Source organism: Leuresthes tenuis, unplaced genomic scaffold (genome assembly GCF_036924035.1).
Source record: "Leuresthes tenuis unplaced genomic scaffold, fLeuTen1.0.hap1 SCAF_13, whole genome shotgun sequence".
NCBI lineage: Eukaryota > Metazoa > Chordata > Actinopteri > Atheriniformes > Atherinopsidae > Leuresthes > Leuresthes tenuis.
The window spans coordinates 18,956,649-19,028,357 of record NW_027325367.1 but is presented as its reverse complement, the minus strand read 5'-3'; the positions used below and the strand labels follow the sequence as shown (position 1 = coordinate 19,028,357).

Below are 71,709 nucleotides of genomic sequence, written 5' to 3'. Positions count from 1 at the left end.
AAAAATAAAAACCTGACATTGTGCCAATGCATGTGCAAGTGGTGAAAGATTTTGTATCATTTATATTTCTGGTCATTTCTTGAAGTGGTCTTCAGGAATAGTTCTCCGGGCTTCTTGAAGGAAGGACATTCCAGAACTCTTCTCTGGATGTTGGGTTAGGGCTGCCTTTTGTTCCGTTCTCTGTCAAGATGACCCCACACTGCTTCAATCCCTCCATAAGACCTGTGGCCACAGATTGTCCAAAACACAAAAATCTTCATAAAGCCTGGAGAACTATTGCTCAAGACCACTTTAGAAGATTATAATAAAATCTTAATCTTTGGAAGTAAATATAAGGAAATAAGACTTTTCTGAGTGTTTTATAAGGATCAGCCTCAACATTAAAACTCCTGACACATGGTGGCACGGAACATCTTGTATCAATACAATGTTCTGCTTCAACATGTTGGGTCCTGTCGTTCATGTGGATGCGACTGACATGTACAGTGATGGCAGGACAACACGCTGCACAAACTGCTCAGGAACGGATGGAGGAACTAGACAAAGAGCCCGAGGCTTTGACCTAGCCTCCAAAGTCTCTAGATCCCAATCCAATTTAACATCTGCAGGACGCACTGGAAAGAGCCCAATCCTCTGAGGCACCATCCCACAACCTACAGGACCTAACAGATCTGCCGTCGACTTCACGCTGCCAGACGCCACAAGACACCCCAGAGGTCCTGTGTCCATGACCCAACGGGTCACAGCTGTTTTGGTGGTATGAGGGGCAGTCTAAAAATAGAAATCGGGTGGTTTTAATGTTGTGGCTGAGTCATCATCAAACTCTGTTCTCTGTTCAGTGTTCAGGAGAATCCTCAACATGAGTGACTGCTTCTGTACTTTGAAAAACTTTGTTTGCATTTTTATGAAAAAAGGCTTTCATGCGCTAACAAATTCATACACTGCTCAGCTTGTGTCAAGATATAAGCCCTTTTTTTCTTGAACTTGATAGTTTTGGATTAAAAAAAAAAAGGAAAAAGAACATCTCTAACATCCTATTGGATTTGGCCTGGCATGCACAAAATGCTCAGATACAATCTTATATAATACTTCAGTGAACAAAGGGAGGAAGTCTGCGTCAGTACCCAACCCGTAGTCACCCCCGGGGTGAGTTAAACCCTGGTTGCCCTTCTCTGTGTCCCAAAAAAATGTGGCTTATTTGGAAGACAAAATGCTGAGCTTGTCCTGTTGGATAAGGGCTCTTTTGGTGTGCTGTGCTGTTCAACCTCTCAGTCACTCATTTCTGCCAGAAGGCCACTCACTAGATTAACACTACATTCTGCCATTGATTCAGGATCTACGCTGATGTACCATTCCCCCCCCCCCCTCCCGCCGCACGGCCCATCTGCCTGCTCATGGATTTGTGTAGATGCCTCACGTGGCAACACAGCAACTTTTGGTTGATTTGATTGAAGCATTGATCAGACATGGCAGCATCATCTGAAATTCAAAGGAATCCATTGGAAGGGTAATTGGTTGAAATTCCCCACCTGAAAGAGCTGTATAATCAAACTCAATTATTTCTATGTCCGTGACTTGGTTGTACTATGAATGTCATGACGTCATAAAGAAAAAGAAAGAAGTAGAGAATATGCTTGAAATGCATCTCTTCAAACAACTTGACGCTGCCTCTTTGGTTCTTTGCATTGCAATGCCTGTCCTCCTGCCAGAAGGTGTCAGTAGAGCTATGTGGCAGAGAGGAAGCAGCCGCTGCACTGGATGGCTGGATGGGAGGAGGGGGGGTTGGTTTGTTAATCTGGGGCACCCTGCTGCTGAAGCCTTCCAGCTGATGAGAGAGAGGAGGGATGAAAGCACAGTTTTGATCACAGCTCGCTGGCCACATTTGCTGCTGCGACAGGGAGAAAAGGAGGAAAATCCCCATCGCCGCGTCAAAGGCAGAAGCAGGGACAAGCGAGCATCCTGTCCCTCTGTAGGCCATTCACCATCACTCTGGAGCTTTCCTCGACTCTGCTTTGTACTTTCCTGTCAGTGTGCACATAAGCATGTACGAATATGTTCAGGAATGATAATTACATGGTTACTCCTCTGGAATAACAGCAACGGGAGAGGGGGGTTTCTTGTTTTGAGTCTGGTTGTGTCTGTGTTTGTTGAATCAGCTCCTGCTGGGGTTCTGGATGGTTCTGGGGTGCTGCTACAGTGGGAAGACTGGTCCTGTCCGGATGTGAGAGCCTAGCCATCTTCAGCCCATCCATACTTAATGAGTAACCAGAACTGTAGGGTCATTGGGGCGTGTTTACTGCAACACTGGGGCTAATTAGACCGTGAAAGTGTCACAGTGTGCTAAATTACTTATATTCCTCCCGCTTTGTGTGATGCATGCGCGCATGGATCGTTGTGTGTCTTCAGGAACGTGAGACCCTGCATTTGCATCGCTTTGTGCATGCATGCATGTGCTGTGTGCGAGGACTGTGCGTGGGCATGGACCTTTGATGCTGATTGCCTAAGAGAATGTTAAATGCACACATTCATAAGTTACCATCAAAGGGATGAGGCAAGCTGCCTGTCATCAGTGTTGATGTTAAGATAGAGAGAGGATTCAAATGTGCTGCAGCATGCAAGCAGGACTCTAGTGTCACCAGATGAACCTGATGTCACCTCTGTAAGGGTGTCAGTGCCCTAGAATTCCCCATCAGCACTCCGGGTAGAGTCGTTTCTTCGTGCTATGCAGTCTGAAATCTTATTGCTGCCTCTTTAAAAAGAGGTACGATGTCTAACTCAAGGGATGAGACGCAGTAGTGTCGACACACAACAGACAATTTAGCAAAGAACCGACTTTATGTTGTGTCTTTGAGCAGCCTGTTGCAAAGACACATAGTTTTTTGTTCCCGTTTCTTTAGTTGCAACTACCAAAAAATGCAATTTGACAGATATGTCATAGTTTTTTTCCACCAACAACATGAGTCACAAAGAGATATTAGCTTAAAACTAGTACATTAAAAACAATACTGTCCTTAATAGACAAAAGAAGTGGTAGGACAAGAAAAATGTCAGATAACTTGTATCTGAAAGTGATGCTCTTAAGATAGAGAGGAAAAAAGCTAGCCAAGACCTGACTCTGGACCTGAGAGATCCATCGGAACCTTTGGTTGATCCACCTACACTGAAGCCTCATTAGAAAAGGTCTCCATGGAAGGGTGGCTGTCAAGAAGCCATTCTTTCCGAAGGGAAGCAGGGAGAAAAGGCTGAGCTATGCCAAATGACACAAAAAGTGGACCGAAAATCAGTGGCAACAGGTCTTGTGGAGGGATGAATCCTCCCCAGAGCCCAGACATCAACATTACTGAAGCAGTGTGGGATCATCTGACAGAGAACGGAACAAAAGGCAGCCAACATCCAGAGAAGAGCTTTGAAATGTATTTCAAGAAGCCTGGAGAACTATTCCTGAAGACTACTTAAAGAAACGACAGAAAACTTGTCTAAGAGGGTTCAGACTGTGCTGAAGAATAAAGGTGCTCATATCAAACATTAACTTTGAAGAATTGTACAAACTCCGTTTCTGCCTACTGTATTTCCATTTAGGCTTGCACATGGATGTGTTTGACGGTTGTGGGCCACACCACCCATACTGACCTAATGCTTGGGTGAGTGTTAGGGGTCACCTGCAGATGGTAAGACTGCGCTAAATTTAAGAAAGCCTTTAAAGATTCTGACACGATAGGGATGCCTTGAGATGCTAGAAATGGTGGCCTGAAATTAAAAACCCTTCAATTGCCATCGACTCTTTTCTGTCTGCAAGGTGAAATAGCTGTGCTGAGGAGAAAGAAATGAAATCTGGCTGTGCTCCCTTTCCTGTCTGCCTTCATCTACTATTAAGGTGAATGCATCACTGATCTCTTCTAGTCATGTGGGGCTTGGAGAGCGTTTATTTTTAACCACCCTCCACTGAATTTGACTGAGGCGGCTACATCCTGTGGTTCACTCCAATGCCCCTCAGTAGAAATTGCTAGTTTATACCTGAGGTACAAGCATCTGCTTCTAAAGCTGTTGTCAATTAAGCAGTGACTACAGCTAATGATGCAAATAAGTTGTGTGTGCTTTCGTACCACTCAAACCCCTTTAAACCAAGGAATAGTCAAATGTTTCAGTGCTTTTTGCCACAGTTACTCCATCAGAATAGCGAAATAAGAATAAAGAAAATATCATCAGATCATCTCTTTCATGATTGAGCTTTGGCATGGTTTGGGGCACTTGTTTTACTCTCTTCTTAGAGTTCTTAGCAGACCCTCTGAGGCACTACCAGTGGCTGCACAGGGATCTTAGGACCTCTTGGCTGTAGGCATCTACGAAACAAGGAGCACACTATCAACTTCCTTACAGGTTGAAACGTCTGTTGAGATGTGCATGTTAGCTGTGAAGGCCCTGCATATTTTACAGGTGTGGTCACTTAATGTTAGCCCTGTCTCAAATGCTCAACATGTTTTACCAGGTCTCCAACAGACCATACAGCACCCATTGAAGTGATTAACTACACCTCAGTGGACAGTTGTTGCATCCATGTTGGCTGGAGTATGACATCTTCTTGGACTTTTCCCAACAGGCCTAGAGTTCAGTGGAATACTAAAGTTTTTATCTTCTACCAAAGGTTAACTGAATGAAATGACCCAGAATGATCCGAGCGGTAGCCACAATAAGAGCTTTTCGAGTACTTTCAATGCTAATGAAAGGAATTCATTGGATTAAGCGGGTGTTGAAAATGGATTGGATAGAGACCCATGATACTGCTCGTTAATGTAGAATGTGTGGTTTCGAAAGAGTTTCCACAACCTGTTTGGTGATATCGAAGATATTTAACACTGATCTTTTCTAAGCAGTTTGACCTCAGCCTACTATGGGAGGCCGCCCTTGTCGTGTGATGTTCAGTGGTCACTGGTTTCTGGAGTTACAACTCATTCTGACTTGAGAGTTTGAAACTAAGGCGCTTCAACGAGCTGGCAGTCCTGACTGTGTAGGTGTATTTAGCTGTCCAGACGAGGAGACGGTATCACCTTCCAACTCCACACCCGCTGTCCTCGGACACCATACAGTATCTCCTCATTATGTCAGGTCTGATATGCAAAGTAACCCAGGAACCACTGTAGCGTGGCAGGGGAAGCCAGAGGCAACATTCTTTTGCTTTTGTGCGTGTGCACGTAAGAAAGGATGTGTTTTTATGCCCCTCTTTGTTTGTATTTTTGTGTCGGGACAAGACTGTAACCAAGATATTACATAGACTGGTGATCAAGTTCTAGCTTACTTCAACAGATAAACACACATCTTATCCTGCTCTGGCAGCCTAAGCCTCACATGCTCAGCGTCAGGTCAATATGAAAATGTAGTCAAATGGTCAACTGACATCAGAGACCGGAGGCAGCAGAGACTCTGCACAGTCGGAGTGATTCTCCTACACAACAGGCTTGCTTCCTTTGTTTGTTCGCAGGTGAAGCACATATATGTCGACATCTGTGCATATGCACATTTTGCTTAAGCATCCGCTTGATTGCATGTCTGCTTTGATTACTGCATGCTCGTATGCATACATCTGGGGGGTGGGGGGGTATGTTTATGCTGGACATAGAATCAGTGGAGTGAGAAACTCACCCAGCCACTTGGCTGCAGTCCTAATTGGCTGTGTGCTTTTAACAGGATGCTGACGAGCACATCGCACAGACAGGTACTCCGTTTCATCTTCAGCGAAAGTAGTCCTCCGAGGGTTCCCTGCATTTTCTCATTTTCAGCTATTAAAAAGATAAAATGAAAAAAAAAACAACTGAAGTGGCACCGTTTGACAAGTTAGAAAGCTCCTTGATTTGCCAGCGTTTGGATATAGAACAAACAAAAAAAAGGAAAAGCCAAGGCTGGAGACAGTCCAGCCTAAATGAGATCGTTGTCTGTCCTGGGTGGTTTACCGAGTGGTTACCTGCTTGGTATTTAAGGATTTGTGTATCTACAGTCATGCAGTACACGCTCTTTTGAGTTGTAAAGTTTTAAAATGAGGACAACAACGCGTGAAGCATCACATCATTATTTATTCAACAAAAAATAAGCCAAAATGCTGAAGCAGTGCAGGAAAGAACAGGGTTACTTTTTCGATAGCAATTAAAGGTGATGACTAGTCCAAAGGTCAGTGATTCGATCCCCGGCTTCCCCTGACAACATGTTAAAGTGTCCATGAAGCCCGTGATGCCTATCATGTGTTCACTGGCTCGTGAAGGTGTGTGATATAGAGAGAAAAAAGCCCTGCATAGCCTGTAACACTGTACAGACTAAGAAGTGCTGTATGAGTTTTGTGTGTGTAAAAGTGCTTTGAGTGATCTGCAAGAACAGAAAACAGCTGCCACAGCCAGGTGCTGCTAATCAAATACACTTAATTAATTGATAATCAGTGAGTATGAGCTCCTCTATAAAAGCAGAAGTTTTCTCAGTTTGCTGGTCTGGTGCGTTCAGGTGTGTGCGAAGGAAGAAATATATCAGCAAGTCTTATTGTCCTTATTCCAGCTAAGCACCCAAAGCTCAGATTGTGCAACAAACCCAAGAGCAACATCTCAGACTCTAAAGGCCTCAATGAGCATGTTAAAGTTAATGGTAGTACAGTTATGACAAGACTGAACAGGTATGGCTTGTTTGGGAGAGCTGCAAGAAGAAATGGCAGCGCAGCTTAGATTAAAAAAGTTACCCCTGAACAAACTGCAAACGTTCTGGAACAGTTTTCATAGGACAGACAAGGCCAAAGTGGAGAAGTTTGGTCATACAGTACATACGCCTCATACAAATGATCAAGCATCAGTGGTGAAGGGCTGATGATTTGCTGCCACAGGACATGGACACCTTGCAGTCATCGAGTCAACAATAAACTCCTCTGTATACCAAAGTATTCTAGAGTCAGTTAGTGTCTAACGGCTAAAGCTTGGTTGAAAATGTGTCATGCAACCAGACGATGATCCCGAGCACAGCAGCAAATCTACAACAGAGATTTTCTTTTCTTCCATTAATTCAGACTCTTGTTAAAACACGCACTGCAGAAGAATGCAACAGATGCCGGCCAGCCACCACTGAGAACTTCCTTCATCATTCCTCCATCACATATTGGCTCCATAAAGTCTGGACTTAACCGTTGCTCCATTCCTCTGTGTTTTGTTTACATTTCGAGCAGCTAACAATAAAAGGGCAATTATTCATCAATTTTTGTTTTTGTTGTGGCTGTTTCCAGTCCTCTACTGACGGTGCATTAAGTGACAAAATGGGAAATTTGAATTTCCATCTTTCGACTGCTAGAAGATTAAAGAATGCCGATTAAAAGTCGAATTTCCTTGTGGGGATATGAAACGTTAAAGAGGCCATTTTACATACACTTTCAAGGCGGTCACGTGTGAAAATGCAGAGACGGTGGGATCCGCTACTGATATGCCTCTTAGCCTGCAAGATAAATAGTAACAGTGGAGAAAAATGCTATGTGTGCAGGGACAACCCAGCATCGCAGAACACACCACTCTAACAAATGTTGCTCTCATCACCCAGCATGATTCCGTGCCGCCAACTTGATGTGTGTCAGCACACATTGATACGGTGCTGAATCCCATGTCTGGGATGTGTACTTTACCAAAGAACAGCGGCTGATTAATGAAGACTTTTTTTTTATGCTGATTAGCAAAAAAAAAAACAAACTGAAGAGGGTTAATTTACTGAACTATTTTTAACTCATTTATTTCCCATATTAACTATATAACTAATGACATGATTTGATGTTAATAGCAAAGAAAAAAATGCCCAGGATCACATATAAGAGTACCACTCATCATAATGCCACACTTGATCTAATGAGGAACACACATGCTCACACAGTGCCTTTGATGAACAGCAAAGACCTCTGGGAAAGAGGGGGAGGGGACTCAAGTAACATTTGAAATGAGCCACATCGAGAATTGGGAACGATTACAGCCTCAGGGTGCTTTAACCGAACCCTTTACTTTGATGGGTCTCAATGACATCACTTCAATGCATTGTTTCCTCTCTCGGCCTGTCATTCATAAAAACTTGTGCCCAATTGGAGACCCCGGCAGGAATCGATTCATATTGTGCACTGTAAGGTTATGTCACACGCTGCACTCTTTTCACAAGTGTGGTGGTGCTGTACTCAAGTAGCCGTATAAAGAAGTCCGTCTGAGTCCGTCAGTCTAGACTTAAGGATAAAAGAGTTGTTGTGCTTTTGTGATCAGGGCTCCTGGGCTTGGGTTACAAAGGTCAGATTCCTCTTTTTAAATCTTCCCATCACGACTCCTCGACTGATTCTTTGTATGAAGTTATGTTCCTCAATCGCCATCTTTGGAAAGATGTCCAACACGGCTTTCCAATTTGTCCATTATAGGCGGCATTCATCAAAATGTCGCAATATATGTGCAATATCCCTGAAATGTTTCAATTGCGTAACTGAGGGTGTGGTGGACTTCCTCAAAAGTGTAAGGCAGGCACATTTTTATGTGCGTCTAACATCAGACGAAGGTTTCCTTGAGAACGCTGGCAATGAGTGATGGTCGGATGGTGGGCGCCGGGACATTGCCTGAAGTCAGCTTCTATTATAAGTTTGCAAGACAAAGACCAGAGGAAGCACAGAACTCCAAGATGAAACGCTGCATGAAGAAGAACACGAAGGGTGTTGGCAGATACTCTTTTTTTCTTTCTTTTATTTTTGCTCGTGAGCCAAAAAAATTATATGAAAATAAAAAAAATGTATATGAGGAACAAGAAAAATAACTGGTTATGGTTACTGCCTGTTCTACAGATAGACACATAAAGTCAGCTGCACAGACATTGGTGCCCACCGGACAAATTTACTACCATGAGAAGCGGATCTAATCAGTCCTTAATGACTGTTTTTAATTGGTGCAATCTTTTTTTTTTTATTTGTCAACTGAGGTTTCCCTGTTCTGAATCAATTTTGTGCTTCATTGCGCGTTCGTGTAACAGTGAGTGACAAGTAGGTCTGACAAATTATGCTAGTATGTGTCAGAATTATTAACTGCATGCTTCTTTCAAGGAATCGTCTCGAAAAAAGCCTAGAGACTAATGTGTTGGGCTCATGGGAGGCTCCACTTAGAGAGCAGCTGAAGCGTTCTTAATTCCAGTAAACTGGAGGGAGAGTTTTAAAGGTGAAACTGCCGTTTGGCTAAGTGCAGAGGCAGAGGAGAGTAGATGAATTTTAGGCCCCGCAGGGAATGACCCCACATTGTTAAAGTACAGTCTCTGTGTGCTTTTTCCAGAGTTGTGCCCTGTCTGCTCTGACTCTTTAATGTTACATCACTTTCCTAATGCCTTGGGTTTCCTCTTTCTTAAGCTATGTCCACACATGTGTTGCAGTCCGGAAAAATGTCATATACATTATGAGGCTGAAGACACAGAAGTCCATTCATCTTTGTGTATTTGTGTGTGGTGATGGGGGTTAGCAGTTGAACAGCTTGGCTAGATATCTCGACTCAGTCAACATTCATTGTGCCGATATCGGAGTGCTCTTGTTATATTTATGTTTATGTATTTAGCAGACAAAAGCTAACAATAAACTACATAGAAGGAACCCACTAGTCCGACTCTGTCAGAGGTGACAAGAGTAGAGATAGGGTGCAGGCATAGAAGGAAGTGCAGAAATATAAAGTGCAAAGATAGAGGGGGTAGGTAAGTACAAGGTAAGTGTTAGGATAGGAGATGCTCTCTGAAGAGCTGGGTTTTCAAGAGTTTCTTGAAGATAGACAGGGACGCCCCTGTTCTGGTAGTGCTCGGTAGGTCATTCCACCATCGTGGGACGACACAAGAGTTTGGATTGTCTTAGGCGTGGTGTAGGCACTGCTAGACGACAATCCTGGGACGAACGGAGGGACCGAGTTGTGACATAAGCCTTTGCAAGAGCATTCAAGTAGATGGGAGCCGTTCCATTAAGCACTTTGTAGGCTAACATCAGTGACTTGAATTTGATGCAGACGGCTAAGGGTAGCCAGCGGAGTTCAATGAACAGAGGGGCGTATTTCAATGTTTTGGTTAAATCCTCTGGGTTTCTGGGCTCATGAAGTGACCCCTCCAGTGGTAGTGTACTTTGTAGCTGTGGTACCTATCTGCTGTCAGTGGCTCAATGTTGAATTCTAAAATGTGTTAGAAACTTTTGTCAGTAGTTGGAACTAGAGTTGCATGATACCCACGGTACCCCGCGGTGCCAAATTGTTACGGTTCCTACTATACTAGAAATTCTACACGACGGTACTACCGTGGATTACTATACTAACGGTGCCAGCGGCCGCTTCGACCATCCTCCCGGCTTCTCACCGCTTGCCACTCCCTTGTAAACAAACCCACACGGCAACCACTGCAACCGAACTACACAGCTGCTGAATGATTGGCTGTTTGCCTGTTACTGGTGGCCTCTGGGATATGATAGGCTGTTTCCGCACGCTGGGTCCGCCCATCTGTTAGCTGATTGGCTGTTCGTGTGTTTCTGACAGCTAGAACGAACTCCATGTATACGGCTCCGGTTCGATAGAAATTCGCTTCAAAACTAAAGTTCTGTCTCGCCCTGACGCGGCGACACGAGACAACACACACACACACACACACACCCACCATGGCAGAAGCACCGGGCCCGAGCAGCGAGTCTGCTGCAGCGTGCTAGTGGCACCACTAATAAAAAAAACAAACTCCAAAAGCCACATTTGGAACTATTTTGGGTTTAAACAAGGCACAGACGGTAAAGCAATAGACGATGGCTGTCCACTGTGCAGGCGCTGCCACCGAGCTATGGGAGCCAAAGGAGGCCACACATCAACCTCATAAAACACCTGCAGTGTCGTCACCCAGATTTATATGTTGAATACCAGGTTGGTATTTCCTGTTTATTTTCTAATTGGCTAACATTAGGCTATATGCTCGTGTACAGGCTGAAGAATGAAGAGTTAAAAGATGTTAAAGCACCTAGAAAATACATACATTTTCTGCTGTTTTCACAGGGAATCAGTTCCTGTTTATTGTATTTTGTCCTCTATGTTTTATGTCGGAGAAGAAGCATTATTGTCAAATAGATTTTTTTAAAAGACAGTGGATTTGTTATCCTAAGTCGATTATTTATATTAGTATTATGTTTGTCATGCACATAACAACATATGTAATTAATAAGTATTTATAAGTTGTTAAAATACATTGCAGTTCATAAAAATAATGATAATAAAAAAGGCAGCAGTATCGCGATAATACCCGGAACCGTGATATTTTGTATGGTATGGTATTGTGGTTCCTTATTTTGGTATCGTGACTAGTTGGAAGATGACCAAATTGCAGCGGATTCCAAATTTCAGCCACTTTAAAACAAAAACACCTGACGTGGGTTACAAAATGGGGCTTGGAAGTGGGACGAGGTTGGCAACAGCCAACCGATGGTCTAGCACACAGCCAGATTGAACCAGTGTCTGAAAGAAGCAGGCAGTTTTCTGGAGAATTTGTAGCGAGACATTGTGCTTGACTCTGACCTTTCTGTGAAACGACTGTTGCAAAACTGTAAGAACACGAACATCTAGCTGTGAAGACGTCATTTAACGTAAAGACAGCAACCAAAATGTCTTTGTGAAGTTCCCATCCTTCGAATCAGTCACAGTTGTGTCTTATAACAGGTTGTTTATGATCAAATTACAAACCTGCAACATGCATTTTGCATTATGTCCAGCTCCTTACTAAAAAACACTCCTTCCCTGAGCCAAACAGGGAACTCCTTGACAGGAGAACACAGCTGGGCCTTTATGGGCTTTACTCTTTCCACTTCATCAGATAGTTCACTGGCTTAGAGACTAAATGACTTGAGAGACTTTGAGGAGACAAGATTGCCCAAATTCAATATGCTCAGAGTTCACCTCTTGTTGCTATAGATAGGTTTAGCATTTCGAAATATTCAGCTGATCTTTCAATTTCAATAAAGCTCTGCTGTTAATCCAGCCTGTGCAAATAGCACATGACGTGTGATGCCTTCTCTTTTCCCTTTTCACTTTTGTGTCTGCGCGGTTTTTGAAAGAAACATGTCGCAACCTTGAGTGGATGCATATGAGTCTTAGAAAAGCTGTTGGAGTTCACCGTCAACACATTAGTGGAGGATGGTGCGAAAGAGCTCATCACAGTGCATTCCATCCCTAAAAGGGAAATGATTCAGACCCAGAGGAAAGGCAAATCCTAAAAAAGATCTCTTCTTGTTCAGCTTATTGCTTCTAAAAATAGGAACTTAATATCGGGATGAGATTTGAACCACTGTCTCATGCTTTTTAAAGTCAGCTCCAGAGAAAGAGCTCGAACTCTCAATGCAAGCAGCAATTTAAACTCTTTAAGTCTTCTTTAAGACTTCTTTTTCAACGTAAGATATATCTCGGATACATCTTTCCAAATTAGCCCTGCATCTCCCCCCTCAGCTTGCTGTAGTATTTACCCGTTTAAAACAAATTTGATTACAATTAAGTAGTTTTCTGCAGATATGCGGAGCAGTTACAGAGGCACAAGGGCTCGAAACCACTCCGCCCACCATCAGAATCTGCCATTTTGAAACGTTTTCCAGTGACTTGATCAACCAGGGTCATTATGTACGCGACAATGGTTCTGATTCATTTTTTGTGTGCTTTTGCTAATTCTGCCACTGAATTGGTCCACAACTCTGGACCAGACAGAAAATTCTTGTCTAACTCTGGTGATGACATGCTTTATGTTATGAGTTGCTGCAACCTATTAGAAAAAAAACACTTTCCACAATCCTGTTCTCGGGGCTTTTGTGGTGACGCTATTTACCCAGCATCGATTTAGGGGTGTATTATGTTTTATTATGTTATTACCGTTTAAGTTGAAAAACTTTTTTAATCAGACACTGAGACACTCTGTATTGAGGGTGGGTAAGTCCAGGTAAATACCAACCTCAGTGCGTTAGAGTGGGCCACCGGGAGTGAGGTCATCCAGTGGATAACCAGGTGTAGAAGGGTGGTTTGATTGCAGGGAGCTCCGTTTTGCAACTGCAATTCCTGCATTCTGGAAACAACAAAAGACCCAGGCAGGAGAAGCCGCCTGTGCGCGTCAGGAAACTCAGCACTGAAGCCCCAGCGCGAGCGACGGTGGAGCCAGAAGGCCAAAATGATCCGCCACTGCCATGACACACAATGACAGACCTGGTGGGAGAGATCCTTAACATGATATGTCCAGGGGCCAGCAAAGAAAGCTTTGCCACATATCCAATGTCAAGGTTTGATACTGTTGTTTTCATTGAGCCTTTGCTAAACATGCAGGACATGCACACTGAATCAAAAGTCTGCATTGCGGCTGTGGCCGTAACTTTGCATCTCCTGCAGCTGGCCTGTCAACACCGTTACAAACTACAGATTTGGTGCCTTCTTAGTCTCCAGATGTTTTTTTCATATATATATATAGATGTATATATCATATCTCAATAAATCAGGTTGATTACCATGAAATGCCATCGAGTTTTTTCCTCTTTAGAGATACTAACTGGTTCAGATTTCACAGTGTGGTCCGATTAGTCAGCTACAACTGTCCACCATTTTAAATAAGTTTAGCTGGAAACCAGATTTCAATTTAGTATTTCAGTGGATGTAGAATAAATATACGCCCCTGTATGTGTTATGTTAACATTTTTTATCTTTTTTTTTATTTCTGACTGGTAATAAAAATAAGCTTTTGCTTCTGAAAGCAAATAAAGGACCGTGGATTTCCCCCAATAGGGCTTAGCAGATGTTTAGAATTGTATATGTATGATATCAATCAGTATATTGCCATGGCAACACTGTAAAACACAGTGAATATGAGTGAAAATCCATTTTCACTTTTTTGTTCTTCTCTCCACACCTCCACATTAAATGCACAGCTGTAAACCGAGCAGCGCTGTCGGGGGATCTTGCAGTGCAGCGCCGCTATGAGGTTACACATCAATGTCAGGGGCTCGTGGGCCCGGCCTCGTCACAACTCTCAAAGCTGACAGATTGGCTGTCATCTCCATTTATAATCAAGACTCTGCCTCTGTAGTGTCGAACCTACTCTAGCAACTCCTGACTAAAGAGATGAAAGGAAGGTGGTGAACATGTGTTACCGCGCCATCTGAGGAGATGATTCACAAACACATGGGAGAACAGGGTGTGAAATTGTCCTAAGCGCAGAGATTCTAAATACAATCTTATCATGTGGCAAAAAGTGTGAAAGAGAAGCAGCTGCGCGGGTTTGAATTCATCTGATACACCCTAAACTGGTTGAAGCGGAATGCTCAGTTGTGGCATATAGAATGTGTGATGTGAAGCCTCCCAGGAGGAGAAGAGAAGATGTGTATCTATCAGCCTGCGCATGTAAACATGAAAGCATGTAGGAGGGTTTGAGTTTGTGCGTGTGCACGCATTTGGATCTGCGTGGGTGGGCGGGATGTGTGAGAGAGAGACGGAGAGAGCCCCGCGATGCATGCATACTGTGTATTACAGCTCGAGTGAACTCGAGTGTTTTTACACAGTGGGGATTTCTCAGCGCTGATCTCAGCGAATTCTGTCGCGTCGCCGGCAGTGTTGGAGGCTTAAATATTCATGAAGCGAAGTCTTGTTTTTTTTTGTGTTGTTGTTGTTGTAAAAGCCTCGTGTTGTTCCACAGCGGCCTCTGAAGGACGCAGTGGAAGACGGGTGAGAGGAGGTGCGAGTCGCTGAGTACGTGTTCCAGCGCAGGTTAGTTTTTTTTGGCCTTTGAGGGACATCGTAAGGTAGATTCTTGCATGCAGGTTGGAGACGAGAACACAAATGATGCGATCTGCTGCGTTGTGCCTGTTATCTGATCTATTACACATATAAGTGGAATTACCTCTGCTTATTATCCAGAAAGTTCTCACAGAATGTGAAAACCAGCCCTCAAGGGCTCTGTTTATGAATAAGTAAATGTATAGATATATAATATATAGATTTTCCCGTCAAGCAGTGTTCCTATTTTCTACAGCCCGACCAACTGCTTCTAGCTGTTGTTTTTTCCATCCTAACATCGAACACTCCAAAAACCTATCACCCATTTGGCTTAACAGGCCTACTTTCACCTCTGGCTGCAACAGCGCCCGCATGCCTGCATCTTCCACTCTTATGTAACCCTCTGAAGGAGGGCAGGCAGAGGAGCAGGCCCACTCTGTCTTTATGTGCCGGCTTCATTGAGCCTCAGTGATGCCCAGGGATATGTGTTGAGCCCACAGACTGCACACTGAAACATGCATAAAGACAGAGAGCAAAAGCACAGCTCCTGCCTCCTGACCCACCCATCCACCCATCTACATACATGTTTAAAGCAGAAATGAATAGGCTCACGTGTCTGTGTTTTTATTCATGAGAAGGAAGAGTTCTCCTCCCTTTATCTGTCAGAAGACTGGGGAAAATAAAGGAGTTCTTGTGAAAATGGATGCGTCCTTTAATGGATTACAGACTGAGGGACTGAGAAGACGACACGAGCAGAGAGATGCAGAGAATATGGAGAGGATGCACTAATGGAATTCAACATAATCCAATAATTTTCAAGTTCAAATAATTCCAGTAGGTTTTTAATAGCAGCAAATTGTCTCTGCCTCTGGGGCGATTATAATTGTGCTGCCTATGATGTAACTACGCCTTATTATGGCACAAAAATAATACGAACAAGTACTTCTCAAATGCTACAGACAGACTTTCCAGCGGGGTTATTCAGAGTACACCTGCCCTCATTAGTATATTTCAATGGGTCAGGGTGAACAGTAATAACAGCAAAATTACAGTCAGGTTTTGTTAGTCTGGTATCTAGACAAAGCGAGCGAGTTTAAGAGGTCACTTTGGCTTTAGAGCTAAAAACTAACAATTTTCATTATTGATTAATCTGACAACTGCATCTCTGATTACTTCGTCCACTTAACATCTAATCATCTGGATGGTACGCAGTGAAATTAAAGAAGCATGACCGCAAGGAGACAGTAATGACTTCATTAAAACATCTCACCTGGAAGGGGGATTTTAACAGGTTTTTTTCACATGAGTGCACAGAAAAATTCAGGTTGCAAGTTTGCAATGTTATTTTTTCATTGTATTTATTTTTCTTCTGTTATTGTTTATTGGTGTAGACGATTATCTTGATATCTGGGGAATAAAATATCATTATTGTGATTTGATCTCTGCCAAAATGACCTAAAAAAGAGTTAACCTGACATCAGTGTTTTTTTAGTTTTTTTTTTAAAAGTTGATATTACGGTAATGTCGCTATTGTGAATGCTCTTAGGCACAATAATTGTGGAGTTACAAATCAGAGAGAATGACAGTCCTAGTACAAGGAGAAGGACTCTTACTGGAGTGCGCATAATTTGTACAAGCTAAATCTGTGTGTATCTTAGAGCAGACAAACAGTTCTGAGGCAGAGCAGAGCACATATCCACATATCCATCTTTGTTTCAGTGTGAGAAAGCAGAGAGAAGCTGGAGTCAGGATATATTTGCTTATCGAATATGAATAAGATTACCTGATAAATGTTTTTACTGGATTTTTGTGAATAAATAGACTATCTGAAATTCATACCAACATAAATGCAAATATTGAAATATTGTTAAAGAGAATATATTACGAAAAAAGTCACTTCTGTGCTTTAGCACATCTATCATATATATTGGTGTCTGAAGCGATTATCACCATAGAAACTCTCACATAACACATCCCTTTCACTTTGTTTGGGGCCATGTAGCTCTGTAAATGCAAAACTCAGTGAGCTGTTCAGATTTGTTACCAACTCAGAAGTCACAAACTATGAAACTAGTTGTAGCTTTGCACGCACTGATCTGTTGTCGGCTGCACAGAGCAGCAACCATCATTACATGAACCCGAGCCTCTGGAGAATATGAGAGCCCAGTGGACAGACATTTGAAAGCAATAGTCCAACAACCGGTAGCAAAAACATGTTTTGCATTGGCTGTAACAACCAGTTTTTAAAGGACTGATTTGAAGTTTTAGCATTCGAGTTGAAAAAATGTTCTGACATTCGGCCAACCGGCTTGTTTTGCACTGTGTAGGCAACTCATGAACTTTAGGGTGCATGTCGCTACAAGAAGGACCTTGGTGAAGATTGTTTTAACCTCTCAGGATTCCAGTTGCTAACAAAATTGCCAAACAAGTATTTTCCAATCAATTTGATGTGTGGTACTGTGAGCTCAGTTTGCTGTGTGCTATTGTGAGCTCTCAGTCTAGGCACGATACACTCTCTCGTACAGTATACCACACTTTAGCATTATTGAGCGTAGTTTAAATTTATTTATGCAAAGTAACGCAAAGCTTATTCAACCATCTCACAAGAGGCTCCTTGTTCTGCTGCCGTAATTCCGTGATTGTGGCTAACAATACTGCTGTGTCTCATGCCAGAGACCGAGATGCAGCTCAGGGCTTCTTGATTGCCCATGCGCTACACCTTTGGCCTTTGTTTGCCCCCTTTTATTGTTGGCCCACTCCCCAGTTAAGCACGAGTCTGTGAACATTGGCCTGTGGCTGCTCCGCATCTGGGCTGAATTCTGACCACTACCAGATGAGTTCACCTGTCCTCACCAGGCTGCAGCCCCTCTATTATTCATCTAGCCTCTCAGGTGACCTTAAACACTCTATTATCATTTAGGATCAAATGTCTCATTAGTGGTCCATTCAGTTTCCTCACATGTGTTGCTTTTGTGACTTGAGTGGGCTGCCATCGGCTGCTCATCGGTAATTTGTGAGCTGGCGCTGCCGAGTCTTTGTGGTCCCAGCTGAAGACAACGTACAGCAGTGGAAACTTGAAGAAGCTTCACTTTGGGGTGGTAAATTTCAGCATGCCACTGCCGTCATCTCGGGTTTTCATCTTCAAAGTCCCCCGCTGGTCTCCTTGGTAACCGTGGATGAAGTGCACCCCCTCACCTGCACTGGTATGCTTGGCAGGCATGCTGTGTTGGGTGGGATTGAGGTTGACTTACAATGCACAACTCTGCATGACCCAGAGAAATGTAGAGTAAAAGAATATTTTTAGTTCAGCAGACTGTGCCTCTTTGTGCTACGTCTCCTACCCTCCATCAGAACTGCACTGGCATCAGAGGGCCTGACCTTTGTTTACTCAGATATGGAGCCTTGACAGTGAAAATACAGCAGCTCCATAACTAGACAGTTTGACATGAGCACTTGAATACAGCATGCTTTGAAGCTTTTGTGCTGCCTGTTGTGTGTGTATTATAGGCCTAATATTTAAAAGACTTTTTGACAGCCCTTGAGAAGAGAGGCCAGAAGGGAAGCCAAAATACTTCAGAGATGCACACCTTTGTCTTGAGCTGGCTACATAATTCGCAACTACAGTATTGTCTGTAGTGACCTAGGTTAGAAAAGATTTATTGAGGCTAGGCATGAAATTTCAGAACCGGGTCCAAATTTTTCCAATCACAAGTATCAGAATTACACGCCTCTTAGTTTATTAGTTCCTTTATCGATGTTGCAGATGCTGTGGCAATGTACGCTGATAGCAAATAAACATCATATGTGACAAAGACACTAAACCTAAAGTTTATTCTGTTTGGGATTTCAGATGTTGATGCTGAATACCTGTGTAGTGTACTTCAAAATGAGTCAAGAATCAATCAGGGAATCGATTAAGAACCGGATTCATAAGCAGCTTTGATAATGGCATTGATCAATGAAACCTTATGAATTCCTATCCCTGATTTAGGTCCTCACTGGATGAAAGCCTATGAAGTATGTTTAGTAGTTTCTGGGACTGAAGACTCCTGATGACCATTAATCTGCCAAGGTGTGAAACAGAGTTACTTCTACTGCGATCCATTGTTTTCAGTCCCAGAGTCAGCAGAGCACACAGCCGTCTTCTCTAAAGCATGAGGAAATGTTCAGATGTTGAGGTTTTCAACAAGTGCCTCATCGACCAAGTTAAGAGTGCAGCCACTCTGTGCGGAATAATAATCAATAAAGGAAGTAGCCAGTAGTGTTTTTTTTTTTGTTTTTTTTTGTTAATTGAGGTTGTATGAAGTACATATAGTCAGTGTCTTTCATGTAGTAGAGGTCAGACCATTCTCAGTTTTGAGAAATTAAGGAATATTCATGGAAGAGTTATAAAGTGGGAGAGCCACTAGCTAGTTAGCCACTAGCTAGCGCAGCTGAGCAGAACATAGCTCTCATGGATTGCTGAAAATGAAAACAAAGCTTGGAGAACAGTGACCTACAATGATGGTCAATGTTACACTGTTCTCTCTGGATGTCTAAATCACTTACTGTTGCTAACATTTTAGCCATATCAGCTTTGAAAGTCCTACTATATTATCTATATTTTTCACAGTTTATAACAGCTGCCCCAAAGCTAACAAAAATCAATACTTTTTTCAGCAGATCATTGGGAGAAGAAAACTGAAGGCAGTGGAATTATTAACCAAACTGTCCAGAGTTTTTTTATTTGTTATTATTACTATACACAAATATGGTTTAATCTTAAAGTGTCTGGTTATCTGATGCTAATTTCTTGCTCCCGTTAGGGTATGCTAAGGTGCTGCGGCTGCGTTTCCACATCACAGCAATGACTCAAGTTGGTCTTATGTTATCATTCTGAACAGAAACTGACAAAATAAGCTTTACATTTTTACAGTAGATTTCAAACATCCTTTAAGGTTCCATAATCTCATGATATTTCATGATGGTTCCGCCTACCATTTCAATGTTGGGTCCACAGACTTTATTTGTCTCAATATCAGGTTGGGATAGTTCTTTATAAGACGCTCTGCTCTGCTTTCTGACACAGTGTTTTCAAGCCAGCAAGGCTGCTAATTAAGGACCAGGCTGCTATTTGTATTTAATGAAAGAATCCTCCTCATTAGTTTGCCAGGCAATAATTAGAGGAAATGGAGAGGTGGAGAGAGGAATGTAGCAATGACTGATTCAGCTCAACCAGATACTGAACTGCACATCACTGATGTTACACTGATTGCTGTTGAACCACTCGTTAAATACCTCGGAATCATGTCATCTATGATGCCAGACTGACCTCAGAAATTCACTGTAGATGTGTAGCATTGTCTTTGTGAAGGATTTACAAAATTGATTAGATTAGCAAGACCCTTTATGAGAATTACCTTGTCTCGTATGTGCTGCTCCAAAATCTGTACATATCAGCCCACATTTAAGGTCCCTTCAGGTCCCTTGACCCAAGCAATGTGCACTAGTGGAGCCCCGTAGCATCATGAATGTAAAATGTGAAGATGGTGGTGTTTCTGGACCTAGATCATACACTGGCAAGTTTTAAAACCCAAGCTGATACTGTAAATGATCAAGCCAGGTAAAAGATTACATGATTTCAAAAAGGCTTAAAGTTAAATATGACATATTTCTTTGTGAGGTGCTGTTTTCATTGCTTTGACAGTTTCAAAATTACAAGCTTGAAGCATAAGTTTATACCCTGTATGTTCAATAATTGATAACACATGCTTTGGCTTGCCGAAGCTTGTATACTAGGTTAGTAGCCACTCCAGGGCCTTTTTGTTCTTATTTTCACTTGTTCTCCCTGTAAAAGTCTCCTTGTTTAGCATTCTTGGACCATCTTGTATTTCTTTTTCAAATCTGTTGAAATATTTTCAGTGAGGCCTACATGTAGGTCAGAGGACTCTGAGGACCATTACACAACCTTATATTTGACTTTCATTAAGTAGTTCAGTGTGGATTGTAAGATGTGTTTAGGGTCATCTCATACATGTATATCTTCAGCTTTTTTCTTAACAGACTATATGATGTTTGGCCAGAACTTGCTGGTATTTATCAGTGTTCACTGTTCTACTGACTATAACACAAGCTGAACTGCAGATGACAGAATGAGCTGCTTAAGATTACCTGATGATCCAAAACAGGCCAAAAGGCTATTTAAGTTCTGAGACTTTGGTAAAAGGTTATCTGAATGGTCCGATCTCTCTGTCCTTCTTTAATTTATCCCTCTAGAATTTTACTAATAATGATAATGACAAACTAGCTTCAAAATATTTAAGAGATTGTTACATTCCTAACTTGAAGCCTTTTAGTTATCAGTTCACTTAGGTTTTCACAATAACAGATTTTTTTTTAATAAGTTTTGAGGTTATATAAAGTGTTAATCAAAAACAGAATGCAATGATTTCCAAATCTCATAAACTAATATTTTATTGACACATATTTAAGAAACAGCTGGGGAACGTGTTACATCTAATTAGGTTAATCAAATTAAATATATCATCAAAGGATTGTCAGAGTCTGGAGACATCTCGGTGTGCAAGGGACACATCCAAAAATCAAAATTGGACACCCTTGATCTTCAGACCTCAGGCAGCGCTGCATTTAAAGCAGGTGTGCATCTCTCATGGAAATCACTGCACGGGCTCAGGAACACTTATGAGAACACAGCTTGCCTTGACATCCACGAATGCAGGTTAAAACTCTTATCAAGCAAAGGAGCCATATGTGGACATGATGTCGAAGGAGGGACGGTACAGCCTGCTTCCTTGTTGTACTGCAAGCTGTTCTGTGGGCCTTCGAAACTTTTTGAGCCTACTAAGGTGAGTGGGAGTCTGTTATGGAAATAAAGCTGGTCTCCTCTCTCCAAATGTTCTTCGTCTTTTGTGGGACAAATAAAGGTCTATCTCAACTTATCTTCCTTTTCCAGTCTTTTGTCGCTCCTGCCACAGCTTCTTTGAAATACATTGCTAACATTAAAGTCAAAATGAGTTCATAATCTTTTGAGGAAATTGATCTTAATCTTATTTCCCCTTCTTTTTTTTTTTATTTAGATTTTACACACGCCTCCCTCGGTGCACTGACGAAGGCCAACTTAAGAATGCTTTGGTTTCCTTCAGTCCAAACTGTGGAGCGAATTGATGTGTTCTGCCCAAAATGTATCAAACAAAAGTCTTCTCAAACAACAAGAAGTAGAACTTTTTACGTCGATAGTGCTCTGTGTGTGGTTATCTAGGTATGCAGACAAAAGCTTCTGGAGGCTTTTTAAATCTGTAGCTGAATGTTTAGGTTGGACAGTTAGATTAATCACTTCCTGTCCAACCACACGCACTTGTTTAGATGATGTGAACCACTTACCCAACCGTTTTAATGATGCCTTGCGTGATTGTTTCTAACCCTACTGATTTGCATTCGCATTAAGCTAATCTATTTTCATTAGCTTGAGCAATGCAAGAATGAACTGAGGTCTAACAGGCCTCCCGAGCACAGTGCCTCACAGACACTTCTCAAAATTCTTTACTATCGCTTTAAATACTATCGCTTTCGAGGCTAACCGAAGATTGATGATGGTGACGGCACAGCTATTTATAACAAGGTAATTCTCTGTTCTGAATCGGCCCCTGATCACTACTGCTACTAGGGTGTATATCTGTGTGGAGATGAGGAAATAGAAATCGTCTTTTGGCTGAAGAGGATGCACTCACAGTTTCCAATGGACAGGTGGCCTTAGCTGGCCGATGAGTGTGGACTGCCAGCCACCCACCTGGTGACTGGGCCTCTGTGTAGGTGGACGTGGCAAAGAGGACACTGCTGCTTTTTAGCCTCGTCTCTGTGGTTGGATGTACAGACACACTCCCTCTGCAGAAGGCCATAATACAATTCTGGTGCTATTTAAAGCAAATGACAGGGTTTGCTGGGCATCTTCTTTATCAAGCACATTTGAGCGAACAGCACAAACATGCTGGTCTGAGATTTGACACAGTTTAAATTTGACAAAGCAGACAATTCTCTACTCTATCATTTTTCCACATATGTTGCACAATGAACATAATGGTATTTTGTAAAATTTCCAGTGTTCCTGTTCAGGATAGGAGAATCCTTGAGTGCTCTATAAGAGATTTTATATTCACAGTTAAGTACTCTGTAGTGAGCCAGAATGGAATTTTGTGTATTTTAGGCAGCACTGAAATACGGCCATTTGAATTAGCAGATTTTAACATTGTTACTCTGTAGAGAAAAGCAGTCAGTGTCATGATTGGAAAAAGTACAATGAATTGGAAGTAAGAGATCGATTTCAAAGTAGTTTGTGTGAGATGGAAATTCAGTTAAAAAAAAACTGGATTATTGCTCTGCCCTGACAGCAGGAGAAAACCTCCGTCATGTCTCCATCTTTCAAAACTCAAAAGGGAAAGAAACTTTGAAGGGACACAAAATTAGCTGTAAAGGCTTGCACCCTCACTGAAAAGTAGAAAGGATCATCATTTCAGCTAGGTTGGGTTACACTGTCGTTTAAAGTCTGGTGTAAAAAATATGATATGATTTTAAAAGGCAGTTTTCTGAGATTGGCCTAAAATGATGTAGAATTACATAAACATAAACAACATAAACAGAATTACTAAACTGTTGATACAGTATTCTACTCAGTTTGGTATTTTATTCACATCGTCTGTATGGAGTTGACAAGGACACCAAAACCAAAATGAATTGTCTGTGAGACTTCGGATCGGAAGCAGTCGATGCTGAAAACTCGTGGCGTGTACTTGCTTCCTCGTAGAAAACAGAGTCAAGAATCGATAAGGGAATTGATAAGGAACGGTGTTGATGAAAAGCATCAATAATGCCATAAAATCTTATCAATTCCAATCCCTTCTAACGATGCTACCATCTGCCTTTGATGTACTTTGTGTTTAGTGCTGGTTCACAAATGCTCACATGCTCACAGAAAACCGCCGTCCTGCTGCTTGGGGACCACCACCGTGTCCCCTCCTTTGTTTCATTCTCCATTCATTTATACATCACTACTTCATGTCAGTAACATTGTTAGTTATCCTCCTGTTGTACCTTTTCCTCTCCGAGCCGTCTCTGCTTCTGTCTTTTCATGAACTTTATTATTTAGAATGATTTAGATCTTTGAATTGGTGTTTGAACTGGTGTCCTGACCTGCTAACAGTCACCTTCTCAGCTGTGCTTCAGGGCCGAGGTGAACACGTGCTCCGGCAAAGCCAGAGCCATTGAGCAGAAAAGCTTTTGTGTGTTGTGGAGAACAAAGCTTTTTTTTTTTTGTCCATTACTTGCTGACAGTTGACTCTCTGTCCATCAACACAGCTTTGGATTAGCCTGCGCTGACGCTTGGCTGACCGACCCATCCTGGGAACAAATGCTCTGCCTTTCCCCAACTGTCGCCTGTCAGCATCTTTCACATAAAATACTATCCAAATGCTGAGCCTCTCCATTCCCGTCACATTGCTCCACGCTGTCTCTTCCAGCTACCTCTTGACAGCAAGGCTTTTTTTTCTTTCTCCCCCTTACCCTCACAGCATAAAATATTGCCCGCGGCTCATCAAAGCAGGACAAAAAAAAAAGATCTGAGTCGGCTTGTTGCCTCAGCTTCCTTGGCACACTAATGCACTGTCAACGGCGAAAGAAGCGACGGAACGAGCGAGAGGTGGTTGGAGCTGATGGGTTATAAAAACAGGACACACAAGTGCGAGGCCTAAGCATAAACCCGGCTGTCACAACACCTTCTCTTGCTAATTGAACTGTTCCTGGCAGCACAGAGAGAGCACAGACCATTTAAAGTTTAGATTTATTGAATTATTAAATGGGATATGAAGGATGTTAACATTTAGGGGAACATTCTCTGGACTTGTTCGCCAAAGTAAGTGGGGGATGGCATTGTGTTTTTCCTACTGTATGAGACGAACAAGACTTGAAACAAGATTGAGTTGTAAAAATTGTATTACTTCATACGGTGTCGGCTTAGAACACCCGGTCTGCCTTTCCAAGGCCCCAGCCAGGCTACTTCTTTTGTTAAAAGTGCAGTTGAGCCACTTGTGTTTTGTTCCTGTGTGTATTGCAAATGAATAATTGAGAATATGGGCATGTGTGTGCAGATTTTATGAGCGCGCATGCAAGAGCCGATGAATGTTAATGTGCACGCGTAGAGGAGGGAGAGCTCGTGGTTGGCTTTGATGTCAAACTGTCTGCGACTTAAGGGAACATTCTCACTTTCATTTGAGGCTACTGTTGCACACTTCCATTGTGCGCTAATATGTAATTCATAGTATACTGTACGTACGTCAAGGTCAAGGGTGCATTACAAGCTTAATTCCTCGTGCCCATTGGGCCTTTAGTAGCTACCTCATCTTGGACGTCCTTGCCCTGTCTCCGCTGCAGTGCCTCCCCCAGCACTACTGCATTATGTTGCATTTGCATCGTATTGCCTCTGCACTGCCTCTGCAAGACTGGCCCTCTTTCCACTCCCCCGTCTTCTCTTGCCCTTTCATATCTCCTTCTCTCTTCCCCTCATCATCCCCTTCTCGGTGCCAATCTGCAGGGGCTTGGCTATGAGTCGTTGTGCATATGGGGCAGGTCACAGCTCAGTTGGTCTGTGAAGGTCTGCGATGTGCAGTGCTTGGGTATTCGTAGGGAATATGTAATGACCCAGGAAAGATTACGTTGCGGTAAAAAAAAAAAAAGAAAAGAAGTGTTGGTGGGGTGGGATATCAGGAGGAGGAAATCCCAAGCAGGAGGATCCCAGCTCAGCACTTTCTCCCTGACACACTCCTCCTCCTCCTCCATCTCAGTTTTCCCTCCCTCCACTCTTCTCTTCATTCCCTCGTCTGCATCTTTTTTTCCTCTGTGTTTGAATTGCTGTTCTTGCATTGATCTATGCATTTGGGATGCTATCGCTTGTGGTTGAGCTGCTGACGCAGCACACTGCCACTAAGCCCTTCCCCCACCCCCTCCTATTTTGACCAAACATATATGACAGTTATTTGAGAATATGTAGGTGTGTTGATCTTACTTTTTTAAATGTGGATGCATTTGGTCTGTGTTTGAATCTGTTGAGTGCGCATCATTAGTATGACACATGTCCAAGGACTGACCATGTCAGCATGATGCTGCCAATATCTCTCATCTATTCCTGCTCAAACAGTACATCTCTACAGTGCTCATCATAGTGGCTGTTAGGTACCCAAATTGGTTCAAGATGGATCCCGATGCATCCACAAATTACTGTATGGCAACACAGTGATTCATGTCTGTACTGTACACTGGTTACATGCAAGTCAGTCGCCCCAGAAGTCCACATATCACATGTAATGCCTGCACGACCAGCGATACGCACCAGGTCATTAGCTTTCATTTGGCTGCAGAGTGCTGGTACAATCCTTTTCTGTAACGTGATGTTTGTAACGGAAGCTTCGATTTCTTTCGACGGCTGGTAAAAGCAAGTGTCAGAAGATCCTACCTACGATAAGAAAATTGCCCAAGATCTTATGATTTGACTGACATGTCGGGTTGGCTGGGTTTTTTGTTCAGGGTAAAACTGACTAACATCGTCCTTAATATTAGTTACGTAACCAAAGTACTCCACACCTCATGCGTTACCAAGTCTGCCCAGATGTCCGCTATCAAAACACATGGTATGTTTTGGTATCACAAAGTGATCATTGACTGTGCAGGAGTGGAAAAGGTGAATGTAAACTTTTTTGAATCCAGTAACTTCAGTGTTTCCCCGAAGCTTCTTATGAGATTTGCGTGATTGTGAGATTAGAAGGTTTGGACCAGTTCACCCAACAAACCTGTTTCACATCATCCACATTTTTGGCACATCTTTATGGAACAGCCATGCTCAGGCATGGCACAACTTTACTGAGGTTAAAGGGAAGGTGTGAGAGCAGGAGGATCAAACTCCACAACAAGAACGTTGCCGAAGACGTGTTGTAGAAGACTGTTTGCGTTCTTTCGGTTTCTTTAGTTATTATCGCCATAAGGGGGCAGAGTTTTACCAGAAAAGGTGTCTGATTCCGTCCCTATTTAGGATCCATTTTTTGATTTTTCTTTTTTTACATATATTTTTTTCTACTACTTCATCGGGGGGAAACATTTTTTCCAACAGCAAGCATCTTTAATTGAGAATTCGGATTTACAGATAGAAATATTTTTCTCTTACAGAGCCCTGTAACGCAGTTGTTATGCTAACCCCTGAAAGATATTCTCAGAGACTGCTCTATGCTCATTCAGGTGTAGGGGATATTGTCTGAGGTGGAACTGTACCTCACAATGGAAAAAAAAACAGTTGTGGATTAATGAACGTGCTTTATTACTTTTTAGGAATGCTTTAGGCACTTTCCCCAGCTCGCATATAATGATTCGAGAGTATTTTGTTGATGCGAAGGTCTCACTAACCTATCTTTCCTGGAAGGAGCAGAGTTTATCAGTAAGCAGACTTTATATGCGTTTATGTATCAATAGCCTACACTTGCAATTTCACCTCCCTAATTGGAACCACTTCAAATCAGCTGTTTGGACAAGTTGCTGGAACAGAGGATCACATACTTTTCCAACCTGGAATGTGACTCAGTTTGTTCAATAAAGACATGAAAAGTACAACCATCGGGCCATTACTGTTCAGACTGTGTATGTCTGTAACTGACGTACAGTACCAGTCAAAAGTCAGCCTTACATAGCAAACAGGTCCCTAAGTGCTGGTGCCTTCCCACCAGGGGCCCATCACGAATATACAAGGACCTTTCGATCACAACTGCACTTCTGAGATCAACAGGGAGCTCGCTGTTCTGCCAGACCGTTATTAAAGGGCTGTTTGTATTGCCTGCTGTTTTTTTCATTAGCTGGAATCTTATATCATCGCCTCTGAATATTGCATGAGGTTCAGGGAGGCTTGGTTGTCGTGACACCGCTGTAATATTTCACAACAATCAAAGATGGATGAGCCTATTCTTCTACGTAAATACAGTGAGGCCTGGACCCAATGAGGAAGAGCCCAAAGACGGTGACACTGCCACACTGTAAAGGGGGATGGAGGGAAAAAAACCCAGAAGAGAGATTGGAGTCCATAAAAAAAGAAATGCACTGTAAGACAAATGGTGCAGGCAGAGATGAGAGAGTAAGGTAAATGAGGGGGAAAGAAGGAGCGAGAGGACAAGAGAGCAAGAAATCAAGACGAACGGAATGACAGGGTTAGGAGGAAAAAAGAAAAAGAAGAGATGGAGCTATTAGAGGTTGAGAAAAAGAGTTAGGGAGAGACACACGCTGCTCCCAGTAATTGAAAAGACACCGGGACTGATTTAAAGGGGTAGCTTAGCTGGGTTAGTTGGGATGGCGGTGGTGGTGAGTGGATGGGGGGGGGGGGGGGGGGGGGTCGGACACGCTGCATTGCAGAGTATGAAGAGCAAGAACTGCTAAGGCCTCCTGCGGTGCCCTGCTCCACCTCCATGGTTGTCATTAGCGCAACGTGGTGAAAACGACCCTCCAAGGCCCATAATAAGCAGTGAGGCTGCAAAAGCATCATGACTGAATCCATACAAGCTAATTACTGTGGGTGTCTTTTGTTTTTTTCATGGCAATAAATAATGCAGCGAAATGAAAAACAAGAAAGGACGGATTTAAAGGGAGAAGATGCCGTACGGTAACAATAACGCTGGGTGAAACTCTTTTGATGTTTTTACAAGCAGGAAATAGAGAAAGTTTCCAGGAGTCTAGATTTGTGTGTGCTCACCAGTATGTGGACACACACAGCGGGACACAGTACCTCCGGGATTGTTTTTTTTGTGATTGATGCTGCTTAAAATGTCTGATTTTATGTCTTGAAAAGTTGCGGTCGTTTTTTATTGGGGTTTTTTTGCTCGGAAATTGTAGGAATAAGGGTAAATTGCCCGAAAATAAGCTGAAGTTTGTTTGAAATAATTATAACAGAATAATAAAACAGAAATAACAACAGTCTTCATTAGATTAAGTGCACCATCCAGAGGCAAACTATTGATCAAACAGCAGTTACAAGAAAATGGATTAAAAAAATGAAAGCGCATAGCTTGTTCTTTTCAGATCCTCTCACTAACAAAACTCTGTGATTATCCTGGATAGGACACTTAAAGCAGTGTGACATCAAAGCTACTTTAAAAGGCTGTATCTGCCTTTCCTTATACAGTACTCATGTGTTTGTATCTTTAATGTTGCCACCCTCAGAACCAACAAAATAAGAAATATGCTTGTTTAACTCAATTTAAACACTTGAAGCTGGTGCTAATGGATCACAACTATGTGCGTGCGTGTGTGTGTGTGTGGTAGAAAGTGCTAGAAGCTTTCCCATATCGATGTTGTGCCTCGCTCAGCTCACCTCATCCACTTCCTTTACTTGCTAATACAGCTGGAGGCTACAGCAACAAACAGAGCTCCATGTCACTACACGCGTCCTGTCTGCACCGTCCCCTCTCACACATCTATACTATATACAGGATACACACTCTGCCATACACAGACATACACACCCCTGCCGTATGTCATTGGCCTGTCTCATAAGCGTGCCTGTTCTTTCCAGGGGCGCTGATACGTGACACCTGTGCCCGGTCAATCCTTCTCGCATTACTGCCTCCACAGTGTGCCGCTTCATTTACACATGAAATATTGATGTGCTTAATTTAACCCCCAGGGTGCTCAGGTGTCCTTTAGCCCACCCCCCCACCCCCACCCTGAGAGGAGGGGAACCTTTTCCAGCAAGCCACGGCCTCGCCGCTGAAACCACGCCTCTTCTCTTCCACCACTGGTTGACAGGGTGTGTTTAGCTTTCTGCTTTCCTGTCGGTTGGTACTAAGGCTGGCAGCTCAACGCCGCTGGCGGAGTCTGGTGTTCCACCTGCTCTGTGCGTGTTTGTGCTTGTGTTTAAAAGAGTAGAGAGGTACCTGTATCAGCTATTCCTGTCAGGGCCTGAGCGATGCAGGAGGCATATTTGAGGTGTTATGAAAATTGCTGTCTGCAGGCATGTCCTAACCTATCTGTACCCAGCGTATTGACAGTATCATGTTTTATTCAATTACATTCTTTTATGATTGAGTAGTTGTGCTCCTAACTGCTGATATTACCAATCTTTTAAATATCTAGGTGGTCAGAATGACATATTTTTGTGACCAGGAAATGAAAAAATCTTTCTACTGTTGGAAAGCATATAGAAAAATGGATGTAGCTAAAGTGATCTAAGCATATTGTTTGTGAACTGCTGTTTTGTACCTTTTAGGAAAAACCTATTGAACTGGTATTTAATGAGGGAAGTTGAGCTATTTTGTTGGATATGTTTTGGAGCCTGTGTCTGGTGGCCATAAGTGGCATTGGACTTCGAAGAACCGATGAAATGACAAGTGGGAAACATTTTAGCTCTGCTTACATTGTATCAAATGTTTGCTCACATAGCTGAGGGTTCCACTCTGCCAAAGAGTCCGGTCTGCTCTGATTGGTGGGCTTGGTGGGCACCACCCACTACTCCAAATGAAATTTGAAATTTAAGAAGCTCCCTTTGCTTAACTACCCATCTAATTTCTATTTTGTTTTCCAGGAAATGAAAAGCCTTGTAACAAAACCAAGAACACGGACAAAATGATCCTGATACTGACTCATGTTTGTTGATGGTTTTAGACATTTTGGAAAGCACTTGTACATCCAAATAGATTTAATGAGGTCATTATCAAATTCATGTGAATATACTGAGTGTGGGTACATTTACATGAACATCTGGGTCAAAAGTTGGGGAGGAAACTGTGAGCAGAGCATCTAATCCAGTTTGACACCAATCGAACGTGCTGGTGTCCACAGAAGTGATTCGACTCCCGACTGCATTACCTGGGCTTTTAAGGTTTTGAACTTTGAAAATCGTTTTGTTGTTGGTTTTTTATTTTATTTCAGCTGAACTAACATTTTTGCAGGTATTTTAAAAGTTTGATTTGAGTTGATTTGACAAAAGTCGCTTTTTTTTTAAGTAAACAAAATGCGCCAACTCAGCAAGCTAACTGGCTTTGTTAGCATGTGAGTTTGGATTATTACTTACAGAAACTACTCAGAAACCGGAAAGTCAGCTCAAATCATCTCCTGTATCCGTGCTGATGTTTTTGTCCATTGCTTTAACCTTTTGAAGACCAGCAGCAGTTCTCAAATCTATTCATTTCCTAACAGGAAAACTAAACGTGAACAGAGTCTCTTTGTGATTTCCTCTCCCCATAGCCTCATAATGACATTCTGGAGCCATTTTACACATGCTGCTCATTTTCTCAACATTTAGATTCTAATGTGGAACCTTTCAGACAAACACATCAGGACACAATTAGCCTCGTTGGAAGCCGATCTGTGTCTCAGAGACACACTCATGAGATTTTACAGAAACAGATCAATCCATGATGCATAATTTAACCCTGTAATGAATTATAACACTCAAACAAGCACGTCAGTAACTTGTCTGAGTATTAACAGTCAGCAATTTAATATACCATTGCCATTTTATTTTAAATGTAAATTTTAAGGCTTCAGCCTCTGACCAGCACAACTCCACTCCCAGCTATCTGCCATTGGCTCATCTGGTGCTGCAGGGAGGAGCCATGAAGGACAGCTTGGAGTGTTTGCCTTGCCTTCTTCAAAATAAGACACCGTGGCTGTAATTACTGGATGAAAGTTTGGCAGGATTTTCATCCTGTTGCCCACCCTTCGCTCCACTCAACCAGTTTATCTGGTTAATGTAATCAAGGCTCAGTCCACAGAAGCTTATCCCCCTGTTTTAAAACAGATCTGTAGAGATAATGTTGTATCAGGAATGCAGAAAATTCTTTTTGTGCTGTTTTTTTTTCCCCCTTGAAAGCTGAATCCTCCCCACCTCACTGCGTGTGGCTTCTTTTTTTCTCTTGGAAGACATGTTGGCGTGTACAAGGTAAGCGGGCTGCTTCATGCCACGTTGGTAGGTGGAGAGCTGTCTGTGCTCGTCTTTTCTCTTCTCCCCACATGCTCAAATTACAGTAAAAATTCAAATGAAAAATTTTTAAAAAGTGATGCACCTCTTACTGTACGTTTTCTAAAAAACACGTAGGGTGCAATGGCACCAGAGGACTCGTTGCTGTCTGCCTGTGTCTGCTGTGCAAAGACTGCACACCACAGCAGTGTTATGGCCTGGTTTGCCTTATTAGGACAAGCCAACATGGAGTCATCAGCAGAAGCAGGAGGCTTTATTCAAACTCCCACTTGCCTTTTAAAAAAAACAAAAACCCAAAAAAACAACCCATCATCCCAGTTTCAGCATGCTTCTGTTGCCTAGCAACCAGCTGGGTCGTCTTGAGAGGGAAGAGAGGCGTCATAGATGGTGTATGTATATCCATGGCTGAGCAGGAGAGTGAACACACTCCGCTGCCTCCCCTGTGAGCAGCTCAGCGCCATGTAATGATGCACAGAATTACAGTCCTGCTTAACATCACCCAGACACAGCACGTGGAGATGATTATAATCATTTATTGTTGACACATTTGTCTAGTCGGTAAACAACATACAGACTTGTTATGCTGCCTTTATAGATCATTGTCACAATCAAGCATAAGAAAAATGACATAAGACATGATAAAGTTCATGGTCTTTTATTTGAAAAAAAAAATTAAAATAAAATAAAGACTAGCATGTACAACTTGGAATGAATGTAAACTGAACTCAGACGAACAGTTGCAAAGACTGGTGTGCCGACACTTGGCAGCGTGCGCTGCCGCGAAACACGGCACACGCCCCCCCTCACTACGCTCTCATCTGAGTTGAAAAACAGAAGAAGAAAAAGAAAAAGTGAAGGCCAGTGATTCTCTCTTGCAAGAAAAGAGGACACTCCATCTCAGCACAAAAAAAAAAAAAAGCAAAGAAAAACAAGCTCACCGTAAGACTTTAAGTCCCCCGTCCTTTAAAAAGGGAAGGGCAAACTAAGATGGCCGTCCAAATAACATAACAAAAACAAAAGAACATGCCAAATGTTTGAAAATGTTTGTTTTTTTGCTTTTTTTGTATTGTTTTTTTTTAAGTTTTTTTTTTGTTTTGTTTGTTTTTTACTCTTTTTATCTAGCATACAATTAAGTCCCGTTCCACTTTTAACGCTTGAGTTAGAACCTGGTATATTCTCTTATTTCAACAGTACAGGGTTCCTCTCCAAATACAAAAAAACTGTACCAAACCAACAAGAGGACAGCTTATAGTGGAATCAGCACGCTCTGGTAGCCCGGAGGAGGGATGGGGGGTCAGAGGGGGTTGAAAGAGGGTTTTCTTTTTTTTGGGAGGGGTGGGGGGGGGGTTAGTGCTCCGGTCTCAAGCTGCATGCATGAAGAAAAACAGAAAACAGAGAAAGAAGAGATGGCCAGCCCAGACATTTACCACGAGCAAATGGAACTGGAAGGAGTTAGCCAGATGCTTTAGCTTTAGTCTGAAGGTCGTAGTTACAGGGTTTGTTGTCATTGGTTTTTTTTTAACTCGTCAAGTACTGATGCTAAACTGATCTTCAGGAGGAGGGGACAGGATCACTAACCATCATTTTCATGCAGACATTTTTTGTATATTTTTCCATATATTTTTCCCGTGTGGACAGAAGGATATTTTTATTTCAACATTCAATTATTTTTCTATACAGAAACGGTATGAATAAATGAACTTTTTTTTCTTTTTTTTTTTCCAAGAGGTAAGTAAAACATTTTGATTGGGTTTTTTTTTCGCCTTTTTTTTCTTTTTTCTTTTCTTCTAAGAGGGGACGGGATGGGGCGGGCGAGCTTCACTTTGCGGTCATCATCTGTACAAACTCTGCAGAGAGAGAGAGAGAGAGAGGACAATGAGGTCATCAGGTTTACGACGCAGCCTGTTGCCACAGAGAGCAGTCACCTGCTAAATTGTTAAATGCTTTATTAATTTTTTAATCAACTTGAGCAGGTTCGGAACACACATCCTAATTACTGTCCCCCTTTTCCAAACAGCTTCCATGTTCATCTCATTAAACCCGTTTGATTAAAAACCTCGTGCTTTGTGCTCACAGCGGCGCAGGAGTACGTGCAAATTAAAAAAAATAAAAATGAATGAAGAACACGAGGCTTTTATTGTCCTCCGAGTGCATTTCCTCTCTGCGATACAGCGCAAATCTACAAGTAGGGCATGTTTCAACTAAGATTTATGTTAAAAATATATCAACAGCCTTCTAGAAAATGCATGCAAGAAAGAGCAAAAACGCTCTGAGCTCAGTGATGATAATTCAGAAGGATGCATCCCCCCCCCCCCTTACAAATAACATCCAGCGCGTCGCCAGCTTGTTTTGCAGTGAAATGCAAAGCTTGGAAAATGAGGCGCTCGGTTCAGTCGGTTTAATAAAAGCTTACACCTTGGCCTAGAAAATGAAGCTATTTCGGCTCCGTGACAGTTTAGCACGTGCTTCCTTTTACCTTCATAGTTGACCTGTCCGTCTCCGTCAATGTCTGCTTCTCTGATCATCTCGTCCACCTCCTCGTCTGTTAGCTTCTCTCCGAGGTTCGTCATGACGTGACGCAGCTCTGCGGCGCTGATGTAGCCGTTTCCGTCCTGGAAGCATGCGGCACAGAATCAAACGAGTGAAACGCTGACAACAGGTCGATTAAGACTGAAACCATACAGGTTTGTCAGCTGTGTAAAGTATCATTTCCTCGTGGTGCTGGTTAGACCTTCCTTACCTTATCAAATACCCTGAAAGCCTCGCGGATCTCCTCCTCGCTGTCTGTGTCCTTCATTTTTCTGGCCATCATGGTCAGGAACTCGGGGAAGTCGATGGTTCCATTACCTAGAATGGGTGATCGATGAGGGACATTTAATCAACCCTAAACTGCAATCACCTAAAAGCCAACTCTGATAAATAGAGAAAATTTAACCGGCATTTAGCTGATGAAAAGCACTCGACTGAAAATATTAATTTAGTACTTTAACTCTTTCTTTTTTTTTTACCCGTGTATGACAGTAACATTTTCATTATCCTGTGGGCCAGAACTTTGTCCAGACTGCCAGCGAGGGAGCAACTTGAGACTGATTAATCGTGGGAGGCGAGGAGCCCTCAAACCTTTTTAGTATCCACCTAGTATCTGCTACAGGCTTAAAGGAGAGGGTGTGTGTGTGTGTGTGTGTGTGTGAGAAACTGTGTTTCCCTTTCTTCCTCAGGGAAGCCCTGGGAAAATGTTATATGTAACACAGCGAGACTGCAAAGAGGGGAAGCCATGGCCAGTCATCTGTAATGTAGACATTTAGTGTGCTGTGCTGCCCGGCCTTCAAGAGGGCCTGGATGAATCACAGGCTCATCTCCTCTGGTGGCCCAGTCACAGAAGGGAGAAGGGAAGGAGAGATGACAAGTAGGTGGGGGGTGGGGCACTTCAAACCAGCTGCTCCGTCCCTTCTTATCCACGGTTATCCATCCTCCAGTCTCTCTTTTTGTCCTCTTTTTCCAGCTTGTACTTCACCCAGAAGCCAAAGAGTCTGAGCAGACGAATCGCTGGCGGCGTTTGAGGTGGCGCTAACGGCAGCTGCTGTTCTGGTGGCACCGTGTGCGTTTACGGTAAGATCAATACCCGTGTAGCTGTTGTCACAACAGGATTAATAAGGGATCAGACCCTCTTGACAGTGGAAGAATCTATGAGGAGCTCAGTGGCTCATCAGCTACACCGCAGGAGGGATGATGGGAGAGTGAACCTCATGGAAAGCTTCCCATTGTGTAGCTCAGGAGCTGCGTTAAGACCGAGAGGAAGTGCCTTCCCGTCAACAACTGACAAGAAACACAGAGCTGTGTAAGGGGATTGAAGTGAAGGTCAGGGACGACAAGGGTAAAGGACCCGTGAGGATTAGCCCCAGGGTGGGATTGTAGGCAGATTAACCAATGAGAGAGCACGCCTCACAGAAACAGATAAAGAAGAGAGTGGATGTGTGCGTGGAACAAAAAGGGATGCGGTAATATGATGGGGCAGATGGCGATCTCCCAGCCCAGGGAAACATTCTAAGGACCCGTTATCTAACACAGAGACACCCAGCAGCACGGAGGGAACACATGCTGCCACTGGGAAGGGGGGGTGCCAGACTTGGACAACAGCAGGGACAACTGGAGGACCACAATCTGAGGAAGTGAGGGGGCGAGACGAAAGAGGCGAAGTCGCCCTCCGGTGATATCTGCTCAGCTAAACCTCAGGCCAGCTGCAGCGGTGGAGGAGGGATGGAAGCAAGGCGGGATGAAGATAGGGAAGAAGGCAGATGGGAAGAAGAAGAGAAAACGGTGGGAGGGACAAAAAAAAAAGGAGAGGGAGGAAGGAAGTGAGTGGGTGGCAGAGAGGGAGATGGAGATGAGGGAGATGTGAAGAGGAGAGAATATAAGGAGTGAACCGAGTGGGAGATGGTGTGATTACACATAAGAGGTGCTGACGCAAACTATAGAGGGCTGAGGCATCTCGGCACGCTCGTACGTACGATGGTCCCCCCCCCGCATCAGAAAGTCGACTTCCATCCCTGAACTAAGGAGGAACGGCAGGACTGTATAATGATGAGTGGTGTGCTGAGGCAACTTCTGACATCCAGTGTTATGTTAATGTCAGGGATACAGGAGCCTTTGCATCATCTCTGAGCAGGTTCATCCAGATTCTATCTGATACTGTAATCCACATTCCTCAGAGATTACAGAGCAACAGTTTCTTTCCACAGCTCCCTGTCCTGCTAAACCTGTCCGTCCCATCTTGCATTCATTGTAATTCTTTGCCACAGCCTCCCTGTTTGGTAAATGACGCCGATTTTCAATGGGCTAGCTGACATCCCATAGCTGCTGATGTGGGTACTGGATGTGCAGGGCGCAGAGAGGACTTATGTAACCACTTTTATTTTCCATGACTACCTTCACTGCTGTCTGACCTAGATTGCATCAGCCAAGGGAGGCAGAGGCAGAACAAGGGGATGTTAGTGACGGTTCGTGTGCGAGTATGTTTGCTCTTGGGTGCAGCTCAGGGGTGTGGGGTGGCACTGAGGATGGTGGGAGGACGTTTCACTGAAAAGGGGGGAGCCAAGCTGCGGTGCGATTGATTTCTTCTGATCAATGTGCTCCCATTACGAAATCCTATAAGCTGACAGAGCAGCACTGTGATAAAGGCCCCACTGACTGATAACATCCTTTGCTGCCCAAGGACGGTCAGCTTCTGAGCTCGTAGCCAACTTCTTGGGCTCCTTTCAACCTCTTTTTTTCTGTGTCAGCGCCCCTCCCTCAATGGGCTCCCTGAATGGGCTCTCAGCAGGGGGAGCAACACTGAGTCTGTTCTGAAAACTCCACCTGCTCGTCCATATCCCCGAGACTGTCAACTATGACGGAGCTGAACACACAGTGACTACACTGCTGACACAAGGATATGTCATCTGACAATAAAGCTGGCCAGACAGTTGGCTTGGACAGTTGGCGGAAAAGGGAGGGAGATGGGCAACAACATCGCTGAGATGGGTGTTTCGAGGTGGGTTAGTAATGGACTCTCCGTCTAATCCCCCTTCCATTTAACACCGAAGTCAGGCAGTGGCATAAAATCATGGTCATATCCCCAGCAGCGATGATGAATAACCAGTTTACAACTGTGTAGTTTTTTTTTAAAGTCCTGTAAATGGGAGCGACAGTTGCTGGTCATTTTGCTGATTAAAAAAAAAACCCGGCGCCGTTACAAAAGAGGATCATATTAACCTAAATATTAAAACCCTCCCCCGTTGCTTCGCAGAAAAAATTGAGCACATTTAATGATTTGCCAGCACATCAGCCAGAGGTGAGCGCTCATTGTGTTTCCAGTGACACATTTTGTCACACCACGTGATCCACATAATTGATCTAAATCCCCACCGCTTTTGTCGCACAAGACATTTAGTGATGATTCAGCCCTCTGACTGAGTTTCACAGGAGATGTTCAAGCAGTTACTGTATGACAGAGAACAGTTGTGCCTCTTGGGCTAAATCGAGCGCAGCGTACTGACCGTCAGCATCCACCTCATTGATCATGTCCTGCAGTTCGGCCTCTGTGGGGTTCTGGCCCAGCGACCTCATGACGGTGCCAAGCTCTTTGGTGGTGATGGTGCCGTCGCCATCCTTGTCGAATAAGGAGAAGGCCTCCTTGAACTCTGCAGGGGATTGGATAAGAAGAGCAGGGTTAGATCGGCGCCGCTGCATGGTCACACAGACAGGTTATATCGGGGCACCGCGGTCTGTTCCGCAGCGTTAATCGATTCCTGTTAGCGGCGAGGGGCCGCTGTTAACCAAGTTTGGGCTTGTCTGGAAACAGTAGCCAATAGTTGCGAATGCGCTGAGCTCTGACACCTAACAGGGTTTTTTTGGACCGTGCACTGTGAAAAACATAACAGATAAAAAAGCAGAAGATGTTTTCTTAGGCCTCTTAACTCTAGGCCATATAAACCCAACCGGAGGGGGTGAGATGGGCAATGGTGTGCATTAGCCTTGGGGGTCTTAGCACAAGCTAATTAACCACAGAGGGGGTTTGACTGAGGGGAAAATGCAGCTCCCACTTTTAGAACTACGCCTCCATCATTTATTTATGAGGAATATCAAGGTGCTAGAACTCGGACACTCGGCTGGAAAACGGTCTGCTCAGTGTGGCTTTCGGCCCTGACTCATGACTGCCGTGAACACTTCTCCCCCTTATGTCCCGCTCGTTCTGAAAAAGCTAATGATCGGCCGAGGGAGAGCAGATGCCAAATCCTTCAATGTTCTGTTTCACTTCATGTGACGTGGAAGCAGCCAGAACAGCTAATGAGAGACATTACCTTACATGACTGCGGAACTTTATTGAATAACGCTGGCTGGAACTAATTCACTGGTAGCCAGTAAACAATATTACAAAAGAAAACTAAGTATGGGAGGGAGGAAAGGGGAGAAAGAAGGGGGGGGGGGGGGGGTTCTTACCTGCAATCTGCTCCTCTGTTAGTTGGTCAGCCTGTAGTTTGAGGGGAAGAAAAAAAGGGAGATAGTTACAAAGAAGCAAGCTCCTCAACAAGGCTAAATATATCAAATTTCAAACCATTTCGTCATTACATTCCCCATCATGCCCGCCCAGCAACCAGCACGTGGCTAAACACTGGCTACTGTGTTCAAGGGCTCAACACTGGCCTCACCAGAGGCCCCCAGCTGGCTTCTCTTCTTGAGAGCTCTAAAACGCACCCGAGACATTCAAAACCAAACCAGCTCGTACGTGTCAAAGTTTCATGCCATATGAGTCCATCTCCTCTCCCGTGCCACGTTGCCATAAAACAATAAAACGATGCTGGAAATCTTTTATCAGACCTGGCTGAGCATGATAGCAGAGGCTTATCGAAGCAGTTTTAGAAAGGTTGCGTTTGTTTGATAGGCTGCTTGGAAGATAGCCAGCTCTGCAAAGACAGCACGTGACCTTTAGCTCCCAGCTGATGACTGGTTCCACACGACGGACTCATGTAGAACCACGTCGAAAGGCAGGCCACGCTTTATGAGATGCTGTGATAAAACAGATGAGGCGCCGGTTCCACACCAGGAGCGAACGTACAGGGTGTGTGCTCCACGGTGTTTGGTTCCTGGTTTTCTAATGGCTGATAGTGACTCACACAAGCCTTAAATGGCTTGGAGACAAGCATCCGCCGCCAAGCCTTTTACAAAGTTGGATCAAACTTCTTTTTTTTTTTTTTGTTGTAAAAATCGAGCATCACATTTCACACAAACACCCTTAGCGGTAAAGTGTACACATGGAGCTACTGGTGCAAATAACTCCCACCGATACCACCCCTGCCTTATAAAAAATGAAGGTATTTTTATTATCATTGTTAACAGACCACTCTGACATCATTGTACTTGGCAGCAGAGACGGAACACACACAGACAAACATGAGCAGTCACATATGCTCGCTCACACACACACACACAGTCCGCCTTAATGGCTTTCTTCCTCAACACCAATACTTTCCATGCCCATGTTTCCTGTGAATTAGTCAGAGTAGCCATTTGTGCCTCAGAGAGAGTTCCTCCAGCCCATCATCATGTTTACGTGTTTGTATGAGCAACCTGGCTTTAGATACAGCTGAGCAGGCATCCAATAACGAAGTCATCCCTGAATCCTGTGACTGCGGAGACCTGAGCCTCATTATGAGGCCATGTTTGGAGGTGAGGCCATTTCATTTTGGAAATCAAGCCAGCAAATTGAATTTGTTGCGTAAGGACTAGATTAGTTTAGTCTGGATAAGATTTAGCAGATTGTCACATGACGCCGCCGCCAGCTGACCTTTAGCTTTCTTCAAACTGAGGGGCTTCACCTCGCGGTTTGAGCAGCGGCGGCGGCCATTGGTCAGATCGATTGAGACAGCGAGGAGTGTTCGGGGGAGCTTCAGCTGCTCTCGTATGACTAGCTGGCCTGATTCAGTAACCTGCACTGCACACAAACAATGCCTGACCCCCCCATCTGAAAACAGTCGTATTGATCCCAAAACGACACCCAGTTTGGCCAATGCTCCCAGTTTCATCTTGGTATTTTTAGTCTTTCCTTCTTTTTGCTTTCCCAAATGTTTATTCCCTACTTATTAATCTGCATTTCCATCTTCCCTTAGTCACCGTCTTTATCAGGCTTTATCATACCTGCTCTATCTTTGCTGTCTCCGTCAGCCCCCCCCCTGGCAGACAGGGTGTGGGGATTGGTGACTCAGTGCTATAGATCCTCCTTTGGCCAAGACCCAAGGTGCTGGGGCCCTCTGGTGCCGCAGCACCAGCAATTTCTTCTTTTTTCCCCCTCACCCTTGCACCTCAGCCAATACCAAATCCTCCTCCTCCAGACCTTTCCCCTCCGTGCGTCTCTTTTTCTCTCCCAGTATGCGAGAGGAAACTCCCTGTGATTCACCATCCTCAGCGTCCCATGGGCAGAGTTGTTTGCTGCCAGGTTTTGGGTCTAAATAACAGCTTGTAGGGGGACGGGAGTCTGCGTATGTGTGTGTGTGCTGAAAGGTGGTGGGGTGCACTGCTGGCAGTGGTTCACTGGCATGAGTGGGTCAACCACTCCCACTGTTGCCAGGGGCAGCAGGCCTCAGCACTCCAAACAGGACAGTGGGAGGCAGGAGGCACTTCTCTGGAACAGTGAGGAACATCTTTCGCTCATATTTGATGCCATATCACCCTCATACCAACAAAACAAGCCCCTCCCTGCTCACACTAAGCTTAATTAGATCGGAGAGGCAGCGTGAAAGTGAATGCCAACACGGGTGTTCTCCTTGAACAATGCTTGATCAATGTTTAATGTGCTTTTTGTGTGGCTGATCGGTCAGTGTGAGGTGCCCAAACGGCCCCGTGTTCAAGGTGTAGAACCAACTGTCACTCTGACAGATGGGTGTGACAAACACACACACACTTTCATCCATTCTTATAGAAGCACAAAGAGTCAGTGTCACACACACACACACACTCCCTCTCCAGCACCAAGCGTTGAACGCGTCTTTTCTCTGAGGCCGGACAAAAGACAGAGAGGCCCCGAGGCTGAGCTGCGTCTGCAGGGGGGGGGGGGGGTTCCTGCGTGCAAACAGCACCCAACAGCAGAGCCAGTTGACCATATGGCTGGTGGCGGCAGGTGACTCCTCCACGCCACAGACAGGACTTTATCGCTCCGAGACACCCGGAGCGCGGAACACAGCAATGCGTTGCCGCCAAAGCACATAAATTATTCATTGTAGCGGATCAGGTGTGCACCAAGTTACTAAACATGCATCAGCAAACAAGAGCTTAACAGGAACAGGATAGGGCCACAGCGAGGTTCCACTACTTATTCGATACTTCCACCTCAATGGATGTGCCTCTTTCCACCTCAGTGGGCCTATTGCTGCAGACAAGAGGCTTGCGCCCATGGATTAAACTTTTCAGAGACGAACATCAACTCCACTTTACACTCCAATTACTGTGCCGCGTTGCAACGTGAAACTGAATAGTAGCTTGATACCATATGTGGGATATCTGATGGCAGCACAGGAGAGGAAGGGGAGGGGGGGGTTCTAGAGCTTCTTGACTCCCTCAGGCAGAAAGGCCTCTGTTCCACATCCAGATCATTTCCACTTAGTAACTTCTTATGTGACATAGCTGGTGGAGAGGCTCTGTTTCATTAGCTGGCTGCAGATGTCAGAGTGAGTGTGACAGAGTGGCTCCAACTTCTGAAGAAACCTGCTCGTTTTTCTATGGCAATGACCACAAATTAAAAAAAATAACAAAAGAAAAAATACCGTGTAACGTCACTGAGCTCTAGAGAATTCCCTTTAAATGTCTACTACGGCAGAATGGGGCGTAGAAACTAAATATAGGAACAGCACGGTGGCCTCGTAATATTCGTGTTTCACTCGTGTTGGTTCGGAGAAAAGTTCCCTGAACTCGTTCATGCTTTAGCGGTGACCAGTGCCACAACGAGCTTCTTGGGCAACTCAACAGTGGTGCTACATTTGCATAGAAAAATTTGCAAGGAGCCAACCAAATCAGCCGACATAACCCAAACAGATAACCCAGCCCACGATAAACCTTCAGAGGCTGCAGGGGAGGCGAAACGGCGTCCGACACCGCTTCTCGGTGGCTCTCGCGGACGCTCGCTGTCACCTTGCAATTACAGAATATGGTCAGTTTCCGTTGCGGAACACTGACGAGCTACAATAGTGCGGTTCCTCTTCATGAGCACGGATCGAGAGGCAAGCTAGTGCAATCCAAAAAAAAAAAAAGAAAAAAGGGGGAAACCAAACGCGGCCAGACACTTCACATCATGAGTAGCGCCAAAAGTGGGTTCCGCGCGAGCGGTAACAGAAAACTAAACGCACATATAGGAAAGTACTTCCCTGTTACAGTAGAAGTATAGCTCTCTTATATTCCTCCCTGTACCTCCCCACACGCCTGCGCTCATAAGGCGGATTGTAAATTGTGCCCTAATGCACTTATGGCTACAGAATTATGCTGTAATAACCTAGAATAGCTTGCTAGGTGTCCCACTGCCGCTAAATCTACTCCCAAGTTTGAACTCGAGTCGCAATGGGCAGCAGTAACCCCGCCACTTGATACGATGTAACCGAACAGTCTATACTGCGCAGTTATGAAGCACATTCAGCCCTAATATAAAAGTGGACACGATACCAGACACAGAGTGGGCAAGGCGAGCACAAACAGCCCACAACGTGGCTTCGTTTTATTCCTTTGTATTCGCTAAAACATATAAATTGCGCCTTGCGGGCGTTTTCCGTCTCCTCTGTGCACGCGAATGGTTTGGAAGAGGAATCAGTGACTGAACAGCAGATACAGAAACGACACAAATCTTAAAAAAGCTCCGGCGGGGCTGCACTTGCAAACCGCAGGGTTCCCAACGATTAAAACGCTTTTTTCCCCCAGATAGACAGAATGAATGACTATACATACCATGTCGGATGGGTTGTGTGCTTGCTGGTCTGTGGAGGCAGACTAGGAGTGTGCTCGTTCCTTAGATGGAGTTCCACTGGCGGGTTTGGAGTGTGTATATTGGCCGTGGCCAGAATGGGGATTGTCTGTGTATCCTTCCGCCGCACTAGCACTTATCACTCACTTCCTTATTTCAATTCCGAGCTGTTGCAGCAGGAAAGGCCTCCAAGAGCCGACACGCCAATCACCGGGGCCGAAACGTCTGCAGTGCACGGAAAGTATTCTCGTGCTCGTTTTAACTGCATGACTGGGGATGGGTTTGACAAGTAATTCATTATTATCAACAATGCTCTCTTGCTCGGATGGTGTTATCAGCAGAAATTCTTGTGGAGTTTCCACTGGCCAACTTCATGTAGAGCAAAGCCAAAGTGAAGACACGTAGGGTTTAAGTACTTCATTCAAATCCTGGATGAATGCTTGTACATATAGATGTTATTAAAATGGACGTTTGCTCTGACCATCACCTTCCAGAATCCATATTTTTAAACATTTTTTAATTTCGCTTCCGTTTTTCTAGTATGATCTTGCAAAACGCAATATAGTGCAGATTTAGATTAAGTTACACGGAGTAGAGATAAAATAGCTAATTTAGTTGAACCCAAACCAATTGTGGGGTCTGTGTGGTTCACCAGTTAACTTTGAGCTGTCAAGAATGAGGATAAGTTCATATGCAAACTGAGAGTGCATTTATTTTCCATGTTTATATCTGTAAGCCTGATAAATATGGCAAAAGGCACCTTTAAGTTAAATTGTAAGATGCCCAGATTAAACCACTATATGACTGTTTTTAACTTATTTGCAGTTTTGTTGTTTACCTGTTTCACTGACTTTGGGGGGGAAATACAGACTACTCCTTTAAATACAAACGGGTAATTGTGAACTGTCACTACTTTCAACTAATGATGAGCCTTAAATACAAATGACCAACTTTACATTCATATAATCAAATGATTAGAGATTGTGTGGCTGCACAATCCGCTCAGGCTTTTGGAAATATTATTCTGAGACAGGCGCGGACTCCATCTTGACAGAGGGTACTACTTTGCAGCCGCGGAAGGATACCACAAGTGTAGGAAGCCCGGTTGACACTGGAGAATTTGCGGCGCCTGTGTGTGTGATGGCGTTTCTGATTGGCCACTGCAGACCTGCAATATTATACTCAATGTGTCGGCCACATTGATTGGCTGCACGGGACCTGCATTGCACCAGGCAGTGGCACTTGATGGAAACGTAATAAATATAAATACACGAAAGTAAGAAACTAAAGCGCCTTTGAGTAGCGTGTTTGTTCCGGTCTGTTAGCGTCTGTGATTATTTCGAGTTCATAATTATTTGGTTTGTCGAGACAGACGGAAATGCGACAGGTCTACATTGGCGCCGGGCAAATGTTTGATAGGCTAGATATGGGAAGTGCACACATTTACCATTGGCTACTAAAAAAGGCTGGCAGGCCTACGTGAAATTAACTTTAAAGCACGGCACGGTTGTTGTCAGTATGGCGGTGTGCAACACGGGCATGTTTACTTTGACTTAAAAACAAGCCTCGTTTGTGTCGTTTACCCGAAGTAACCCGTCTGCTTCCTGAAGAAAACGCAATAACCTGGACTGGCCGAATGACAATGCAGAATTTGGCAAAGTAATGTTGTCTCTCCCTCTCTCTCTGTCTCCCTACACACACAGCAAGTGCTACAGCCTGTTTATATGGTGTGAAGTGAACCTGGCAAAAGCACCACCAAGCGGACAAAGTTGAGAAATGATGGAAGGTTTAGAGTTAGCCAGCAGCAAGTCGCAAGAAAGAGATCCAACGCACCTATAATGGCTTTAATGAGCCTCCTTAAAAGGAGTCGTTTCTTCTAAATGCTGAAGAAACTGAAGAGTGCATTTCATCCTGTGGAAGTACTTGTTTGTGTGTACAGCTGTTCGTGTTTGCTGGTAACTGCACACACACACACACACATTAAAAACTTCTTCACATTTGTTGTGTCATAGCCCAACAAAGCAAAATGTGAACCAGAGAGCCGGTGGTTTGCAGTCCTCTCGCGGTCTGGTAGCTCTAAACCCAAGTTTAACGTGTTAATCTGCTGGAACTAATCAGGAGCGCTTGCTGAATTTGTTCAGTGTTTTTGCCCTGTTTACCAGAAGAAACAGATATTGCATAAGCAGATATACATTTTTTTTTTCTTCCACAGCTTTGCAGCTGTCTCTCTCGCTCACACACACACACACACAAACACACACACGTACAGACGCGCTCTCCTTTCAATACTTGGCTCTTTGTGGCCCCAGATAGATGGAGGCATGAGGACAGCTGATGATTTCCCTGGGCCTGTATTTTGTTGCCAACATGAGATTTGATTTAGCAACAGTTTGAGCAATGCCTCCTCGCATCTTAACTGAAAACTGTCTCTTTAAACGGCTTGATAAAAACCAGAACTGTCAGGATTTGCAGTCTACATCACCTGTAGTGTGTTCCAGTGATTTCAAACAGTGACTAATGTTAAGTAATTCTATCTGTATTCAGTTTATGTGCTCATAGGGTTGAATTAGGACAAATGCCTCCCCTTCCGGCCCATGTTGCCTAACATGCCACGCTTGATTTCAATGTTTTTTTGTTTCCTTCCATGAGCTGCATTCGAAATGCGTGACTGATCTAATAAGGCAACAGTGGTTTTTTTAAGGGGGCTGCTGTACAGCTGCAGCAGCAGCACTCCAGCCCGGAGAAGGCCTCGCAAAGTGCTTCGATGTTTGCTGCATGGGGCCACTTTCTGCTGAGCACGGAGTTGCACGTGGTTCCATATCAAGAGGAATTAAATCAACGCCGCCGTTCTCCGCGTGTCAGACTGCAGCAAGGCCAGCTTGGTTGGATTTACTTAACCTACAGGCTGATTTGAATCCAGCAGGAAGGAATCAAATCGCATCGCCTCACTCGTTTATTTTGATGCAAATAGCTAGAACTCCAGACATCGACATGCACCAAAATTCAGCGACTTCTCCCTCTTCTGTCCCTGTGAAACATTTGGAAGTGACGCATTAATGCATTGACATTATGCAGCTCCTGGAGCCAGTGTTTGAGTTAAAGGCTCCAGTCAGGGTGTTTTAATTATGTGCATCTTCGCTGTCATCAAACTGTGTTAAAGTCATGCAGATTATTCCACTAATTAGTGATGAATATTTCTTTGAAGGAATGGAACATGCGATTTCCTTCAGGCTCTTGGGTCTGTGGGCTCTCCATATACCAGCAAATATACCGTGCTTCATTTTTCAAAAACTGGTCAGAGAAAGCGCAGAATTCTCCGTAAAATATGACCAGACTGTTGCAACGTTAATGGTGTTACAGGCCAACGATAAAACTTGGAGGACGCCAACAGGAAGTGATGACGAGTACACCGTGATTGGGTAGATTTTTCATTTTTATTCACTGTCTTAACACGTAACGATAACGGGGGGGGGGGGGGGGGGGGGGGGGTTGTGGGGTAAGCCAGACATGACATGCACAAAATATATCAAAACTCTCTCTGGGGAGACGGCTCGGCCGCTGCCTCGTCTCTTTCACACTGCGATAGATAAAGGAGGGGTGGAGGGCGAGAGAAACAAAAGTTTGAAGGTTAGAGATAAAGCCCCTCCGGTGTGCCCTCCTGCTTCTTGTACAGCACGTTTTCCTTGGACTTTTTGAAGTCTTCGTTGGTGACTTTCATACGGCGCTCTCGTAAAGCCATAAGTCCTGCTTCTGTGCAGATGGCCTGGAGAGGAGAGAAGAGGGGGGGCAAAAAAAACAGGTCAGACTTGATTTCAACTTGAAATACAGAGTTTCTGTAACTCTGTAAAAGCAGGAACAATGCTCTGCTTTGTGCGTTTAGCCTCCCTGCTTAACAGACTAAACAAGCAACTCATGCAAAAAAAAACAGATTGACACTTACTGAAATGTGGAAGCAGCTTATTTGTAAGATTAACAGAAACAATAGAATTAACTGATCAGACAAAGTTGCAAAGTACATGAAACTTAAATGAGACCAGAGGAAGGCTTTTCTTCTACTTTTATCCCACCAAAACTGAGGCCATTTCTAAAAAGACCACAGTTGTGTGTCAATAATCGGACTCTTTGGGCGGCGTTCTGCACAGACTGTGAGCGACTGTCGCTGTTCACACAGTGTAATTCTGTCACCCCCCACAGGAGGGCAGCAGAGCTATGGCTGGGCTCTCCTGCACAGCCAGCGGATCATTTTCAATGGAACACTTACTCCAGTTAATTAACTGTAGAAGTGAAAATCATTTAAAAGAAAAAAAATCTGCCAAAGTGGTTCCCTTCAAACAGCTTCGTCTTGTTTCTTCCCCATTCCGCTGAGCCACAGAGTAAACTGGCTGCCCGCCAAGGCTTCACATTATCAATTAAATGACCGGAGTAGAAAAAAAAACACAGGACTGAGCTCCAGTGCTAAGACTCGGTTAGAGTAAATAAACCCTGGAATGCTGTTTAATGCACCCGAGTGTTTGGACAAAAACATGTCATCAGATCTGTAGCATATCTGAAGTTGAAGTCCAGACATGGAAAATGTTGTGATCAGGCTCAAACTATCTGCTGCTTGGCTCTAATCTATTTTAAAAAGAGTCAACAGTGAGTACGGATCATTAGATTTTGGGGGGAAAAAGAAAAAGAAGAGACAAAACAGATAAGTAAGAGTTTCTCTTGCCTTGATGTCTGCTCCTGATAAGTCGTCTTTTGCCAGAATGAGGTCATCGAGGGTGACATCATCCGCCACTGTCATGCGGCTGGTGTGGATCTGGAAGATTCTCCTTTTGGTCTTCTCATCGGGGAGGGGAAACTCGATCTTCCGGTCGATTCTCCCTGAGGAGGACGGAAGGAAACGAATACAGATTGAAATTCTCTTTGGGCATTCTGTTCAGCAGACTGGTGCCACAGTTAATCATTTGACGAATATCGTAAATTAACGACGGCGCACGAAAGATCTGCCTCGTGTCGGCATGAATCTGATAATATGACCGCTTGGTTTGAATGAAAATGCTTCATCCAGAGGGGGTGTTCATTATTCCTTTTATGAGAAATATTGGGAGAAAAAGGAAGAATTCTCAAAGGTTACGGGAAGGTAATGTCTGTGACACGCACGGCAGCTTTTAGCAAGGATCTTTGTTATAAAGAGCGATGACAGAAGAGAACAAGATCATAAATATTCACTTCTAAAAGCAGAAAGACTCCCTGACATTTCAATTTGCACTGCCTGCCATGACTCAGCAGAATGCAGCCATTTCCTGAGGGCCAGACAGATTTACAGTACTGTAGGCAGGGAAGCGAGCATGACGCAGGCTCAGAGACGAATCCAGGGCCGACCAAACCAGTCCAGCATCTACTGACCGGGTCTGATGAGGGCCGGGTCCAGCGTTTCTATCCGATTGGTGGCCATGATCACTTTCACGTCTCCCCGTGAGTCGAAGCCGTCCAGCTGGTTGAGCAGCTCCAGCATGGTCCTCTGAATCTCCCTCTCGCCACCAGAGTTCGAGTCGTACCTGAACGACACAAACAGGAAACACACCTCGAAATGAAACCTACTATGTTGTCTCACAGCCTTAAGAATCATCATCCTTCCTTTTAACACCGACAGCCTTTCATCAACTTCAGCATGGCAGTGTTTTTTTGTGGAACCTTGCCAACAGACGGACTATGATGGCTGCAAATCAGAGGAATACTGTAGCACGGTGAGCTGCGTTCTGATCCTCCAGCAGACTGGGCTCACACACACACACACATACACACACACACACACACCTAAAACAACCCTCTTGGAGCACAGCTAACACAAGACCAGGAGGTGCTTTCGAAACAAACAATCAACAAGCAAATTGACTGGTACCACAAATAAAGACCTAAAAATAGCCTTCCTTAAAATGTGTTCTTGTCATCTCTGACCCATTTAACTGAGTTATTGGCAGTTTGTGCGTAGAAATAATAACACCCATCAGTGCCTTGACATCAGCCTCTGACTCCTCAGCTCCATAAGAGATTCGTTATGGGTGCCCTGACGCTCTCCCTCTCCCAGTCTAAGACAGTTTTAAGCAGAACTCTGCGTACCTCTTTGTTCCGATGGCATCGATCTCGTCGATGAAGACGATGGAGGGGGCGTGCTCCTCCGCCACCCTGAAGAGCTCTCGCACCAGCTTGGGCCCATCACCGAGGTACTTCTGGATCAGCTCGGAGCCCACCACCCGCAGGAAGGTAGCCGAGGTCTGATTGGCTACGGCCTTGGCAAGCAGCGTCTTACCTGGGACAGGATGGTACTTTGTGACATCTACACTCAGTATGAGACACTTTGATTAGTGTCAACCACACTGCAGCTTCTGGCTTTCTGATCCTCTTTGGAATCTCAGTTACTCTCACCAGGGCAGAACTGCAACTCTGACCAGAGTTTCATGATAGGCAGAGAGAGAGACAGCAGTTTCTCAGGACATTATTGCTAAAAATGTCCCCATAAACTGTTTAAATCTATAAAATGCATGACTATTGAACCTTCCTGTCTTAAGCCATGATTTGTCTTTTTAAGATATTGTCAGTAAGAAAGGGAACAGGTGCAGCCAAGCACTGAAATAATTGCAAACAGAATTGGAAACACTGTAAATAAGACAAATACAGTTTAAACATGCTCAAAAGTCAATATTTGGTATGAACACTTCTTGAAGGACATTCCAAAGTTCTTCTTTGGACGTTGCTCTGGGGAGGATTCATCCATCCGTAAGACCTGTTGCCACTGATTTTCAGTCCACTTCTTGTGTCATTTGGCATAGCTCAGCCTTTTCTCTGTGTTACTTTTGGTATCTTCCACTGATGAAACTTAAATGGGAATAAAATGTGTATCTCTGCGACAGGCTGCTACGAACAAAGTGCCTTAAGATATCATATAAAATAAGTTATTTGCTAAGTTTTATGTTATTCTTATGCTTAGATCAGCGTTAAGGAGCTTAACAGGAAAAAAATAAAATAAAAACACAGCAGATTAGTGAAAAAGAAAATCTTTGAAAGTCCTTCAGAAAACTTTGATAAAAGATCGCTTTAAAAGATCGCAAGAAAGTCTGGCTCCTCTGAGACATAATAAAAGGAGAAGAAATGTGGCTCAAGACTTTTGTGCAGTGTTGTACATTCCTGCAGAACTTGGTTTGAAGTTGAAAAGTTTTTAGGAACATGACAGGCCAAATATTCTCTCTGCTGAACATTGGATGAAAGGTCACACACTTCAACACCGTCACAACGTAGTCAAATAAAATCAATCAACAATTTCCTCTTTTTTTCCCGTCTGAATTAAACATGAGCTGGACTTCCCAACGAAGCCAAGAGATCAGTGAGAGATTGCTTTAAATCAACATAACTAATTATCCAACCTAACCCATAAATGTGTTTTTTTTTTTTAGTTAAAAATGTTATCAATCATTCCACCAACTGTGCACAGTGAGCTATGAAGGTGCAGAAGGTTGATGACACTCTCACCTCCCTGTTATCATGCCCTTTAAAGAAGTGCCTCGTAACCTAATGGAATTTATCAGGCGTCTCTTTCAGACATACACTGCATTCCAATCATCTGGTGGCAGCTGAACGCATCCGTTATGTGCAAATCACAATCAGACTATGTTGGATGTAATAATGGCTTTAAACACGGCAACACGACAGATCGAGCTATTAAATAAACAAACTTAAAATAAAAAACCTTTACAGGAGATAAACAGCTGCAGCACCTGTTATCTTTTCTTTGCTGTTCTTTGTTGCACAAAAGCAGCGTGTTTGTTTACCTGATGTGAATAAGGACATATTGTGCGATAATGCAGCTTCTCATTTAACAAACAGCAGTAAAAAGGTCAAATTTAAGCATCTTAAAATGGTCCTTTGAGTTATTTGTGCCTTTCAGACTCTGAAGAACACTTAAAATTGTATTTAAAGAACTCACCTGTGCCGGGTGGTCCATATAAGATGACACCTTTTGGAGGCTTTATTCCCATTTCCTCATAATACTCTGGGTGTGTGAGGGGCAGCTCAACTGACTCCTAATGAAAACAACAGAAAACTACACTGTCAGCCTCTAATGAAAAGATGTTAAACCAGAACAAGCTAGCAAAATGACCACTTTTAAACTAATTATTGCATACAGAAAAAAAAAGAATACAAATCTGGAATATTTGACATGACAGTTATATTCTGTACCTTAATCTCTTGGATCTGATTGTCCAGACCTCCTATGTCTGCGTAGGTTTCTTGAGGAGCTTTTTCCACTTTCATCACTGTCACCAAGGGGTCAGTGTCATCCATCAGTACCCCAATCACTGCATGAACCTACAAAGACACACAAACACAGGACAGTTTCACATCAATTAAGAGAGATGGATAACATTTTCTAAGCTACATAAAACTCACTGACCCGACCCTCAGTGAGTAAAAGTACTGCTGTGCTGTAGTCGGGTGGGAAATACTACTCTGACGTTAACTCGTTACTTCTTTTTTACCGTCTTAAATAAAATGAACGAATATGACGAAATGCTACCTTGTGGTTGAGGAGGACGGAGCAGCCTGGCTCCAGCAGATCCTTATCCACAAAGGACAAGATGCTGACGTAATGCTCTGATCCCACCGAGGTGGAAACAATGGCGTGGTTGTCATCTATGATTTCCTCCAGAGTGCCTACAGACATGGGGGTTCCCCGTAGGTCGTCCACCTTTGACCTCTCCTCCTGACAAGGAAAAAGAAAGAAACACAAACAGTTTTAAAGTACAATCATTGTACCCAAAACATGAACCCCAGAAGGATGGGAGGTTGATGCCATATAAAGGCTGACCTCCTGCTTTTCCTCTAGCGGCTTCATCTGCTCCTGGTTCCTGATGAATTCCTCCTCCATCAGCAGGTAGTCTTTGATTCGTTCCTGCTTCAACAACTTCAGACGGCACTGAGTGTGAGGCGTTACTGAAAGACACACATGCAGTACTTGAGTAAATTAAAAATGTGAGCCAAAACTTTAAGAGATTTTAGTACCATAATAAACAAGGTGTTATATTAATGAGACAATCCTAGCTAATGGGACAACTGGAAAAAAAATAAAGGGACAAGCTGCCACACATGTAAGTGTCTCCTGAGTGTGTGTTGCTTTTTCACTTGTTTACCCAGTGGTAGTTTGCTTGCAGCATCAGGCCCTTTGGTCTTCTTCTTTTTCTTGCCAACTCTGGTGGGAATGGGAGGCTCATACTTCTTTTTCTTATCCTTCAATGAAAAAAGCAGGACAGTGTGTAACAACAAAGACAATGTTTTTCTGTTACTCAAACCCTGAACAAATAAAGAGTCACAATCTCAAACCGCTTTATAAAAGATCAGAAACATAAGAAAAATGACTACACTTCTAAAAAGTACCATAACTGACTATAATATTCAAAGTTATCCTTCTTTGTGTGAATCAGGACATTTGTCAAGTGTGTTGTTATAACAGCTGCAACTAGAAAACTACACAGAATTATGATTAATTAATTATTTATTCCAAATTATCCCATCTGCCCATACTGCTCTTACACACCAATAAGGAACAAGTTACCTTGGTTCAGGAGTCACTCAAAACACACGTTCATCTACCAAAACAAACATGTCTAGCGTTCATCTAGTAAAAGCTATGTGTTTACTCACCTTGTCATCCTTCTTGCCTCCTCCTGGCCCGTGGCCTCCACTCTGACTTTGACCCTAAAAAAATATATATATTAGATATTTGTAAATACTACCGAGATATAAGTAAGCACCAGTTATTTTTTCCCCTCATAAACTATATTAGGTTTCCCCAGACATGTCATTCCCCGAGCTGTTTACTATAGTTAGCTTGTCGCTGTTACCCAGACAGGCAGCGAGCGAAATTCTATACTTTAGCTTATTTCTCCGGAAGGACGGACTGTAACTGTAGCAATGTCTTTCAGGAAAAAAAATACACATAACATTAAAATGGAAGGCTGTCTCTGAATAACTAGTAACTTAAATACAAGCTAAAATAACGACTTCTTCAAACTAAAAAAAAAAAGCTAATGTCGTTAGCCTCCGGCTAGCAGACTGTAATGTACGTTTAGTTCTGTTGTAACTTTACAAATGAATCAAAGAGGTGCCTGAAACTACGCAACAGCGCGACTAATAACGTCTGCAACATTGTGACTTAAGATATATTTCCTAATATTAGGTTTTAGTATTATAAAATTAAATCTGTGAGCCGTGGTGAAAATTGCTTGCTCACTTACCATTGTTACTTGTCGCTCAAATGTGACGTCACATGGTACGGCAACGCTGTAGGACAGAAAATACGTTGCGCACAATTAATACATTTATTTTTCTGCTTAATCTACTCATGGAGAGATACTCCTATACAACTAAATGATATTTCTTTTTCCAATCATTTTATGGACAGTATAGCATTTGAAAACCCCTGACTTCTGCTTAAGTTGCACTACTGACGAAGTCAAAGAAATATCTTATAAACTTCCACCCATTTTTATATAAGCCTAACCCGGCTGTCATTGTGCGAATGTCAGGGTACAGCGTGGACGGGTCCATTGCAGTGCCACACAGAGACAAAGGAGACGAGCAAGCGTGAATGCTCACACACACACTCCATGGGTCAGTTTACAATTACCAATGAACCTATCTTGCATGTTTTTGGACAGTAAGAGAAAGCCGGAATACCCGGAGAGAACAACATGCAAACTCCACACTGAATGGCTCTTTTAAACTTTTTTATGATCTTGTCAAAAGCTAATTTAGAATTAAATCAACAATAGAAATTGATGTTAACTGTTTCTGTAATGGTTCCCAAGAGTCTATTTTATTTTATTTATTTTATTTTTTTGGCATTGCCCATTCATGAAGGCATAATCAGTTTGTATTTTATTAAGGGGAACATTTAATGTCTATAAATGCACATTTACAGGAAGAAAACAGTTCTTTCACACATTTTATTAGGAATTCAAGCTAAACATTTCAATAATTAAACACTCTTAATCAAAAAGCAGTCAAAACTGTACCAGCTTATTTTCTACATTATCTTCTAGTATTAAGAAAATTTTATTGTGTTTTTTTTACACTTTATTTCTCATTTTTGTGCGTTGTACTATGAGATGCTGCCTGTGCCTGTCACTGGGCATGATAGTGTACATTAGGGTCATACCCTCCCCCCCATTTATCTTTGAATCATATTTTGTGGTTACTCAATAAGATGAGCAGTGGTGCAACCGCACAGAATAACAGATCGACTTCTATCTAACTTCAGTTCATATGCTTCAGTTCATATGAAGGACATCTGTAACTGAATCAAATTAGACCATGACTAAGACACCATTAAAAGCAATATTGTTTTATGGACGTGTAAGATGTGTAAGGCTGACAAGAAAAATCAGTGTGACGCATTTTCTTGAGGCATATTATGAGGATAAGATGGCAGGAACACGTTACAAACGATGGAATGCTAGAGAAAACTTCATAAAGCTGCTTTAATTACTACCACTTACAATTTTTTCAGTATTGAGCTGTAACATGACCTGTAACTTGACTTTAAGCTCTACCTTTACCTTACCTCAATCTTTATTCTTGTTTTGTGCAGGACAGATGCCTATAGCAGAGCTACGTGTGGCACAACTTGGACATGGTGCACGTCTGAGCTTGTATTTAGCATAAAACTGTGTGACTTTTACACTGCGTGCAAAAGTTATGAGCTGGTTAAAAGTTGGTGAGACTTTCCTGATGCAACATAGGATGAAAAAAAAAGGTGTTCAACATATAAGACAACAGGGCAACATTTTTCCCTTAAAATTGAGATTGAGAGCAGCAATAACTATTCCCATTTATCATTTTTTAATGACTAATAACTTTCTTTGATTTATTTTATGGTGCAAAATAATCGCCTTCTTTTTAAGGTTAATAAAGTATTTTTTTCAATTCAGTATTTTTATTTTTGCCCTTTATTAATGCAGGAAAGCCCTATTTAGATACAAAGTCCTGATTAAAATTGAGGCATAAAGACAATTTGTGATGCTGTCACAAGTGACCTCTTCGTTTCCAGTTTCCACTGCATCGTTTTTTCCTCAAGTTGACCAAAGCGCTGCACAAAGAAAAAAAGATGCAACAATTTCAATGCTTAATCTTTGTAAAAGAAATGAAAACAATGTAAAAAGTAAAATATATAAAAACTGCAGGGATGGCTATGTTCTCAGCATAAAAGCAAGGCCAAAGAGAAGAAATGGGTCTTTAATAGCGATTTAATGTTTTTGATTAAGTACTGACGCAGGGAAGGGTGGATTATTATTCAGGTAAAGGCAGAAACTACAAAGGCTGAAATTTAAGGCACATCCAACAGTTTATTGCTGGATGGCGTCACCTCTCGAGAGTGTAGAGATAAAGAAGTTTGCCTTGGTAAGTTGAATGATGAAATTTCAATCAATCAGTTATAGCGAGGCGGAAGCCAGGGAAAGGCGGATGTGTCCTTACCTGTCAGGAGAAGCACGAACGATGCATGGATGACCGGTCTATGCCCACATACGAAGAATTTCAATTGCCAAAATGATATCTCTTGAAAGTATGTGTTACTTTGGCTGTGTGTCTCAACTGTAAAAGGCTAGACCTAAACCCTGATGAAATGTCAGTTCATCTGGGATGTCCAAACTCCAAATGATTTTCTCTGTGACTCATTTTCATTTTCATTTATGAAGAAGTTTAGATACATTCCAGATTTAATGTAAATGGACTTGTACTTGTATAGCGCTTTTCTAGTCTAACTGACCACTCAAAGCGCTTCACTACATGCCACATTCACCCCACTCACACACACTCGTACAGTACGTCTTAAGATACATAACTACGTGCTTTTCTAATCATTCATACACATTCATACCCCAATGGATACACTGGGAGGCAACGTGGGGTTCAGTGTCTTGCCCAAGGACACTTCGACATGTAGCCGACCTTCCGACCTTCCCATTGGTGGGCGACTGCTCTTCCTCCTGAGCTACGTGACTCTGATACTTACGCCAAACTAAGGTAACAGCACACTATTGCTTACTATGGCTGATGTCCTTGGTTTTCAGCTAAACAAGAAGTGAATTCATTGTATTCCATAAAGACAATAGCAACATGTGTGATAAATGCACTGAGGACATGGCTGAAAACAAAACAAGGGAGACTTTGATGTACAACATAAGGGACAGCTTCCTGCACAACGCCTGGGTGCTCAGCTGTGAAGAGAATGAACTGAAGCCGCAGAGAGAATGTTGTCTTTCTTTGATTTTAGCTTCTGAACAAATGCAATCTTCCCTCTGCATGTGATTGAGCTGAAACACATGCCACCTGGATCTCACAGCCTTGGTTTTCGGGCTTGTTTGCTGTTAATCTCCCTGTATAGCACTCAAGCACATGATCCAACCCCCTGTCTTTAAAGCTGGGGACATTGTTTGGGATAGTGTGGGATAAATGTGAGCAAATAAAAGCAGAATACAACGGCTAAAACTGATGTTTTTTTCACATAGAACAGAAAAAAAAATCAAATGTTTTAAGTGAGACATCTTATTATTCCATGAGAAATATTAGCTCATCTTGAATTGTGTTGGGACAGGTCAGTAACATGATAGTGTATTTAATAAAATATTAAAAAAGAGCACCATAGAGAGGCAGGGTCTCTCAGCACATGGGCGGAGGTTCAACAACCTGCAAGACTGTCTACATATAAAAAAAATGTTGAGCAGCTATAATCTGATATCAGACAAAAATGGAGCAATATTCCGCTCCCAAAGGTCCATGAACTGGTCTCCTTTACAGACTGTTGTTAAAAGAACAGTGGATGTCCCACAGTGGTAAACATGGAGTTTCTGCCATCAAATTCAAAACGAGTAAATATTTGATGAAACATTCAGATTAGATTTATTCAGATTAGAATATTCTTTTGTGAGATTTGCCAATGATTGCATTCTGTTTTTATTCATATTTTACACAGGGTCCCAACTTTTCTTTTAAACTGGGCGGGAGATCGATATTTTCACCCATCCTTATCTTATTAAATCACTAAATAGAATAGCGCCAGTTTTTGGGTTGCGAATCCCTCTGATCAGAAATGATTTTATGCCTAATTTTAACTGTTACTTTACTAATTTTGAACCCATTAAGCATCTTACTGTATATCAAGTATGCGCCAATTGCTTGCCTTGAAAAATGTTCCTTTTCAGCTATTCAGTTATTTGCTAAATGTCTTCATTGTCACCCATGTGTAATGTCTTTGCTCAGATGCAGTGTATTTCCACTCCTTTTGTGAAGCTAATGATAAAATACCCACTTATTATGTTTATTCCCACTGAGACATGAATGTTGTTGCTGAATTAACATGTGTCTTCCATTAGCGAGCGTTTCAAATTCGCTCCTACACAATGGGTACGACAGTGGTATCAGTAACTCTCTTGGAGTTGTCGTGACTCTGAATAGAGGCTTAACAAAGAGTCTTTGTGAGTCTGCATCAGTCCGAGTGTCTACAGTGGCGCACACACATATATTTGCGCGCACACACTAACAGGCACTGGTTCAGAGCTATTATTGTCTGTGTAGGCACAGCTTTTCTGATATATTCTCTGATTCTCTATTAGACTGTGTGTGTGTGTGTGTGTAAAAGAGATTGGGAGCACTTGTCTTCATAGCAAATAAATAAAAGGATCTTTTCAGATTCAAGTTCTTTCATCCGTTCAGATTTTCCTGATGATTGTAGTTTTCAGAGTTGTTGTTTGTCTCTGCTATTTATTGTTAATAATGTATCCATTTCCAAGTTTGTAAAGATTAGAGTTACATATGACCTGTCTTGATGTCTAAAAAAGGTTGTTGTTCAATAATTCATGTTTGCAGATCGTTAGAACATATTGAATGTAGAAAAATAGAACAAACAACTTCACTGATGAGGATTTTTTTTTTTAAAGGAAGCTGTTATATAAGACCGTTCACTATTCCTCTTAATAAATGCTTCTGCCCTCACGTGGCAAATGTGTTGTTCAAAGTGTTAAAAAAAAAGCCCATATGGTTAAAAAAAGGATTCTAAGCTTTCTCTGCGAGGTCCCTTAATATTCTGAATTACGGATCCAATACATGACCATTAGCCTAATTTCTATGGACAATAAAATCACTTTACCTAAATTTGATTCACAAACTACCCAAAGTTTCAAGCAAACCTGTCCATGATTTAGTTGGAGGCACACACAGCATGACTGAGGGTGATGTTTTGGCGTTCCTAGAATAGGAAAGGTGTTTTCTCTCCTCTTTTAGGCTCAGTTGTCATCTGAACTGTTATCAGTCTCACTTTATTGTGGAGAATCTTTGGTGCACTCTTCTTTACAATGTTGACACAGTCCAATAAGGTTTGTGAACAGTAATTTATGCACAGCTCTTTTGAGGTCACACCACAGCATTTAAGTCTGGTCAGAGTCTGGACTTTGACTGGACCATTGTATATTATTTTCTTTTTTAGTTAAACAGTTGCAGGTGTTCCGCTTGGCTTGGAATCGTCGTCCTTTTGCATGACTCACTGTCACCCAAACTTTAGCAGTCAGACACAGTTTCCTCAAGAATATGTTGGTATACAGAGGAGGTCATGGTTGACTCAATGACTGCAAAGTGCCCAGATCCCATGGCTGCAAAACAAGCCCAAATCATCAGCCCTACACCACATTGCAGCTTTGCAAATCTAAGCTGTGCTGCCCTGTTCTCTTTAAAAAAGGATAGGCTTTCTTCTGCCAACTCTTCGAAAAAGCCATACTTGTTCAGGGTTTTTCTGCTAACTGAGGCCCGTAGAGTCTGAGTTGTAGCTCTTGGGTTTCTTGCAGTTTCTCTGAGCATTGCACAGTCTGACATTGGGGGGAACTTGCCGGGGCGTCCACTCCTTTAAAGATTCCTGAATGTTTTCCACTTGTCAATAATCTCTGCTGCTGTTGAATGGTGGACTCCTGATTGATTGGAAATGACCTTATAACCCCTCTCAGACTGATGGGAAGCAACAGTTGCTTCTCTAAGATTATTGCTGATATCTCTCCTCCTTGGCATTATGTGAACACACACCTGAATATGATCCAGACCAGCAAACTGACAAAACTCCTGCTTTTTATAAATGTGGCCACACTTGTTGATGATCGAATAATCCAGTGCATTTGATTAACAACATCTGGCTGCTACTCAACTCTCTTACTTGATTAGTAAGAGACAAGCTATGATTAAACTTTTTTTATAATAGCAATATCCCTCATGTTCCTACAGTGTGTTTGGGTAAAAAAAAATGATGGTAGAGGTGTGTGGAAGCCTCATTCAGTCTCTTGTCAAAGACTGATCCCTTGAAATCAAATATTTCCGACTCCCTTCTTAATTTTTCATGATGTAATGGTTCCAATAGATCCTTACACTTCACAATATCATCATAGTTATGCGCTGACAAAGGTGTAACAGCAGTTATTTCAGATATAAGCTGTCAATTTAATAGCTTCAGGGTGTTTGTTGGCATCCATTATAGTGACAGACCAATCACAGTCCCCACTTCCCATAAATGTAGGTGGAAAATGGAACAAAATGAATAAATTTTGCCTCAGCTACACTTTCCAAATGTTAGTGGAATGAACTGACCAAATTATTTCAATAAGAGTCATTTTACAGGGTTGGTAACTCTCAACGCTGATGCAGTTTGGTCACTCTGATTTGCTTTTCTGCTCTCAGCAATTCAGTAAAATATTGTATAGTTTGCACACAGTTAGCTCTTTGATTTTTCTAGACTATATTTGTCGAAGTAAACCTGCGTAACCAATCTCTACCACTCGGTTCGGGTATGTAATGCTATACATGAGAACATTAAATACGTTTTATTTATATTTTCAAATTTGCTCATTTCACTATTGTCAATAATTTAACACAATGTTAATCCTTACTAATATTGTCAAGAGGAAATGAAAAAGTTTGAATGAAATCGTTTTTTTTCTCAGTAGGGACGTTAAGTCATTAAGTCGAGAAGTCCAGATCAACCAGCGACTGACAGACAGATTTATACATGTTCTCACATTGCGAAGATGCAGTTCACTGTGTCACTAATGGCAGCTAACTGCCATAGCTTTGTCATTTTCAGTGTTTGCTCAATTACAAGCAGAAGAAGACGGGAATGTTTTTCAAAATGAATCTCTTGGAATCTCCTTCTTGTCAGTTTGTTATAAACCACAAATGATTGTCATATTTAGATGGCTCACAGTTACTGTACTTCCCAACAACTGGAAATCAGCCTTATTGCCTCGTACAGAAATGTGACAGCATTCTCTTTCTTGACATTTTTGCCAGGTTGGCATTTTATCGCTGCACCGTTCAAAAAGGCAAATTGTCCGTTTGCTCACATCGTCTGGAAATCGGCTTCACTTGAGTCAAATACTCAGGTGGTGACGTCAGAGGTGGAGTCTGGAGGATACTTACCCCTGTAATTTCAGTGTCCTCACAGATGCATGACAGAGAGTGAAGACACCTATACCATCTCCTTCAAGCATGATGGAGTGCCGACAAGTAATCCTGCCTCTCTGCTGCTTGTAGGATTCAAGCCAGTGCCTCTATGGGAGTGTCATTAACAATCTCATCTGTCTGCCTCATGTCCTTTCTTACTGCACTTGCAGTGAATCCAGACTACAAGATAAACATCAACTAAACGCCGCTGAACCAGAAACAGATCATGAGCTCTTACTTGTTTCATTCAATCTATGTCAATAGCAACCACCTGCACGTCTGGGGAAACAGGAAAATATCTGCATGTTTGCATTTGTGCTTCGGTAATGTGCTGCAGACACAAAGTACACATCATTCAGCTGGAGACATTATCTGTTAGGTTCGTAATGAGGTGCTTTTTAAGGGGTCCAGTCTTATGGAAGTGGTGATAATGAAAGAAAGCCATGCCAAGTCAGAGGGTGAATTGTGGAAGGTGCAATGTGGCTGAGAACCTGTGTCTGAGGATAGTATGGCAGTAAGCTGATGGGTTTTCCTGTCTAAGTTAAACAATTTGAATTTGGCTTCCCTTTCATTTAGAAAATATCCCATTGGCCATTGATGTAGTCGCCACTCTTACACACAAAAACCACGAAACACTCACTTTATTAAAGCTATTTCTCTCTCATTAATATCCTGTACAGTGACAGATAGATTATGGACTTCAGCAGAGTCATAGTGAGTACTGTTAAAGACAGCAGATGAAGTTGCAGTTGGGTGTGAGGAAGCTTAGATACAAGGCTCTAGGCAGGCTTTTTTTTTTTTATCACCATGGAAACTGGGTTATTCGCAAGGGAACATTCCAGCACTCTGGTCCAGATGTGAGACTCCATAAACTATCATGCGTCATTCAAGAAGCTGTGTTCTTGGCAGGAAAGTAGGCTGAGATGGATTCATAGCTGCTGGGGTTCAGCCTCTCTCAGTGTCCGCGCTTGCCTCATACCCTCTCTCATCTTCGTTCAGTAACTTCAAAAAGCACTTCACACAGTTGCCCCTATCTGTCCACGCTAGTCTCTGCCAGCCGGTTATTCATGATGCCCAGGGCGCCCACCCCTCCTGAGAAGCCGTTCTGACGAGAACTCGAGCCGGCTTGACGAGGGTGCCCGATGGCCATCTCCGAAAGCTGCTTCTGCATAATGGCCAAGTTCACCTACAGGAAGACATGAAAAAGTCAGCATGAGGAAATGTTTGCAGCCAGTGTGCGCAAGCAGTGCATTCAACGCGTGAAGCCTGTTGAAACACAGATTAATACAACGTGTTGGCGGCTGGCACGTCTTGATCTCACAGGTGTGATATGAATTTGACAGACGGCATCTGTCCTCTGCTTTGGTTGGGACGATTATAGCGAAACCAAAGGTGACAAATCCTGAACAAGCGTGACTAACAGAAAGCAGATTTTACTCCTCTCGCTCAGCAACCTTTTCCTTTCATTTTTTCCTGCAAAGCAGTGTGTAGCAAAGAGCATAGCAGCTGGTTTGAGTGAGATGAGTACGTGGAGGAAAAATCCTCTTTTTGAAATTTTTTATTACCTGATATTTTCATTTTTGTTTGATTTATCTATTTGTTCGTTTATTTGGAATGGTGTAAAAAAAAAAAACATATTGCGAGAATTGCTGTGGCTTTTGTTTCAGACGTTCAAGCTCTGCTCGGGAAGAATTTCAAGAACAGCTGGACATCGTGTTTAGTTAATTAGTAAATGTTGCATGCTATACCAGGAAAGTCAGACATGTAAATGTTATGGAATAACTTGGGGGCTTGCTAAATGCATGTCGATTAAATTAAATTCCATCCATCCATTTTCTATACCCGCTTAATCCAAATCAGGGTTGCGGAGATTAAATTAATTTCCCAAAGAAAACCCAGAAGACCTGATGAATGTATTAAACACAGAAGAGTTAATATGCCATGTATGTACCATTTACACTTAAAAACAAGTGATATATAAGGCAGAGTCTTGCACATCTGTCAGAGATTTGGGCGATTCCTACTGATATTGATGGGCCTCCTCTTCAGCTTGGTCCACCCACTAGTTGTAGTTTTTTTTGTGAAAGACATAGTTAAAAGATTTGTGAATGACAAAGCAAATGCTTCATATGTTGCACAGCTTCCCATCATTTCAATACTTTATCCAGCTTCCTGGCACACGTTGTGGTCTCTCTCTGAAGTCCCCCATAAGCTAATTATGGAAAACATCAAATGGAAGGAGGAGATTGTGGAGATTCCCATAAGAATAAATGAATTTCCAGTTGACTTACATATGAGTGCAAAAATACGGCTTTGAAAATTAATATGACAACTCATACAAATAGTAAGAATTAGGAATAACAACCTGCCACTAATAAAGGCCCAATATTAAAAGCAGTTTAAGTAAGCAAAGGTTTCGACCTTTACTTGAAGAAAAAGGGTTAGCACATCGTTCACCTCTGCACACATGTGAAATCTAAACACGTTGCAGCCTTTAAGAGGCTGGGGATGAAACATCTTGTTGTGTAATTATGCTGAAGGCTTAACAGCATTTCATCTTTAATAAGGCAGGGGATGAGGTCAGAGAGAGTTCTTATTTATATACTAAACCTACGACCAATTATCCAGAGCAGATATTCCTTCACAGTGTCCACTTAACACCAGCATGTTAATACTGTTGTTAGCACAATAGCAAGCTGGTATTAATGTGTATCGCAATTATCATTTTAATTTACCGCTCTGCTCGCCTGTCCAAAGACTTAATAGCGTTGTTATAACCAAAACAATTAGCTTAATCAATAAAATATTTGTTGCCAAAGATTGATTATGTATCTTTAATTATCTTTATAGCTATGTTAAAGGCTAATAAGCATCTTGAATACATATTCAAAAGCAAGTAGTCTTCTGTGTTCTGCAAATTTGACCTCAACAATTAAATGGATCTAGAATCTGCCATTAAAAAAAATTTAAATATCTGAAGAAACTTGCATGTAATAATCAGCTGTATCTAATATTATGCTTTCATTATTTAGGTGAAAGAGAGACTTAGATTTGCAGCTATACTGATTTACCTCAACATGCCTTCGAGTTAACGACGTAGTACATTTGAAATGACCCTGAAGAAATTTATCTGCATAAAGAACTTGTATTTAACAGTTCAGTGTAATGGTTTTCAACAATCACTCATCTCTAAAGGTGAGAAAAAATGTTATGTCTGAGTAGCCAATGGATTCTTCCCACAAATCATCACTGATCAGGAAGTTGATCTGTGAAGCTGCAACATTTGAAGTCACTAAAACCCCTGAAAATCGGTATTCTTCATCTCTGTCTTATTCTTCTCCCTCAAATGTACACCACGGACAAAAGTAGAGTTTAAAACATCATTTTAGATTGTGTGCCGGAACAGAACAGCAAAACATTCAGGCATGGCTGTCACTTTGCTGCACCTTATTCACTTATAAATTACTAGGAATTATATAAACAGCTGATCTACTCAGTAATTGGGAGTTTGGCAGTTTGGAATCGCATACAGACAGTCTATCTCATCCCTTTACCGTCAAATTTACTGTCAGTCTGCCTAACACGACTTCCTTTTCCGGGCATGTTGTAAACGGCAGTCATGTATGGTTCTAATGTTATCAGGAACTTCTGGCAGGTTAATCATTTATTTCAAACCAGGACAGCCACAAAGAGAGTGTGGTTACAGATGAGTTGAAGATCTTAATTGAACTTGTTGAATATCTTAATTTGGCTTGTCCGACCCATTAATTCTTTATCTGACTGACATTTGTGCAGGTAACTACTACCCGGCTACAGCTCTGAAATATCAACTGTGCTGTGTAGGTATCTGTGGTACTGAAGTAACGGACTGCTTTTTTTTGGTAGACGTCTCTGTGAAGAATGTCTCATGATTAAAGTCACAAGCTGCAACTTGCTGTAGAAAATAGAGAATCAAAGAGACGCACTGCTGCCTGTAGTATTCTTCTGATATTACTCTAATATTTCTATGATCATTCAGTAGCTTTGGTGCTGGTAAAAGCTAAGACACCAACAACAAAGGATTTCAAGGAGAAAGATAGCTACAAATACAGCTTCTAATGTGATTGAGAAATGTAACCCTTGTATGATTTAAGGTCAAGATTTATACCATCAAAATGCTTGAAGGTATAACAGGTGGTTACTGACTGTAAGCACAGCATTCTAGTAAGGTAACCCAGAGCTCTAATAGAGATTTTGCCAGCAGTTTGTTCTAACCAGTTCCAGTGTGTCTAACAAAGATGTCTACACAAAAGAAATTAGGACAGGGCATCACCAAAAGCATAGTAGGTGGGTGTCGATGGCGTCATCCCAGTAGACAAGTGTGTAGAAAGCCCTCTATAAGCCCCCGATAGCCGCCAATAACAACAACATTGCAGCTATGAACTGTCATTCTGGTTAAAGAACTTGCAATAGTGCAATGGTGCACGTTCATTCATTCATTCGTCTTAAAGTATTGTTGAAATAAAGACAGATAATGCCTTATTTAGAGGCTGCATCGTCTAAGCCCCCATTCACTCCGTTATATGGATCTCGAGGAATCTAAATATCTTCCGAAGGACGCCGACTTTCACCAAACTGCTCCCGGTGAGTAGATGAACGTATTTCATGCCAGAAATAAGGTATAGGTTAAAAAATACCGGAGTTTCCCTTTAATTAGGTAAATATAAGAATACTGTTCTGCAAGTAAACTGTCAAGTTCTTTAACCAGAATGATCATTAGATGTGAATTGAGATGTGATTTGGTTTCTGATCGACTTTAGAATGCAAGCTGGTCTCACGGAAACGTGTAAAATATGCATAATACCTTGAGAATGCACTGTGGTGTGTAACAATTATATAACCGCACCAAGAAAAGCTACAGACTTTTTCTCCACTGACTTGTATGAGAGGATGATGAGTTTCATGAGGTGATGAGGACACTGCTGTGTCCGTGAAATGGTCGAAGATTCATTCAGTTCGGAGAAAAGCAGAAATCTGGTTTTGCTGTTTTCGTGTAATGTGGAAGACACAGAACTGGGTTCTCTTGGTTAAAAGTCTTACATTCTGTGGGTTTTATTCTATCTTCACTGTGCAAGAGAATCTGAGTCCACCAGAGCCACAACAGTAAAGCTGATATTTGACTTTATAGCGTGTAATTTCAACATGTAATTTGATGGTGAAGAGGTCCTACGAATTCAAGTATTTCTGTGAGATCAGGTTACTATAATAATCTTTAGTTGAGGGAACAGAGATTTGACATTTACTTGCAGCTCCTTCAGCTCATCAGTCTCTTGTCTTGATTAGTTGTCTGAACAGTGGGGTAGCCGCCGATATTTAAAGAATTTTTAGAACTAATATGCATGTAGCCTGTAGAAAATCTAAAACAATAACCGTGTAAACAGAAGACTTATATCAAAATATAAATTGCATTATTTCATTTGTGTTGGGCTATCACAGATCACTGATGAGACTCTGGTGTAACCTCACTGACTACAATTAGATGGGCATTATGTCACACAGGGTGTGAGACAGAACCTGCTCCAGCCCCATAGTTCTCACCTTGTTGGCTGCTAAGAAGTCCCTCATGGAGATCATCTCCCCAGACATCCTGCGCCCAGTGTCGGTTTCGCTCTCGTTGATGGCGTCTGTCTCAATGGAGGGGTCCCTTCGTGCACGGAGGTGGCCAGGGGCAACCACGTTACGTCTGGGGTGCCGATGTGGGTGGTGACCCCTCCTGGGAAAGCAGCAGCGGCAAGGGGCTTCCAACCTCCTCAGCAGCCAGTTGAGCACCTGCTTGATGACGATAGAGATGACATTGAAGAGGGAGTAGATGCAGCAGACGCCGGTCAGGATGAGGAGGAAGTTTCCCAGCCGGTATGCAGCCGTGGCATGGCCCTCATATACGACTCGCTGGCTGCTCACCATATCGCCAAACCCAATGGTGCTGAAGGCCACAAAGCAGAAGTAAAGTGAATCCAGGTAGCCCCAGCCTTCAGCAGCTGAATACATCAGCGAGGCACAGCAAGACACCAGGATAGCTGCCGCTCCTAGAATAAGCATGACACAATAGACTGAGGGCTTCCAGCCGGCAAGATCCTCCCCTTTTCCTACTCCAGCTGTTCTGTCTCCCTCTGAGACACGGCGTCCATTTTGCGGGAGCACAGCCTTGTTACGCCGCCGTTCGTGACAGGACTTGAGGACGAAGGCGATGACAGTGATGACACGCTCCAGAAAGAGATTGAAGAAGAGGATGGTGGCGGCGCAGCCCAGCAGGCCGTAAAACATCAGGAAGACTTTTCCTCCAATGGTGGCAGGAGTGGTCATTCCAAACCCTGGCATACACACACAAACCATTCTGCAGTGAGTGGACATCTACATGGGTAATAACGAGACAGGAGGTCAACGCAAGGAGTAACTGAATTTGAATTCCTAATTTGTTTATGCTCATTGTGTATGAACAACTTTGAATGATGGGAAAATAGAAGCAGTCACCATAAAGCATAAATCTTACTTGAAAATAACATAGCTTATGTAAAAACCTCCATTTTCTTTCACACACACACATACACTCTCTTGCAAATAAATCCCATTGCTCTAAGTAAATGAATTGGTTATTTGTAGAGAAGATAAGAGTGGTAAAAGTCTCCAGTTGCTTTGTCATTTAAATGATACACACTTCTAGTTATTGATCAGGGAAAATGGCCAATTACTTTTCTCCTTTTTTTCTAAGTTGAAATTGTACTCATGCAACTGCCTCCCTGCAATGGGTTGCCATTGGTGATATCCTCTCCCTTGTTCTCTAAATGTTTCTGTAATTTGCTAACATTCACTTTGAGGGCAAAGGTGTTCTGTAATTATTCCCATTTCCAGCACGTGTTTGGCGACTGAGAGAACCAGTCGAGCCATCTGACATTCCATTTTATCATTGTCCCAGATTTTAAAGGCTCACACTGTTAAACTTTTAATTCCTTTCTTTTTTTCTAAATCCCAGAGACGTTGTTTCAATGTGGCTTTGTTTCTTTTGAAACTGCAGATGCAAAAACAAACCAAAAAAAAGGAATCAAAGTGAGAGGTTTTACATTCCCCTGAACTAATGTCATCGGTCTCCTTTTCACCCCTCATTTAACACTGAAAGCTTGTGAAATGCTCTCTCTCTCTATTCCTGTACTCGTTTTTCACTTGACCAAATTCGTTACATTGTCAAAACATTTGATGCCACGTGTAATTTTTTGCGTTGCATTACAAATTAATTGTTTACAGGTATGCCAACTGTCCTTCTCACTTTGAAAAGAAAGTTAAATATTCCAGTTTGTACTGTGATGGAAAACGTGTTCTGCGTTGTTTGACTAACTGGTGCTGTGCCACAGGAAGGCCTCTTGTGGAGGGTTTGATTGCCTCTTCGTTCAAAATGGTTGTCAAGATGCTAATTGAGCCAGAGTTTTCATCCAAAGACGACAATAAAGGCAAATGGGCTGGATTTTACAGATGTGTTTTTCTTCCCTTCGTGCTTCACAAACCCAGGTAAATGTGATGTTGATGAGCCATTTGAGACATTAAATAAACGATATAGTATCTGAAAGAAATTAAAGAAGATTGTGTGCTGCTGTGTCATTGTAACATCAGTGTCAGGATGGTTGTTTGAAACAAAACTTCTAGATGAGACTGGTGTTAATAAGGGCTGCAGGGTTTTGCTATACAAATCTGGATTTCTCTCTAAATCCCTCCATACTGTCTTAAAAGGAACCTATCATGCTCATTTCGAGATCTCCACCTAATTCTTATTCTCTGACTCCGTCTCAGTAGCTTTGTATGATTCACAAATCTGTCTGTTTTTTTTTTTGCTGGACCTTAATACATCCCCTCACTTTATGCTCTCTCTAAAAGAAACAGTTTAGTTTATGTCTCTTGAAGAACACCCTCCCTAAAACATCACTCTTTTCTGATTGGCCAATATTTGGGAGCCTGCCATGAGGAGGCACCCCCTCTTTGTGAGCTCTCCAGCCTTTCCTGTTCCTGTATGACCACATACACCTTACTGACAGAATTATTTTTCATATGTAACAAAAGCATTGGAAGCATCTCCTTAAAAGGTAAAAAAAACAAAAAAAAACTGAAAGAATAGTCTGTTTTGGGAGGCTTTTTGTGTGCCGGGACTAAAATCAGCAATACGATTTACCTCTGTGTACAGTCAATATGAGACAGCCAGCAGCTCTTAACTGCTTGTGGTCTGATTGTCAACATCAAATTGCACCAACAGTTCTCTGAAAGCTGACTTATAAATGTGTTGTTTTTTTTCTAATTCACACAAAAACTGAGTTGTAGTTGCAGTTACAGGTGGATATTCTCATGTTCGGGCTTGTTTCCCCATTTCCAATATTTATGCTGGTCTTGCTGGAAGTTTGCACCATTTCTCTTTTTTTCTTTTAGCAAGATTCCATTTACTTCATTGCCTATTCCAAGAGGAGTGGACATAAGGAAAAAGCTAAAGTAAAAAATTTAGATAAAAAAAATGGATGTATACTCGAAAAGCAGAGTGAGAGCCAAACTGTCACCAAACCCTCACAATCGCAGGAGAAAATAGATCGCAGACAGACAACAAGCTAACTAACTATATCAAAAGATTACCGGGATTTATGGTTCCAATGGAGGGAAATGCTGGAAATATAGTCACAACTTGCGAGGTGTGATCAGTTGTCTTCATTAGTAGAATTTAAATCTGATGCCAAGGTATGCATTACAAGCTGCCTTTGAATTAGGCCTTTTTGTAAGTTCCTGTGACTACGTACACATACGATACTCACGGGGGTTGTGCTCTTGATGGGTTTCTCTGGCTTCATTTGCTTCCCACAAAAACCAAGACCAGAATGTAAGATGAAATTGAAGAGGAGAAAGGTTACATGTGACTGCTGAAACGGACAAGATTTGACATAAATGGAATCGTTGACCTACAAGAGCTGGATTCAGATTTAGTTACAGCAATCAAGACATCACTTCTGATGACTTGTCTGTCATAAGATCAGCGATATAAGTCTTTCTGCAGTGCAGTATCGAACCGCACATTACTTACACTGTCTGAACCTCAAACTGACTGTGTTCAAACACATAACATAACAATGATGTTTCTTCACTTGGGAGGCAACTACGTGAATGAAAAACGAGGCAAATTTCTGGGGTTAAAATCATCACATGGTGCTCGCAGGCAGGTCCAAGGAAATGGTGGTTTCGGTATTCATGATATCAATCTACTCTCTTTTTAGGCTCCATCAATCTCCATACACTTTTTTATACAGAGTGCCTCCATATAAACTATGATGACTTATTCCGACATGACCATGTGCACTGCAATGGCCTGAGATTGTCATCATTCGGAAGGCCTGTCATACTGTCAGTCGATAAAGATCAATTCTCTCCCCTCAAGATGTTTGATCGGCAATTCATGTACAGGAAAAAAGGGGGGCACAAGTCGGAGGGAACGTTTTGACAGCAAAGTGTCAAGAGCAGTGTTCTTGTTCAGAGCAGCTGCTCAGACATATCCTGCTAGTCTCCTCCACTGACACCAACAACTCAAATGCTGTCAGACAGTCGTTGAGATGGAGAGTTCTGAGATGAGGAGAAAATTGTCAAAGACAAATACTGCTCTGAGGGACTTTTTTCTCCTTCTTTGTGTAGTTCGGTGTTATCCTTAAATTGGATTTCGTGCTCAAAACAAGAATTTTTGGCCTGTGAAAAATAAGAGCTGACCATGATGTGAGAGAGTTTGTGATAACATTTCCCAAATAAAAAAGGGAAAAATGTTAAATACCATTTGTAGCAGAGTGAAGAATACTACTTGAAAAGGTTCATAACACCCACACACACAAAAACTTACCAATTAAACTGATCGTGACCCCCAAAGAAGGGGATTAGATTTTACAGTGGTTTCATACTGTGGCGATAGGTTTGACATTAAAAAAAATGGCATTTATACATTGTTAAGTACGACTTTTCCCTCTATCTCACCAATGGTTGATACCACAGTTCCCACGAAGTAAAAAGCTCCCGTGAAGTCCCATCGGGGTCTGATCGCGTCCACGCGGATTCCCGCCACGTTCGCCTCCTCGTAGTTCCTCAGAAAGTTATTCAAGTCCGTCTTACTCAGGTTATACCTCTGAGAGAAATGCTCGAACCGCTGCGCCCAGCGCTCCTTCGCCTCTCGCTCCTTGGGCTGCTCCAGCGCTGAGAAGACGGCGGCCCCACACAGGAGATAAATAACAATGAACAACGCCAGCAGCAGGAAGCGCGCGTTATCCTCGTTTATCGGACCGGAGCCGCAGCAGCAGCCGCTCCTACATGCCATTATGTCGCTGTTGTCTGCGCGGTGCAGCTGCTGCTGGGGACCTGTGACATGGTGGTGTCGAGTAAAACGCGCGGTCCTCCGAGGAAACGCTTAGAGGACAGCTGATGAGAAAAAAGTCCCTCGCCGTATAGTTTCATTGCTGTTGAGGCAGGTTGTAATCAGGTGGTTTTGCGTCGTGGATCTGCTCATGAGTCCAAACTGTTTTAGCGTTGTCTAACCACTTCTGCTCTCAGTTCATGACCACTGGTTAGGTTCTACATCAGACTGGATAGAGAAAATGTTCACAGAGGAGGAGAGGTATTCGAAGCAACCTGTAGATGCAAAGCAACGTGCTGATCTGCTCATCTTCAGTGCTGCCTCTCCAAAGCAGTCCCCGCCCCGGGACGCGCTTTTTACGCGCCGCAGATTTAGCACAAATAGATGATTGAACTTACGCCCTGTTTCTCCTCAGCATCGCGCGAGATATCTATCATCCCAGTTCTGTCAGCTGGAGGACTAATTTCCCGGATTCTGTCTCTAAACAGGCTTCAGCAGAGCAGAGTCTGATCATGAGCCTCGAAGTGACCCGTCATGTTCGACCCGATCACAACTTTGGAGGTTTGATTCTGAC

The 71,709-nt window shown here is 42.7% G+C and overlaps 3 protein-coding genes across 3 annotated transcripts; all 3 read right to left on the bottom strand.

Moving 5' to 3' along the window:
• Positions 1 to 32,391: 32,391 nt before the first annotated feature.
• On the bottom strand, positions 32,392 to 43,332 carry LOC140267221 (calmodulin-1). Its single transcript, XM_072362438.1, has 6 exons — positions 43,216 to 43,332; positions 38,731 to 38,761; positions 37,788 to 37,931; positions 34,493 to 34,599; positions 34,229 to 34,364; positions 32,392 to 33,599 (listed from the first exon to the last, which is right to left on the bottom strand). The coding sequence occupies exons 1-6, from the start codon at positions 43,216 to 43,218 to the stop codon at positions 33,571 to 33,573; spliced, it is 450 nt and encodes a 149-aa protein (XP_072218539.1). The 5' UTR covers positions 43,219 to 43,332; the 3' UTR covers positions 32,392 to 33,570.
• A 3,314-nt stretch (positions 43,333 to 46,646) lies between these two features.
• On the bottom strand, positions 46,647 to 53,538 carry LOC140267220 (26S proteasome regulatory subunit 4). Its single transcript, XM_072362437.1, has 11 exons — positions 53,506 to 53,538; positions 52,913 to 52,966; positions 52,402 to 52,498; positions 52,080 to 52,204; positions 51,789 to 51,974; positions 51,452 to 51,580; positions 51,198 to 51,294; positions 49,337 to 49,526; positions 48,623 to 48,774; positions 47,943 to 48,097; positions 46,647 to 46,994 (listed from the first exon to the last, which is right to left on the bottom strand). The coding sequence occupies exons 1-11, from the start codon at positions 53,506 to 53,508 to the stop codon at positions 46,860 to 46,862; spliced, it is 1,323 nt and encodes a 440-aa protein (XP_072218538.1). The 5' UTR covers positions 53,509 to 53,538; the 3' UTR covers positions 46,647 to 46,859.
• A 7,839-nt stretch (positions 53,539 to 61,377) lies between these two features.
• On the bottom strand, positions 61,378 to 71,404 carry kcnk13b (potassium channel, subfamily K, member 13b). Its single transcript, XM_072362307.1, has 3 exons — positions 70,763 to 71,404; positions 66,323 to 67,095; positions 61,378 to 61,931 (listed from the first exon to the last, which is right to left on the bottom strand). Exons 1-3 carry the CDS (start codon positions 71,097 to 71,099, stop codon positions 61,776 to 61,778), a joined length of 1,266 nt encoding a protein of 421 aa, XP_072218408.1. The 5' UTR covers positions 71,100 to 71,404; the 3' UTR covers positions 61,378 to 61,775.
• Between the last annotated feature and the right edge of the window lie 305 nt (positions 71,405 to 71,709).

Excerpts from the sequence above, each read along its gene's own strand:
- LOC140267221 (XM_072362438.1), bottom strand. Across the intron at positions 37,932-38,730 it reads AACAGAGGAGCAGATTGCAG|AGTTCAAGGAGGCCTTCTCC; the intron begins GTAAGAACCCCC and ends AATCCCCTGCAG. Across the intron at positions 33,600-34,228 it reads CGGACAGGTCAACTATGAAG|AGTTTGTACAGATGATGACC; the intron begins GTAAAAGGAAGC and ends CTCTCTCTGCAG.
- LOC140267220 (XM_072362437.1), bottom strand. Across the intron at positions 52,205-52,401 it reads TGCAAGCAAACTACCACTGG|TAACGCCTCACACTCAGTGC; the intron begins GTAAACAAGTGA and ends TGTGTCTTTCAG. Across the intron at positions 51,975-52,079 it reads CGCTAGAGGAAAAGCAGGAG|GAGGAGAGGTCAAAGGTGGA; the intron begins GTCAGCCTTTAT and ends TTTCCTTGTCAG.
- kcnk13b (XM_072362307.1), bottom strand. The coding sequence starts at position 71,099 with ATGGCATGTAGGAGCGGCTGCTGCTGCGGCTCCGGTCCGATAAACGAG. Across the intron at positions 67,096-70,762 it reads AACTGTGGTATCAACCATTG|GGTTTGGAATGACCACTCCT; the intron begins GTGAGATAGAGG and ends TGTGTATGCCAG. Across the intron at positions 61,932-66,322 it reads ACTTCTTAGCAGCCAACAAG|GTGAACTTGGCCATTATGCA; the intron begins GTGAGAACTATG and ends GTCTTCCTGTAG.